Source organism: Liolophura sinensis, chromosome 12 (genome assembly GCF_032854445.1).
Source record: "Liolophura sinensis isolate JHLJ2023 chromosome 12, CUHK_Ljap_v2, whole genome shotgun sequence".
NCBI lineage: Eukaryota > Metazoa > Mollusca > Polyplacophora > Chitonida > Chitonidae > Liolophura > Liolophura sinensis.
Genome location: NC_088306.1, coordinates 3750367 through 3822455, shown reverse-complemented (window position 1 = coordinate 3822455; position 72089 = coordinate 3750367). Strand labels below are relative to the sequence as shown.

Sequence of the window (72089 nt, the reverse complement as noted above, 5' to 3'; positions counted from 1 at the left end):
GTTAACAAAACTTGTTAACACTTGTTCCCCTATACGATGATCCACACTTATATGGACGGAGGAATCAGGGGTAAATTTACCTGCAGGGGTAAACTTTCTCAAGAAAGATACTAACACGCCATGATGGAAGGCAAATGATCTTCAACGAACGTAAGACTTCGTAAACGAACTCGCCAGCGTCATTGACCGCTTTTCACCATAAACTAATAAAATTTAAAGCCTTTCAAAACAATGATGGGGGAGAAATGTAGGAATTTTTGTTCAATTACCTGTTCAATTACCGCTGGACCAAGTCTGGCTATCCCAGTTGCCAGTGTGATCAGTCGTTGATCAATCCCGTACGTCTCATGTCTATACATTAGAATTCAAGAAGGTTGTAACTATTTAACAGATTCTCAATTCCCTATTTCAGAGATATCTATCAATAGTAGCCAACTTTGTACTGAAATTATAAACTTCCCTGATGAATTAGGATGATATAAATTACGGTCTCTGTGCCAGACGGTGAATCTTTGGTAAAGTCTTACATGAAAAGCACAACTGACGGTTTCAGAGCTGACTAACGTCTATTTCTTTAAAAGAGTCGCCTATATTCAGCTGTCTGCAAAATCAGTCACTCTCGCTAGCAAATTGCCTTTTGTCAGGATCATGTAACAACTCAAGCTCTACAGATTGATACGTTACTGTTGGTATGGATATTGTTGGTATGGATGTTGGCATTATGGATTGAATTCAGTTAAAAATATTTTATTAATATAATTCTTTTTAGTTTTCCTGTATTTTTGTTTTATGTTCCAAGATAATATAAAGTATGTGTCAGTGCCGCTATTTAAAACAAACTGGGCAATATTTTAATTAGCAAGGTTACACGATTAAAGTCACGCTTTTCCCATTGTTGGACGCCCTTAAACGATTAGGCCTTGGAACTGTACCATGATTAGGCTATATTACAGAATTAGGCGCATTTAAACACGATTAGGCACAATTACACGAATAAACGCAGCGCTTTACCACATTTAGGCGCTCGACAGATCTCTTGTCATTTCACAGAAGATCTGTCACTGTGAGCAAGTTGCCAATCTGCCTGAGCGATAACGACGGGTGCAATTTCTCATCTAGATACTAGGGGGTACTTTCAAAACATATTTTGTTAACGAATTGTTCGTAAAGTTTAACTATAATGACCCCAATGACCTTGATAAAATATGCCAAGTTGGCTGAAAGTATTTTTTGCATGGACAATATGCCAGTTTTGTCATGTTATCGCTCTACCGATATTGAAGGATAATAATATACTGAAGTAATGCTGAGTAAACTGTTGTGTTTGCAAGAATTTGACAGTAGCATAAAAAGTTTAAAGTGGGCCGTGCTGATCATTGTATAGATGTCATAGAATATAAATTTGTATAAACCCGAGGAGTGACTAACTCTCCTGCACAGATCACGTGCAATTCTCAGAACAGTATTTTCGATTTCAGTCTGCAAAGGTTTATCAAGTTGTGTAGCACGGTGGGTGTACTGTCGAGAGGTAAGTCCTGTAAGATGTAGTACGTGTATTTTTATGACTTTTGTGAATGCATTTATCAGGTTAGGGACTTGTTTTTACTTTATCGTGTTACCTACTGTCGGACGATGGAGGTAGAATATCTACCTGATAGAAATGTGATGTGTTCGCTACAGATATATATGAATACAACAAATGATAATGGTATAAATATTGTGATCAGTATTCTATGATGACATTTTTCTGACCCGGGACGGGTAAGCACATATATAAATAACAATAATGATAATAAATATAGATGTGGGGCACACAAGTGACAAGTTCAGGCTTACAGCTACAGGTTTTATGGCCTAAAGCTAAACTGGACGATCCTACCGAAACACCCAACTTTGGTCATATAGACTTCCACGTGGACAATTTCACTAAACAAAAACAAAAAAGAAAAAAAAAAACCCGGCTCAAACCCTACCTTATTTTTGCTTTCCACCGATTCCCTAAAACGCCCGAAATGTAATATGTCAAAACACACATTGGCAAACCATCTTTGTACAGTAACCCAGCCGTTTAGACTTTCGAATCTGACAACTGAATTCAACTTTTGGCGCGTTTGGCTTTTTTGTGTAAATGCGTTTTATAAGGTTAGATTGACTTGTCTTTACTTGATTGTGTTACTGACTGTCACATTATGGAAGTAAAATTCTACCACCTTGCTCAGACACTGCACGCTTATTGGATTGACCTGGTCGTCCTCACCTCAAAATCGCAGTATGCATGCGCGCGGAATCGGGTGCATCCAAAATCCGCATTGTATCTCAGACCACGTGCAGAAACATGGATAACGAAGCAGATGCGCAGAGGATGGCCGCAAGCCTTGACTGGAACCGTTAGAATTGTTTTCTCGCTCGATTGACAGGACAGATTGTTGTTTCTATTCTACATCCAAGATGACTGATAAAATCATCGCCAAAGTTGTCATTTAAGACTGCTTGCGTGGTCTAATACAGACCGAAAGGACGTTATTCATGTGAGTCTCTGAAGCTTTGACCTTGAAAGGCATTATACAGAGTTGTGCTGAACTTCGTTTGCTAGCTGAGACGTGTCACCTCAGGTAAATACTGCGAACAGCCATGACAACGGGCCAATAGATTAGGTATTGTTTGTTTGCCCTCAGCGTGATATCAACTGCTCAACACTCCAAAGCTACAGAATGTGTTGGCCTACATGTACATACATGCTGATACTTAGTCTGTATATTCTCTGATATTTTATGTATTTTATATCCGCTTGAAACAAGCTGTGATTATAGATAGATTGCACAACCACTGGTATGTAGCTGACCATCACCTAAACCATTTTTCAAACAAACATAAAACTGCCTGTTATTCTGGTTTAAGGACGGCCTGTATATGTACCTAAGAGCTGACTCGCTATGTGCATTGTTCACTCCAGACTTAGCAGACATTTCAGTCTCGCCCAGTTATCAGGGATAATGGAGGGTGTAACGACACAACCTCTCCCATTAGCAGTGCAGTATACATACACGAACATAGCTTCGTTCAAGCCCTCTCTGTGAGGAGAAAACTAAGACTGGCCTCGTTGTCCATTGTAGAGGTATTATCTCCAGTCCAGACTTACAGGATATGTTTACATGGTCCAGGTCACCAGTCTAGACATATTCAGTCTGAACCTTGTATGTTTTATCAGCCGTCACCTCGTAATGAAGCAGAAATATTATTGTCTCTATTCCAGTTCTTCCTCACAGTAACAAAAACAAACCTGTTCTGCAGCTCCCTTTATACTCGAGCTCACGCATCAAACAGTACCCTGTGATGTATGCTAACCGGGTAATCTCCTGTTTACAACAGTTACTATCGTTTGCAGAAATGTATCAACTCACCGTTTATCAACGTAGAGGGAACATATATACTTGCCCGGGAAAATGGTACTAATATACTTGTAAAGAATTCTTTAAAACGTTTCCTGCAATTATTGAAACATTAGTTATGGGCTGTCGACGTAATTCAAAATGGCCGCCTTGGTAAACATCTGCAGTTTCAAAATGCCATTCTAACATACCTCCAAAAACCTTAACACCAAAAACAATGGTGAGTGAAGTCTGCTGAAATTGATAATCTATATACAGTTGTCGTTCTCGTCATGGACGCTGGGATGATTCCGTGTCGATAATAAAATCGGGGATGGGTTGTACTGTCAGAACGTCTATTTTCTTAAAATTCGACAGGTCACATTTTCCGTGTACGAAGGCAAAAGGAATTTACATATAATTGGTCAGGCAGTTAACTTCAAAGGTGAAATATTTACCACACCGACATCATGTAGCCAATAGTCACTTATCCCGTGTATGAGATGAAAAGAGGTGGCATAAAACAACAAGCATCTGGGTACTATATCGAGATAAGCCAATTACCTGTTCAGTTACCGCTGGAACACATCTGGCTATCCTAGTTGCCAGTGTGAACAGTCGTTGATAAATCCCGTACGTCTCATGTCTATACATTAGAATTCAAGAAGTAACTATTTAACAGATTTTCAAATCCCTATTTCAGAGATATCTATCAATGGTGGCCAACTTTGTACTGAAATTATAAACTTCCCTGATGAATTAGGATGATATAAATTACGGTCTCTGTGCCAGACGGTGAATCTTACATGAAAAGCACAACTGACGGCTTCAGAGCTTACTATAGTCCATTTCTTTTTAAAGAGTCGCCTATATTCAGCTGTCTGTAAAATCAGTCACTCTCGCTAGCAAATTGCCTTTAGTCAGAGCCACGTAACAATCCAAGATTTACCCATTGATACGTTGAACGTCCATATGTAGCAAAGAAATTGCAGTTAGAACACTTTTTCTAATTCATAATGTTAAAATCCACATGCTCTGTTTCGACGGCAAGGACCAGTTGCCTCGGGTGACGTCAGAATTATTCAAAAACCAGTGGAGTGCTGGATGTTGGGCGGAGTTCAACATGTTTTGAAGGAGGGTAGTATAGGCTTTGTTATTGCAAGCAGTTTTTTAACCGCTTGATGATGCAGCCGTTGTAAAACAAATCACTCTCCACGCTCATTGTCCAGCAGGCAACTTACTTTTGAATAATTATGAAGTCACCTGAGGCATTGAGTTCTTGTCGAAACTAAGCTCACGGAGTTAACATTATGAATAAGAAAAATTATTCTCACTGCAATTTCTTTGAAATAATATGGATGTCCAACGCATCAATATGTAGAGCCTGGTTTGTTACGTGACACTGACTAAAGGCAATTTTGGTAGCGAGTGTGAATGATTTTACAGACAGCTGAATATAGGTGACTCTCTAAAAGAAATAGACTACAGTCTCGCTATAAGTTTTTATCCATTTATTCAATTAAAGAATTAACAACAGTGGAAACTGTGACAACTCGATTATCAGGTCGGGAAATAAAGCGATAGAAGCTTTGTGTAGAGGACTGAGTTCATTCTGGTAAGAAAATACATCTACTAACGGTGCAGTGGCCCGTCTCCGTCGACTATGGCGGTAGCCTTGCGCTTACATGCACTACGTCACAAATACGTCACTGCACAAAATGGTACCTATATTGTTTACCACAGCAACATTGTTTTAGTCAACCTGGATATTTCAGTCTTTAAATGTAGTCAGTATGTTAGTTAAACATGCTTCTGGAAATAAAGAGTAAATAATTCTAGTGACATTACTGTTAGTACGGATGTTGGGATTATGGATCGAATTCAGTCAAAAAGATTTCAATAATATAATTCTTTTAGTTCCTGAATTTTTCCTATATGTTCCAAGTTAATATCAATTATGTAACAATATCGCTGTTTAAAACAAACTGAGCAATATTTTACAATTAGCAAGGTTACACGATTAAACGCATGCTTTTCCAGTTGTTGTCCGCCCTCAAACGGTTATGCGCGGAACTGAACCATGAATAGGCTATGTTACAAGATGAGGCGTCGCTTTTTACCACGATTAGGCGCAATTACACGAATAAAGGCAGTGTTTTACCACAATTAGACGCTCGACAGCTCTCTTGTCATTTCGCAGAAGATCTGTCACTGTAAGCAGGTTGGCAATCTGTATCAGCGATCGCCATCTAGTGGCAAAGGATCCTTTTAAGATATTCTGTTAACGAATTTTTCGTAAAGATTAACTTTAATGACCCCACTGAACTTGAAAAATTAGGCAAAGTTGGCTGACAATAAATCTTTTCCCTCATGGGAGTCTTTTTCTCATGGATAATATGCCAGGTTTTTGTCATGTTATCTCTCTACCAATATTGAAGGATAATAATTTGCGGAAGTAATACTGAGTAAACTGTTGTGTTTACAAAAATTTGACAGTAGCATAAAAAGTTTAAAGTGGGACGAGCTGATCATTGTAGAGATGTTATAGAGTATAAATTTGGATAAACCCGAACAGTGATTACCTCCCCTGCACAGATCACGTGCAATCATCACGTGCAATTCTCAGAACAGTATTTTCGATTTCAGTCTGCAAAGGTTTATCAAGTTGTGTAGCACGGTGGGCGTACTGTCGAGAGGTAAGTCCTGTAAGATGTAGTACCTGTATTTTTATGACTTTTGTGAATGCATTTATCAGGTTAGGGACTTGTTTTTACCTTATCGTGTTACCTACTGTCGGACGATGGAGGTAGAATATCTACCTGATAGAAATGTGATGTGTTCGCTACAGATATATATGAATACAACAAATGATAATGGTATAAATATTGTGATCAGTATTCTATGATGACATTTTTCTGACCCGGGACGGGTAAGCACATATATAAATAACAATAATGATAGTAAATATAGATGTGGGGCACACAAGTGACAGGTTTAGGCTTACAGCTGCAGGTTTGATAGCCTAAAGCTTAGCTGGAGGATCCTACCGAAACACCCAGCTTCGGTCATATAGACTTCCACGTGGACAATTTCACTAAACAAAATAAAAAGAAAAACCGGCTCAAACCCTACCTTATTTTTGCTTTCCACCGAATCACTAAAACGCCCGAAATGTAATATGTCAAAACCCACATTGGCAAACCATCTTTGTACAGTAACCCAGCCGTTTAGACTTTCGAATCTGACAACTCAAATCAACTTTTGGCGCGTTTGGATTTTTTGTGTAAATGCTTTTTTAAAGTTAGATTGACTTGTCTTTACTTGATTGTGTTACTGACTGTCACATTATGGAAGTAAAATTCTACCTCCTTGCTCAGACACTGCACGCTTATTGGATTGACCTGATCGTCCTCACCTCAAAATCGCAGTATGCATGCGCGCGGAATCGGGTGCATCCAAAATCCGGATTGTATCTCAGACCACGTGCAGAAACATGGATAACGAAGCAGATGCGCAGAGGATGGCCGCAAGCCTTGACTGGAACCGTTAAAATTGTTTTCTCGCTCGATTGACAGGACAAATTGTTGTTTCTATTCTACTTCCAAGATGACTGATAAAATCATCGCCAAAGTTGTCATTTAAGACTGCTTGCGTGGTCTAATACAGACCGAAAGGACGTTATTCATGTGAGTGTCGGAAGCTTTGACCTTGAAAGGCATTATACAGAGTTGTGTTGAACTTCGTTTGCTAGCGGAGACGTGTCACCTCAGGTAAATACTGCGAACAGCCATGACAACGGGCCAACAGATTAGGTACTGTTTGTTTGCCCTCAGCGTGATATCAACTGCTCAACACTCCAAAGCTACAGGATGTGTTGGCCTACATGTACATACATGCTGATACTTAGTCTGTATATTCTCTGATATTTTATGTATTTTATATCCGCTTGAAACAAGCTGTGATTATAGATAGATTGCACAACCACTGGTATGTAGCTGACAATCACCTAAACCATTTTTCATACAAACATAAAACTGCCTGTTATTCTGGTTTAAGGACGGCCTGTATATGTACCTAAGAGCTGACTCGCTATGTGCATTGTTCACTCCAGACTTAGCAGACATTTCAGTCTCGCCCAGTGATCAGGGATAATGGAGGGTGTAACTTGACACAACCTCTCCCGTCAGCAATGCAGTATACATACACGAACATAGCTTCGTTCAAGCCCTCTCTGTGAGGAGAAAACTGAGACTGGCCTCGTTGTCCATTGTAGAGGTATTATCTCCAGTCCAAACTTACAGGATATGTTTACATGGTCCAGGTCACCAGTCTAGACTTATGCAGTCTGAACCTTGTATGTTTTATCCGCCGTCACCTCGTAATGAAGCACAAATATTATTGTCTCTATTCCAGTTCTTCCTCACAGTAACAAAAACAAACCTGTTCTGCAGCTCCCTTTATACTCGAGCTCACGCATCAAACAGTACCCTGTGATGTATGCTAACCGGGTAATCTCCAATGCAAACGAGATCGCCTGTTTACAACAGTTACTATCGTTTGCAGAAATGTATCAACTCACCGTTTATCAACGTAGAGGGAACATATATACTTGTCCGGGAAAATGGTACTAATATACTTGTGAAGAATTCTTTAAAACGTTTCCTGCAATTATTGAAACATTAGTTATGGGCTGTCGACGTAATTCAAAATGGCCGCCTTGGTAAACATCTGCAGTTTCAAAATACCATTCTAACATACCTCCAAAAACCTTAACACCAAAAACAATGGTGAGTGAAGTCTGCTGAAATTGATAATCTATATACAGTTGTCGTTCTCGTCATGGACGCTGGGATGATTCCGTGTCGATAATAAAATCGGGGATGGGTTGTACTGTCAGAACGTCTATTTTCTTAAAATTCGACAGGTCACACTTTCCGTGTACGAAGGCAAAAGGAATTTACATATAATTGGTCAGGCAGTTAACTTCAAAGGTGAAATATTTACCACACCGACATCATGTAGCCAATAGTCACTTATCCCGTGTATGAAATGAAAAGAGGTGGCATAAAACAACAAGCATCTGGGTACTATATCGAGATAAGCCAATTACCTGTTCAGTTACCGCTGGAACACATCTGGCTATCCTAGTTGCCAGTGTGAACAGTCGTTGATAAATCCCGTACGTCTCATGTCTATACATTAGAATTCAAGAAGGTTGTAACTATTTAACAGATTCTCAAATCCCTATTTCAGAGATATCTATCAATAGTAGCCAACTTTGTACTGAAATTATAAACATCCCTGATGAATTAGGATGATATAAATTACGGTCTCTGTGCCAGACGGTGAATCTTTGGTAAAGTCTTACATGAAAAGCACAACTGACGGTTTCAGAGCTGACTAACGTCTATTCTTTTTGAGTACGACGTTAAACCCCAAGCACCCACTCACTCACTCTATTCTTTTTAAAGAGTCGCCTATATTCAGCTGTCTGTAAAATCATTCACTCTCGCTAGCAAATTGCCTTTAGTCAGAGCCACGTAACAATCCAAGCTTTACCCATTGATACGTTGAACGTCCATATGTAGCAAAGAAATTGCAGTTAGAACACTTTTTCAAATTCATAATGTTAAAATCCACATGCTCTGTTTCAACGGCAAGGACCAGTTGCCTCGGGTGACGTCAGAATTATTAAAAAACCAGTGGAATGCTGGATGTTGGGCGGAGTTCAACATGTTTTGAAGGAGGGTAGTATAGGCTTTGTTATTGCAAGTAGTTTTTTTAACCGCTTGTTGGTGCAGCCGTTGTAAAACAAATCACTCTGCACGCTCATTGTCCAGCATGCAACTTACTTTTGAATAATTATGAAGTCACCTGAGGCATTGAGTTCTTGTCGAAACTAAGCTCACGGAGTTAACATTATGAATAAGAAAAATTATTCTCACTGCAATTTGTTTGAAATAATATGGATGTCCAACGCATCAATATGTAGAGCCTGGTTTGTTAAGTGACACTGACTAAAGGCAATTTTGGCAGCGAGTGTGAATGATTTTACAGACAGCTGAATATAGGTGACTCTCTAAAAGAAATAGACGACAGTCTCGCTATAAGTTTTTATCCATTTATTCAATTAAAGAATTAACAACAGTGGAAACTGTGACAACTCGATTATCAGGTCGGGAAATAAAGCGATAGAAGCTTTGTGTAGAGGACTGAGTTCATTCTGGTAAGAAAGTACATGTACTAACGGTGCAGTGGCCCGTCTCCGTCGACTATGGCGGTAGCCTTGCGCTTACATGCACTACGTCACAAATACGTCACTGCACAAAATGGTACCTATATTGTTTACCACAGCAATATTGTTTCAGTCAACCTGGATATTTCAGTCTTTAAATGTAGTCAGTATGTTAGTTAAACATGATATAAGCTTCTGGAAATAAAGAGTAAATAATTCTAGTGACATTACTGTTAGTACGGATGTTGGGATTATGGATCGATATCAGTCAAAAAGATTTCAATAATATAATTCTTTTAGTTCCTGAATTTTTCCTATATGTTCCAAGTTAATATCAATTATGTAACAATATCGCTATTTAAAACAAACTGAGCAATATTTTACAATTAGCAACGTTACACGAATAAACGCAGCGCTTTACCACATTTAGGCGCTCGACAGCTCTCTTGTCATTTCGCAGAAGATCTGTCACTGTAAGCAGGTTGGCAATCTGTGTCAGCGATCGCCATCTAGTGGCAAAGGATCCTTTTAAGATATTCTGTTAACGAATTTTTCGTAAAGATTAACTTTAATGACCCCACTGAACTTGAAAAATTAGGCAAAGTTGGCTGACAATAAATCTTTTCCCTCATGGGAGTCTTTTTCTCATGAATAATATGCCAGGTATTTGTCATGTTATCTCTCTACCGATATTGAAGGATAATAATTTGCGGAAGTAATACTGAGTAAACTGTTGTGTTTACAAAAATTTGACAGTAGCATAAAAAGTTTAAAGTGGGACGAGCTGATCATTGTAGAGATGTTATAGAGTATAAATTTGGATAAACCCGAACAGTGATTACTTCCCCTGCACAGATCACGTGCAATTATCACGTGCAATTCTCAGAACAGTATTTTCGATTTCAGTCTGCAAAGGTTTATCAAGTTGTGTAGCACGGTGGGCGTACTGTCGAGAGGTAAGTCCTGTAAGATGTAGTACCTGTATTTTTATGACTTTTGTGAATGCATTTATCAGGTTAGGGACTTGTTTTTACCTTATCGTGTTACCTACTGTCGGACGATGGAGGTAGAATATCTACCTGATAGAAATGTGATGTGTTCGCTACAGATATATATGAATACAACAAATGATAATGGTATAAATATTGTGATCAGTATTCTATGATGACATTTTTCTGACCCGGGACGGGTAAGCACATATATAAATAACAATAATGATAATAAATATAGATGTGGGGCACACAAGTGACAAGTTTAGGCTTACAGCTGCAGGTTTGATAGCCTAAAGCTTAGCTGGACGATCCTACCGAAACACCCAGCTTCGGTCATATAGACTTCCACGTGGACAATTTCCCTAAACAAAAAAAAAAGAAAAAAAAAAACCGCCTCAAACCCTACCTTATTTTTGCTTTCCACCGATTCCCTAAAACGCCCGAAATGTAATATGTCAAAACCCACATTGGCAAACCATCTTTGTACAGTAACCCAGCCGTTTAGACTTTCGAATCTGACAACTCAAATCAACTTTTGGCGTGTTTAGATTTTTTGTGTAAATGCGTTTTATAAGGTTAGATTGACTTGTCTTTACTTGATTGTGTTACTGACTGTCACATTATGGAAGTAAAATTCTACCTCCTTGCTCAGACACTGCACGCTAATTGGATTGACCTGATCGTCCTCACCTCAAAATCGCAGTATGCATGCGCGCGGAACCGGGTGCATCCAAAATCCGCATTGTATCTCAGACCACATGCAGAAACATGGATAACGAAGCAGATGCGCAGAGGATGGTTGCAAGCCTTGACTGGAACCGTTAGAATTGTTTTCTCGCTCGATTGACAGGACATATTGTTGTTTCCATTCTACATCCATGATGACTGATAAAATCATCGCCAAAGTTGTCATTTAAGACTGCTTGCGTGGTCTAATACAGACCGAAAGGACGTTATTAATGTGAGTTTCTGAAGCTTTGACCTTACAAGGCATTATACAGAGTTGTGTTGAACTTCGTTTGCTAGCTGGGACGTGTCACCTCAGGTAAATACTGCGAACAGCCATGACAACGGGTCAACAGATTAGGTACTGTTTGTTTGCCCTCAGCATGAACTGCTCAACACTCCAAAGCTATAGGATGTGTTGGCCTACATTTTCAGCCGTCACCTCATGACGAAGCAGCAATATTGTAGTCTATTTTTAGTTCTTCCTCATAGTAACAAAAATAAACATGTTCTGCAGCTCCCTTTATACTCGAGCTCACGCACCAAAAAGTATCCTGTGACGTATTCTAACCGGATACTCTCCAATGCAAACGAGGTCGGCTGTTTGCAACAGTTACTATCGTTTGCAAAAATGTCAACTCGCCATTTATCGACGTATAGGGAATATATACCTGTATGAAAAATGGTTCTTTGTGCACTACATGTAAAGAATTCTCTAAAACGTTTCTTTCAATTATTGAATCATTTGTCGGAACACTTCAAAATGGCCGCCTTCGTAAACTTCCACAGTTTCAAAATGCGATTCTAACATATCTCCAAAAACTTTAAAACTAAAAGCAATGGTGAGTGAAGTGTGCTGAAACTGATAATCAATACAGAGTTGTCGTCTTTGTCATGGATGCTGGGACGATATTCTGTGTTGGTAATAAAATGGGGCCCACCATAATACTGGCCGCCGTCGTATAAGTGAAATATTCTTGAATACGGCGTTAAACACCAATAAAATAAATAATAAAGTGGGGGGCTGGGTTGTACTGTCAGAAAGTCTGTTTTATTAAAAATTTGACAGCTTAAATTTTCTGTGGACAAAAGCGAAATGAATTTACATATAATTGGTCAGGCGGTTATGTTTAAATGCGAAATATTTACCATTACCGACATCATGTGGGCAATAGGCACTCATCCCGTGTATGAGATATAAAGAGGTGGCATCAAACAACGAGCACCTAGGCACTATATCTAGATAAGCGAAACATGGGCATCCATGCATTTATCAATGTGATATTAGAAGTAACCCAACGAAAATCGGCGGATTGCTGGTATTACAAGCAAACTATGGCAGTAAACGCCACTACAGCCACTGTTCTGAGCTACGGTGGCGTCGGAATACAAGGATAATATCCGTAACTGGCCACCGGAATGAGTCCAGCCTGAGGAGTTACATACACCCGGAGGCCGTCTGAAGAACAACGCCGCTCTCTGAGCACTGTTTTACACTCCATTGTTGTTCTTCCCAGTCGTCAGATACCTCTGGGCTGGTGTCTGACCTCATAACTGCCGTTATCCAGACACAAAGTGTGATCTGAGTTGAAGACGTTGTTAGCCCGATTACGCCGAAATCGGCTCCACAGGATTATCGAATTCTTGGCAACCCTACAATTTCAAGAATCACCTTCCTTTTAAACTTCAACTTAAACTGCAAGTTTCTCCACGAAATAAATCGATCATTTCTGACAGTTTTTTTATTAGTTTCACTTCTATGCCTTAAAATCATTATTCCTCTGTCGTCGCAAAACTGTTGTGCTCGAAGTTAGAGCTTAAACTGACAGGGAGGCCTACGGCCCGTCGTTCTTAAACAGTCGATAAACGCCCGTCTTCTGTACATTATCTAGGTCATTTGAACATCGGAAACTACCTTTTACTTCTTAATTAAAGCACAATTTACCCAAGAGAAAATGGGATAAATGTAAGTACAATATGCTGCTAGGTTCAAATTAGTTATCAGGTTATATAACATTGAATTACAACACAACTAAAAATGGTAAATAGAACAGTTCAGAACTGTGTCTGAGGGTAGCCTCGTCACAATATTGAATGTACATATCTTACATAGATGTATAGACATAGATACAATTCTGTGTTTGATTAATTTGGTATTAGAGGTGTATACTGATGTGTAAACTATTGATAGAAGTTAAATACACAGTGAATTTAAAATTAATATATAGTATGTTGCTACTCCTCACGGGGGTCACGTTCTCCTGTTATTGGAGTCACGCAAGCTTAACACTCCTCAAAAATATCCAGCTGTTCCTTTTTCCCATTTTTACATGTCTTTTCAAATCTTCAAACAAGAAAGCAAAACATCACATTGGTTGGCGCCACAGTGAGGCTACTTGACTGTAGCTGTCACGGGAGTCACATTTATTCTCTACCACTTCTGCCACTCGTAATTTTAATGAACTATAAAAAAGTATAGCTCAGAAGAATATGTGAAGATACAGTATGGAAGGATGTTCTTTATAGCTTGGCAGAAGCAAAAAAAATGAACAACTCAGGAAAGGAGTAGTAATGTCACGGGAGTTACGCTGTGATGGTTAATATGTAAATTGGCTTAATCTTTTTTTTTTTTTAGCTATTTGTTGTTAAACCTCAATCTTCGGGTACCTCTTGACCACTAACTGTATACCTGCATGTATTCAAACATGCTCTCTCATTTGTCATCGCTTTAATCTTCTCGGCCAGTAAAAAAATCAGAAGTCAAAAACATATATTAAGAATAATTTCCACATACGTACACCTTAATAGTCACTCCATTTACATTGTTTACTGTTTAAAGATAGAACCTGGCCGACATGCATACTACCTGCGTGATTTTCTTTTGCCTTGTGTTACCGTGATGTTGTGCTGTATCAATTTTAAACACCTTGAAAATCCAATGCAACACCTTATGAACTAGTTATCTATTATGCGTCTGAACAGTTGCTTTCTGCCCGTGTTTGTGTCACAACGATTTAATGACCCATTTAATGAGTGTCAAACCTAACCATGTACCTGTTACTGTTCAGAAGTAACCCGCCTTTTTGGAATTTACTTATAGTTAAAAAAGAACGCATTTCCTGCTGTCTAGAGGTAGCGTCTCACAATCTGTGCTTCTGTAACAACTGGTAGGCACCACTTTGAGTGTATATATCCTGCTATACGTTTACATATACGGACACTTCGTTAAAACAGTTACATGCGCACATAGATAACGAATGATTCCTAAGTATAACGTACATATAAAGAACATAAATGTGCCTAGGGATAAGTCCTTTGCATTATCGGGAAAGAGAATTGGATGCTCGCCCAGGTAAAATATTCATGGGCATATATAATAAAGTTTAAAGTTTACAAATACAATAATACAAGTTTAAAAATCTGCCTGGATCGATGGCTATTCGATGTGTAAAATTTACAACAACTGATAGCTACCATTGCGCATGTGCCAAAATGCTCATTCTTTTATTGATCTGTTAGTTTATTGGTCCTCATCACATCTTGTATAACACGGTGCATTCATTGCAAATTGAATTTCATGTTTATTGATTTATTTGATTGTTGTTTTACGCCGTACTCAAGAATATTTCACTTACACGACGGCGGCCAGCATTGTGGTGGGTGGAAACCGGGCAGAGCCTGGGGGGAAACCCACGACCATCCAGAGGTTGCTGCCATACCTTCCCACGTATGGCAATTTCATGTTTATGTTTTAATTACTGGCAACTGCCAATATATTCCACAAAGTGACAACACGACCAACAAGATCGACAAGAATTTACAAATGAACATACATATGCTGTAAATTTATTGTCAGAATCTGCCTGTATTAATCATACTTTGTGTTAACAGCACCACATTTCAAAATCAAAGTATCATCTTGATATTAGCTGAATTACACGGACATGACCGCGGAAGGGACATTTTATTTATCCATCAAACAAAAAGAGACCCAAAAAAAAAAAAAATTTTTGCTAACGCAAGGGAAAGTACTTTCCCCAAATTTAACCAACCAATCAAAATGCTGTTTCTTTTAACTTGCCACCTATAATCAGCTTTCTGTAAAATCAGTCGCAGTCGCTACAAGATTTGCCTGCCGCCTGTGAAATGTAATACCACAAGCTCCACACGCCAGTATGTTAGATGGCCATATTATTGCAAAGAGAATGCAATTAGAATCTGTTTATTCATATTGTTAAACTCACTGAACTTGGTTTGGACAACAAGAACTCATTGCCACTGGACACGTCATAATTATTCAAACACAAGTGGCCAGCTGGACAACGGGCGTGGAAAGATATTTGTTTTCCAATAACTGCACATAAGCCGTTGGAACAAATTCCACACTGTACCACAGAGCACACAATGGACGCAAATAGACTATACTGTGATTTTATAACAGAATTTCCTTAAATCCAACTCTAAAACCATACTGCTGTGGAATCATATGCTACAAGGGATAAAGTACAATTCATGACGTGTATTATGCTAAAATATGTATAACAATGTAAAATATGGCAGTGTCATAAAGAGGATTTAGAGTAAAGTCAATAGCAATTTAGGTAAATGGTTTCCGTGTTCGCCAAAACATAGTGAACTCCTCCCAATAGCCAGAATGCCACTGGTTTTTGGAAAGTTATGACATCTTTCATCATGAATTAGAATAAGGATTCCATCTGAATATTCTTTAATATAAGATTGAAGTCCAACATATCAATGTGTAGTGGCTGTGATGTTACTTTTGATAGTGAATAACATTGATTTTACGAAAAGTTGAATATATTTTTGGGGGGTTGTTTGTTTAATTGGTGTTTTACCCCGTTGTCAAGAGTATTCCCTAGCCGATAAGTTAAAAGACACTATCATATAACCCCATATATAAATTACATTCCTGTACGAAAATGTGAGGCAAAATTCCTATAAGTAAGTTTTGGTCGATCACTGTGTTACTTTTGGGTTTATTCTCAACAGGTATATGCCAGACATGCAGTCACTTAATGCTAGCAACTGCATTAAAAAAAGAAAAACTTTATACAATTTATCACTCACTGTGATTTCCAATTATCCAACAACTGCATAGGCAGCCTTATATACAGTTTATTTGCCCAAAAGTCAGTGTTATAGTTCATTTATCTTTTGCAAGAAGGCTGAATTTTATTGGATTAAATTTACCCTTGACTCCCTGGGGTCTTTCTCATCGGTCAAGTTTCCTGCAAAAACAAAAAACGCCATATTAGGCTGTGTTAGGTTGACACAGAAAGCCCAAAAGGCTTCATTTCGGTTTTTCAAACCACGATATCATATAAACACTATGCAGACGTTTGGCAAAAGAAAAGAAAAGAAAAAAAGAAAAGCATATATTTCAATGTGATGACAATTTGTACTTTTTCTTTTATTGTTTTTTTTTTTAATTCTCTGAAGTGTCTTTTGTACAAGTATGAATATTGCCATTTTAATGGGGCAGGGAAACACGAAAGCCCGATGTTAACCATTGACCTTTGGCTTGTTACTGGCAAACTTTCTCACATGTGACTTGCACGCAAAATTAGAACTTGTAGCAGCCAAATAGTCGAACGAAAAAAGTGGAAACGACCACACGACTGCCTACTTTGGTGACAAGGTTATAAAAGTTTGTCTTTAGCCACCGTCACCCAAGAATACCTGTATTTTTTTTTAATATAAACTGCCTCTTTAGTTTGCTTCGTGTTCTTGTTTAATAAAACAGTGAAATATTATCGTGTCGTTAACGTTAACGTATTTATTTAACTAACGTTATAATCTTATTTTGTCAGAGACTTACCACTGAGTATGAGCAAAAGATGGATAGCGACCAAAGAAACCATTTCCATGAAGATGTTAAGCAAGAGAAGGGATGTCTCTATGGAGAGGCCTTGTGATGTACTCGTAGACCCGTTCAACTTGCCACTCATGAATTACAGTAGGGAACTGGTTTTCTAGGGGACAGTCTAAGCAAGGTCTCCATAATGAGTGTCCACTCTGACCAAACCGCAACCGGAGCCAGTCAGCCCCAAAACACAGGTAAAATATATTATGATATCTACATTCTAAGACAGAAGATGATAAAAGGGGAACCAGTAGATGATGTGCAGCGGGGACTGAAATGCATCCAAAGTGATTATGACTTATTAAAGAAGTTACTCGATAAACTGTATAAGTATACTGGTATTTGCATGGCTGCAAGTCTTGTGGATTGGAACTCAGCACTTCGAAAAGAATTGCAGTCATTCGAAAAAGAGGTGACAGATTACATTCAGGCACATGGGACATCAGAACATCAGCTTGTTTCCACCAGAAGCCACATGGATACCGGTGAATCTGCGAATTCTGAGGCTGAAATCCTTTCCAGAGGTAGATATTTATTTATGTGTGTATTTTGTATTTATTTGATTTAATTATGTTATTTGACCTACTCAATACCATTTCACTATATGACGACGGCCAGCATTATGGTGAAAGAGATTGTCCAGAGAGGTACATGTAAGTAATGTGTACTTTAAATACCAAAACATGCATTCTTAAACCAGGTCCCGATTTTTATAATAGTTTATACTATAGATTGAACGAGAGAAACAACAGCAGCTTTTTTATCTAAATATGATCAACAAGAGCTCTAAGATTCTATTTTTACCTCTTACACAAGAAGCTCATTTTCACCCCTAAGTTTTTTGGTTAAATCGGGCCTTGATTACAAACTATTGCTTCCTTAAGACATAACGTTTGTTATATTAGCTCACCTGTACAGAGTACAGGCGTAGCTTATGTCATACTCCGAGCGTCGGCGTCGGTGTCCAGTAACATGGAAAGCAATGATCAACAAAATGTTAGGACTGGAATCTTAACAGGTACAAAAATGTATTGATCTCAGGGGTTGTAGGTATGCAGAGCACAGTAAAACGAGGGAATGTTCCATCTTTGATGCTTCTTGTGCATATTAATTATTGTAAATTACCAAATTCACTAATTCAGTATTTTACGTGCGTTGGTAGCTTAAGATTTGCATTGACGCCCTATAGGCGAGATCTCTAGTAGCCTTGCTACAAAATCTATGTAGTTTTATTGTTGTCTTCCCTATATCGTAAAGCATTTATCGACTTATTAATTCTTACACATCACTGTAATTTAAAAATTGGATTTGGTAAATGAATTTAAGAAAAGAAAACTCTGCAATTTTCAAATTAATATAGTTAAGCATCTATATGGTAATTGATTGTTCTACAGCGTTTACTATGGAAAGCGACAATATAGAGAATGCCTCAGAAAATGTGCGGTTCAACAAGCTGATCCTTCACATCGCACGGCATATAAACGACGAAGAGGTGAAGGAAATCAAGATTTTGCTCCAAGGTAAGTTATACCTTCAGCGATTAACAAATTAAGGGGTGTTATCATTTTAACAAGGACATTATGGCAATAAGAAAGAGTTTAGTACAGAGGGCATAACCAGAGCAGCGACAACAGCTGACAAATGGTCACATGTAGTCTTTGAAATTCGGCCTCTTGTCACTTTGCCTCAGTTGTGGTTTTATTCTGTAGGTGTTCGTGTAAATGCTTACGCCGAGTTAGGTAAAAAATATGCAGTGATGTTAATTGTAGTTCAGCGATGGACGACTACGCTCCCGAATTGTCTTTAGCGTTCAGGAAGAGCAATAAAACGCCTCAGTTAGTGCTGACATTTTGTCCAACAGTCAGTGCTTTATAGGACAGGTTACCGCATAGGAAGTTATCCAACAAAACAGAGAAATTCGCAAATATCTGCAACATTTCTTTCAAAAGAGAGTGAACTGTTGAGTACAAGGCCAGCTTTTAATACGACTTAGGTTTGAATTCATGTACACAGCTCTACCAAATGAACTATCAAGCTAGATTGTGTCAGGATAGCTATTTAAGTCTTAGAAATTCAGTACGTATTTTTTCGAAAACAAATTTGTTAAATTTAATAGAAATTCTGTTGTCTGAGTGTTGCTGGAAAGTATTCCTATTTTTAAGTTTTATTAATCAAGATTAGCTGTGAGAGCAGCTCATAGTACTAAGTGATATGTGCAATACAGTTCTTGGTGCAGTGCAGTGCAGAAGGATGGAGAAAAGACAATAGAGGTGCAAAGGAAGTACAGCTTGGGATGGGGCTAATAAATGGTACGACTGGTGGGCAGATGAGCGTTTTTTTCAGACTTTCGTGATACAGAGTAACACATAATTTAAAGAATTCGCACAGATATTCTAATGACTATTTAGACAAATTAAGTCGCTATAAGAGTTTGTAGCTACCTGTTTCGGATAAAGCGTTTAGACTGTGATATATGAACGGCATTAACTGGAAGTATCAATGTTAGTGGTAACATCTAAACTGCTATCCCTGAACAATAAACGTGTGGCTGTTACATCTGTCGTGTGTCCAGACGCAGATATTCCGTCCAAACGGCGCTATGTTCACTATATAAATTGTAGAACAAAAATTAGTATTCAACAGTTTAATTACTTTCACCATTTAAGCGTTTTTAAGGTTATTAAGAAGATCGTCCTTCAGTAGTCTACAGTCGTTCCTCATGGACAGAGATCAATATTTTCAGGTTTCCATCCACAATAGAACAACGGAGGTGGTCTGGATATTTATACATTCCTGTGAAATATACTCGGCGTTATTTGTAAATCTTATAGTGAGCGGCAAGGAATTCCGGTCACAGTTCGCTGTTCGCTACGGGAAATGTGTGAATTCATAAGAAAAACATTGGGGATAAGGGTTCTGTCAGCTTTCATTTGAGTCAAACAGAGGTGTAATATGTGAGTAGGAAAATGTTGTGAGAAATAGTTTCATTAGTCCTATCTCTAAATACAGCTAGCAACTCAAGTGAAGTGCTTCTCGTAACACCAGATATTGCGCTAAGACAATCTTTTTGGATATGTGTCCGCGCACTCCATGCTAACTCTTATGGATATTTTACACATGTTTTCTAATACGATCTAACTTGTATTTAAAAGTACAAAATATTGCTCATTTTTTGATTGGCTGTAGATATAATATTTTCAACGTGCGCATTCCAAGAGCCAACGTTAGAAGAGACAACACCCGGGTGTTTATGTGTAGGCAAGATATTTACTGTGGTAAACCTAAAAGGTTAAAGAACTGGGAAAGTTATTCTAGAAAAGAATTCTTTGACTCACACCATCTGGGCTTAACGATTTCGATGTGTCTATATTACTTAAAATCTCCATTTTTTCATCTGAGGTAGTAATGTTATCAGAAAGACTAATTTCAGGAGTGCCAGTCAAAAGTACCAGTATCCAGTATCGTTGGTACAACATAAATTAAAGAAATAATTGCTCAGCACAGATGCTTTGGATTTTTTTTCGGTAAGTAAAACCATCAGAGGTAACAATAGGTGGGAAAAGGTTTATATTGTTTTGAATCATTTTTCAGCATGCCTTTTGCAATTTTCCACCAAACTTTATCTGCCATCTTACAGGTTGAGATTCGTACTTTGGTGCTTTCAGTATAGTCTAGTTTTGCTGGTGTGATTAATGATGTAACTTTATTCCTTTGTTGTTTGTACAGATTGATATTGGTTACTGTTTTTGACAACGCGAACGATTAAATGAACGACAGCGTTTTTTTTCTATTATTTCTCGCTTATTTTCAGACGTCATCCCACTTTTATTTTTCAATTTCACAACAACTGTCTTATTAGATAATAATTCACAGCAATAATCAACATCAGCATGTTGGTTAATTTAGCCCCAATGACAGGTTGACAAAGAATCTCTAAATAAGTCCCGGTTAGCATTTCTATAGTCCCATAATTCATTCCATTCTTCTAGGACGATATTAGGTGGTCTATATATAACACAAAGAAGAGTATTTAACTTGTCTGCAATTTCACTCCTCATTAAATTTAGACATAATGTGTTCAAACTGAGAAAGGTGGTTAGCAATAAGATGTCCTCTATCACGACGAAGTGGATCGTGATATCCAGATATAAGAATTGCATTGTTACAGAATCTGTCAGTAAGATGCGTTTCCGTAATAGCAAATTGCAGTCTGCTACTGTATATACATAGAAAAAAATGATATAAGACACAGTTATCACAGCAAAATATGTAAAAAAAAATGCTATAAAGTTGAAAAGCCGAGAAGAGGAAGTTCAGCATTGGGAATATGGCACTGGCGGACAATTTACTCCGGGTAGCCATGTTGTAGAAGTATGAACTTGGCTACTTACTAGCGCTGAAAGCGTCAGGTGATAATTGGCTGTCATGTCAATAAACCCGTTAGCTCTCGGTTGTCAGTATGGTTTCTTATAGTGGATAAACAGATATCTCTGCTATAAACTGCTATGGATTTTGCGGTTAGTTTTAAGGACACGACGGCACCTGGCTAATACATAATTCAGTCTGTAAAGGTGTGGGAATGAACACATGTAGACCGTCTGATGCGGCTGTTATGGTTTATTAGGAGTTGGTGAACGCAGGCGTGGTACAGATGTGAGGGAGAAACAATAAAAAGCTACAATGTACAAAAATATACACCAGATACACTCACAGTGAAGTATTGTTTTATCATGAAAAGGCATTTCATATACAGACACAATTCAGATTTACATCACTCCATGAGAACCAAAAGTCACATCCTCTACTGCTACTAGCCAATGCCTAGAACATTACCTTATCTTATCTTATCACAAGACAGTTCCCAGAATAGCTATCATAGAATTACAACTGCAATTCTCACATCACCTATTTATACATATACACAAACATGCTTTATCAGCAAAAACTGGGCCTCCGTGGCTCAGTTGGTTAGCGTAAGGTAATGACCCAGAAGCCTCTCACCAATGCGGTCGCTGTGAGTTCAAGTCCATCTCATGCTGGCTTCCTCTCCTGCCGTACGTGGCACGGTCTGCGGATGGTCGTGGGTTTCCCCCGGGCTCTGCCCGGTTTCCTCCCACCATAATGCTGGCCGCCGTCGTATAAGTGAAATATTCTTTCGAACACCAATCAAATAAATAAAAAATAAATCAGTGAAAACATCACTAGTACTGACCACTCAATAAACATTTCAAAACATTATTTACAGTCTTATCTGTATATAAGTAATGTTAAAACTTGTAAAGAAATATTAATCTAAATTTCGACAACTGATAGTTTTGTCACAACTGACAATTACTAAAAACAGAAATATCTCCATTCATTTAGTTCAACAATTTAACAGCTGCCTGGTCCTATCCGGATACACTGTAGTCTATGAGAATGTAACATGATACACAAGACACCTCTACCACATCAGGACAGTAATATTTCGTTTTAGTAACAATATCATCTGCACATAGTTTTATCTAACCAGAGGGTAAACTCTAACATTCACCCTCAAGAGAGCTACAGCATCCAATTCAGGAAAGCAGCTACATAACCTAAAATATTCTTTTGGATTTCAGCCACATAATAATACTGGCAGCATTGTTCCCTTCTTAAATTAAATTATGCTGTCTTTCACTCTATGTGCAAAATCTGAATGAAAGAGTCGGTAGATTACCTGAAGTCGGTACAGCCAGCTAGACCGAATACTTACACCGTTGCAGGACGAGGACGAGCAGGACCACTAAAACACGAACCTTGGGTCCACAAACATCGCCCTGACTGAGGGCCAAACTAAAAGAAACATCGGCCCTTTGAACACGGAACAGAGCTGATACTGTTTGGATGGGTATTAGGCGTTTTTGTTTGTATTTTCTCATTGTCACATGGCTTATTACCGACGGTACGGGAGAGCTCGTAGGTTTTGTGACGTTACTTTAGATAGCTATAACATGGCAAAATGGCCTCACCAAATGAGTGGCTAGGTACTGACGATTGTTTGCTATTTGTTTTGTTGATAAGCGGCGTAGAATTGTTAAAATCTTTTTAGAACATTTCTGGAATGCTACTTTATTAATTAATTCAACTTTAGTGGCTGACTTTATGTCCACTTTAATAACACAAACGTTGAGGTGTATATGGAGAGATGAGAGGACCTGAGTTCGATTCAATATCTCCGCATAATAAAAGAAAACAAATTATACAATATGGCCACACAATAGACATTACGATTCAATGGATGGACAGAATTTTGCTAAAAATAACTGTATCAAATTAGATTAGAAACAGTGCATAATTAAATTAAGTGGGACACAACCTTTGGACATCAGCCCTCGACCAAATAAACCTACACGAAATGTGATACCAGAATGTAAGGCTGGCTAAAGAACAAAAAAATAAAAACCAAAATAAACGAACAAGAAACCCGAATTTTAAGTGCTAGACACTGAGGCTCAACATAATGAAAAAACGTGTAACTGTTCAGTAGAATGTTTGCCTTATCACTCATGTGATTATTTCACAATTATTATTCATAGCTCATCGTGCCAAGTATCAAAACATGAATTCCGATTGATGCCACGACCATTACATGACACAGTACGAGCTAGTTTTTGGTCGAAAGTAGATAGGTCGCGTTTGCTGGACACCTGAGGGCCTTGACCCCACTCGCGTAGACGATAAAACAGATTCCCATCATGCGTCCAGTTACTGTGAATTAGTGTCTCTTCTTCCAAACCGAGCATCGATTTGAACAAGTTATAGCTGTCCTTGGTCAAGTTTTCATTTATGAACACGCGAGATGTGGATGGGAGGTCTTTCTTGAAATTCGTTTTAGGTACGATATGAATTTAACGATGATGTGCGATTGATATGGTCTGATGAAATAAGAACGGGAAATGTCGTCGTTCGTAATATTTATGGGTTGTTGGATTGTATGGTCCATACGGGACCATACAATCCATAACCTATTTATTATACACTCACTTGTCAAAAACGTAAGTAAATAAACTTGAGCGCTAAAGAAATTGGGTAAAACCGTGCTAATTATTTCATATCGCGTAACTATGGCGGATAGCTGGTTGCGGATGAATATGGAATACTGAATGGAGCACTTTCATTGGCTGACGGAAAACTGGGTCAGGAGCACGTGGCCGAAGCGGTATTTTACAAACAGAAGTGTAAAGAAAAGGAATGCAGACGTTTCAGTGAAAATCAAAAGTGCAGTTATTGCGCCACCGAACAGACTAGTGTAATCTTTACAAGATGAGCATGAAAGAGAAGTAGAGTTTGCTGACAAAGTTAGCTGATTATCCGTAGGATTCTGTGCGGAAGTTGATGGCATCAAAGTCGTGAAAACTACGTTCGTGTGCACTTGAACTGACTGGCCAAGGAGTGGAAGCGCTGGAGATGGTTGACTGAAGGCGCGATTGCCCTGAAGTAAACTCGGCCTTTGCTTCTGCTCCACGTGATCTAATTTAGAATCAAGGGATTTGTGTCCGGTGACCTGCATAATTTTGTGGAGTGAGGCCAGATTTTACAAGGGTTTGGACGGCTGTTTTTCAGACCGAGTGATTAGTTTTACGGCCTTTCAGTCCAGCAGCCTCGGCTGCCCTCTTCATTAGCTCTCCCAAACGATGCTCTCCCCTTGGAGTGAAGGAATACCACACAGCTGCATCAGGTTTAAGGCGACATTCGGAAATTGGTGTGAGGCAGAACGGACTGTCCGGAGACACAGATTTTTCTGGACGAGCACGGACGAACATCTTGTTGTGTCGTCTGCTTGTTGACAAACAGAAAGTAGTCCGTACGTGTGACGTCACAGTTACAACTGTACAACATATTAAAAATATTGGACAATTGTGTTTACTACATAATATAGTAGGCGCTGGACACTTATGTGTATAATAAGAACGGATATAGGCCTAGATGTTGCAAGTCGACACACGGCGTCATGTGTTGTTTCATCCGCTCTAAGTTCCGAACCAGATATGCGCACAGATTCTCGACGGCTATATTGCTCAGACCTATCGCACAATAAAGAATTCTCAAATTTAAGTTGTGTTCTTTCTTTGGCCTGTCTTCTATTTTGGAATCTAAAAAGGCAACAATGTTATTAAAACCAGTTGTTTTGTCAGTCAGAATGTATTCTGCTATTGCAGCAGATTATTCTGTGAAATACGTCACAATATTGCCTAATAATAACAGAACAAATTCCAGCTTCACTCAGACACCAGATTTTCTGTTAAAATTAAAAGATTAATTCTTGAGTGTTGAAGTTTTCCTTGATTATACTGGCAGTTGTTATGTTTTTTAAAATGCAAAATGGGTTATTCCTTGCTATAGGGGTGCTATAGATAACGCAGTTTCCAACACCCCCTCCCCCCTACCACGCCCCAATTTTTTTAATACTGTTTCACATATGCTAAGCTGTGAAAATGTAAAACTTGTCAACTGTTTATATATTTCAGGTTGTGGACACATGATATCGAAAGAATTACAAAGGATTTCAGATCCGAAAGACTTTTGTCTACATTTGATGAATGTTGGTTATTTCACACGGAATAACATCGTGGCTATACAGGCTCTATTGTGGAACCTTAGAAACATCTTGCTATATAATGAGGTGTCAAAGATGGCCAGCAATATCAAAGATATCCTCTACTTTTGTGAACCCAATCCAATACCAGGTACGTAGAATTTGTCATTATAAGAACATAGGCCTAAATGCTTATTTTTTTAGAAATTGCATCTTAATATAGTTTTATAAATATTTTCAATGTTTTGGTAAGAATAATATTTTTATAAATATTTGGAAAGACCGTGCCAGAGCCTCTTTTAGCACAATTGGAGCTGCACCAAACCTAAGACTGTAGCTTCTGAAATAGCTTTAAAACCTAATGACGTCATCGATAGTTTATCGCATTGTTAGTAGTAAGTAGATCAAAGATCATAAATCTCATATTTTACTGCCTGCGGGGCGCGTGCTAAAACGCGCGTGAAAAAATGAATGGATAGATATCACATGCCAGAACAGCCTCTGGCGGCATCGTTAATTTCAACAGCCACTTTTGCCATCAGTTTGTTACTCTTCGGACTGAAATCAGTGACTGTGTAGACTGGCACCCCCTTTTGTCCAGTTATACCTGGAGAATATGGCGCCGTAGGCCGCTCGCTGGACAGTTTCGAACACTACTGTGTATGGGTCTGAACGTATTTACATGGCTGTAGGTTTTTCCTACTTAATTACGTCTTTTTTACGTATTACGGCTTTAAACGTTTTGGGCAGGTGATATAATTGAAATAATGTTTCCTGCTATGGGCATATAGCGGCAGTTTTAGTCAGCTGGGTGCACAAGGTTAAAAACAACGTTCATATACTGGTCCACCTTATTGACTATAAAACTGCCGCTATACATCCCTAACAGAAATTGGTTTATTTCTTGATTTTACCTTTGTGTTCACTTTATCTCTTTTATGTATTATTCATGTCGTATACCATTCTTTACCAAACAAAATCGTATAATTTGTGAATAGACACTGACAAAATATACCTACTTAATTATTGTTAAGGAGCTCATGTTATTTTGACATATGTACCAAGCCCTAAACACTTTATTCCAAAAATTGTCTTGGATTAACTCAGTATTTTAAGTTTCGAAAATCTCTTCCCACCAATGTACACATATTCCTTGTGGGTACATGGTATTTGTCAGTACAGGAGTGTAGGCCTACTCCATGTTTGTCTATTTTACGTGAGTATTTCTTACATTTATAAGATTTTTAACTCTTCCATAGCATAACATGTTGAATCCTGTCATTTCCTCCATTTTAAGTCAAACAGTATTAAACTCTGATGTACTTGGTATAGCTAGGAAAAGAAGTGAAAGATGAGCCAAAACTGTCACTTTATGCATTCTGTTTTCTGTGTATGTTAATTCTTCAATTTCTGCTTTAAATCTTAGATTTAAGACAAACAATTCAACATGCACAACCAGGGAATTTTGGTAAAAGAAAAAAAAAGCTAAAAGCATAAAAGAAAACAGCTCAATTCCAATCGAAAGGACCTGGGCACAGTTTCAAAGAAAAAAGGTGAACGTCGATACATTGTTTCAACCAAAAATTGACGTTTCTGATCGAGTGTGCATATTTGGCGATTTATTACTAAGAAACCATCTCTTCCATGGCTATATGTCGTATATGGGCACTTGGCCAAGTTTTATACTCGGATTTGGAAATACACAGAGTTGTAGTAGGGTTTTAAAATTGACACTTTATATCGTGCCTCTCTGAGGCCGATTTTCCGCCTTACCGTACCAGTTCCTTTTGTTATTATTTTAGATTACACCAGATATTTACCCGTCACAAAATGTCTGCTTCGTAGATGCTTATAGAGATATCATGATTCTAAAGTTTGAAAAAGTTATAAAACGACCCGCATTATAAGTTTTACAAACTTGTAAGTTTTAAACTGTAACACATGCACAGTCGAGAGTTGAACATTTGACATAAAATACTAGGAGATTTTAGCATTCCTCTCCGGCATCCTATTCCATTTTGAAACTAGAACGCATGGGTTTAAAATGGGTCTGGTTTTTGTGCAGTGCAATTGGAGCATTATAAGCCCCCATTAAACTTTACTTGCCCAAATTTTCACTTAGGTTTATACACAAACGCACATGTAGGCCAAGTAGGCCCCTGTGCATATAATTTTGCATTTTCGTTTTGTAAGGAACAATTCTGATCACTCAGGGAAAGAACTGTATTCAAATACCCCTTGAGATAGACTCAAGGGATCAAGAGATAGTCAGGTGTAAACTCGAAATGGTGTAATCATTCGATGGGTGCGTCCTTTATACAACACTGGAAACTGCTAAGATAGGTGAGCTAGCAGCCACCAAGGAATTAGGTCAGTGACCTACGTGACCTGGCTTAAGACTAGGGTACTATAGGGTAGATAATGTGCAGTTTTATGAAGCTTACATTTCAATGACACGAACAAATCATTTTAACGTCATTTTCGTAATAATTTTATGCATAAATTCCTCTTGAAAAAGGCCTCTTGTGTTTGAAAAGGGTAAAGATTAACATTAGTTGTGATGATATGATATGAGATGAAAATGATATGAGAGATACCGTAAGGAACACAGCTAACAGCAAGGTTAAAAAATATTTACGATGAATAATGCCCTTTAACCCCAACTAGTGAAGAGTCCTCAAAAACAAAATCTTCGGCAGTTTTCCGTAAAATTTTTCGACCTATGTGACGATGAATCACCAAGATGAAACGTGGAATAAGGGATTTATGTTGGAATGACGTCATGTGCGTTTTGACGTCAAGTGTTCTTGCATGACGTCAAACCAGGCAAAATTGAAAACGATGGAAAGCTTTAAATTTGTATTATCCCCCGAAATTAACAACAGCGGTTTCAATACCATGCATTTTTTACAGTTTATGAAAGCAGTTCAGATTATCTCGACACGTATCATTTCACCTTGCTTTCGAGACATACGGCATTTGACACTGAAGTAGCTCTTTTAGGCATTTATGCTTCCAGTGTTGTCAGTATGGCTGTTGACATATTAAATGAGGTTAAACACCACTTATTTCTGTCAATTTTGTTTTATGTTAGCTTCGAAATTACACAGAGAAAATACTTAAAGGAGAAGAAAACTTAAATATCAAACAAATACAGTTGAAAATAGTATGCATTTCCTCGCATTTACATGCCATAAAAAATTCTAATATGTACCTCAAGGTGATAAATTATAAATAAATTCAGCGCAAAAATCCGCTGTGAGCGACTTCATTTTGCCTAAGAACTAGTCCTGGAGTCTGATGTGTTAGTAGAAGAATTTCTGTCGGAAACCACCAGTAGTAGGGAATGTTGCAAACGTGTCACCTGGAGGGTGTGCAATTTTGATGCTACGCAGGTGTCGTTGAGTCCGCGCTCTGTGAGGGAACTGAATTTTGTTGACAAATGCATGTACACTGGGTAATATATATCCGCTGTCTGGGATAGGTTCACTCACTACACAAGGACACAAAGGACGACGCCGGACTAGGCCTCACACCGGCCGCCAGCCAGCTCGCCAGCAGCTGCAGCCACCGTCACCACGGCGGCGAGTACGGAAGCGGGTTCAGAGAACGTTCGCGGGTAGAGACTCAGACCCGGTCGATGACGCTCTCCATGCATTGTACTATGACCCGGACAGTCCAGCGGCTTACAGCGGCGTTCAGCCCTTGCTCAAGGCAGTCCAGCAACATGGAATCAGAGTCAGTTGGGCCCGTGTGTCGGTTTGGCTGACTCAGCAGGACACGTACACGCTGCACCGTCCCGCTCGACGACACTTCCCTCGTCGGCCGCGGCTGACAAGTTTTATCAGGTGGAGAAGATCTTGAGAAAAGAGCGTCGCCGAGGAAAACTGTACTATTGGGTGAAGTGGATCGGCTATCCACCCAGCTTTAATTCTTAGATGCCGGAGGATGACGGGGGTAACTGTCACTCCCTACCTCAAGGCCTACCTCAAGGAATGGATCAATGGGTACAAGGCTTGCGCGAGAATAAAGGCACCGTGGCAGTCTTGCTCGGAGTTCTCTTGTAGATCGGAGTTTTAGTGGGTTGATTGGCCGCGGAACTTAGCGGGCAGCTCCTCCAAGACCAGTCGACCCTTCAATATTTACAAGGGCAATTGAACAAGACGCTCCTTCGTTGGTCTGGAAAGCCTTTCTCCCCGCCGCCGCCGCTCCCGTCTCCACCACCACCATCACCATCGTCGGGTGACTTTGCTTGTCGGCTTAACAGCACCGCCCCGGGCGAGGACCTGACTTTCATCCCGCTACCCAACACGGCGTTTACCCCCCGAATAAGGACGCGTCCACGGACATAACCGTCACTCCCCGGTTAAAGTTTACGGGATTCCCCAGTTCACCCCAACTCCGTCGGCGTCACCGACCATTGCTCCCTAACAACGCTTCGGTACTGCGATCACCGTCTTCACACCCATCTATTCTTCACCCAGCACGGTGCGGTGCGGTAGCAGCAGCGCGAGTAACAGTCTGTCTACCTTGCCCGCCTCACCCGTGGCGGCTAGCAGCAGAAACAATCGTAGTAGCAGTCCGTCTACCACGCCCTCCCCACCTGTGGCGGCCAGCAGCAGCAGCCGTCGGAGTAGCAGCCCGCCTACCTCACCCTTCCAGTGTGGAAAGTCTGTGTTTGTAAAACAGCTGGTGCAGCACGCTCAAGCTCTCATTACCCACCCCCTCAATGCGTCGTCTGGCGTTACGGGGAGTGGCAGCCGTTGTACACCACGTTACCCAACGTTCGGTTTGAAGAAGGTGTGCCCAGCCCGTCGGCATTCGACCCGGGGGAGCGGACGTTAGTCGTGGTGGACGATTTGATGGCCAAAGCAGACGAATGCGCGACAAAACTATTTACCAAAGGCAGCCGCCACCTCAATATCAGCATGGTGTACATCATGCAGAAATTGTTCAACAAAAGCAAAGATCAGCGCACCATCAGTCTGAAAGCACACTACTTGATGTTAAAAAACGCGCGAGACGCGTCTCAAATTACCATGATCGCTAAACAGATGGCTCCGGGGCAGACGCAGTACGTGCGCGAGGGGTTTGAGGATGCCACCACCGAAACCTCACTGGTATTTGCTGGTGGATTTCAAGCAAGCCACACCCGAACACCTGCGACTTCGCACCCACATCTTCTCCGGGGAGATTCAGTCCGCCTACCTCCCCAATTCATCAAACTTCCTACGCACATTCTGCCGAATCAGTTTTTTCCACGTCAACCACCCGGGATGTCACGCCGGCTCCAACTTTACGGTCCTTTGCTGTCCCTGCTGGCTCGAACCACCCCTGCCATTCGACGCGCCGTGCTGTGCGGCAATTATCCGGGTTTACGTCGGTGTTTGTGTGAATGTGCCAAGAATGTGTTAAATGGAAACATTCCACTATCGCCGGTTCAGAAGGTGAAGTTACAGCGCCACAAGACGGGTCTTTGCACCTTGGCCGTTCCAACGGGGTGGGAGGGACGTCTAAAACGGAATGTCCGACGCACCCATTCGTCACCGGCACGCAGAACCCAGAAGACGTACTGCTCCCACTCGTCCTCGCCTGCCCGTTAGGCACAAAAGACGTACGCACCCGCGCCAACCTCGACTCACCAAACTCCGCTCCACACCGGATATTTTTAGCTAACACCATGGCTCTCCCCCAAGCCTAGTGTTGTCCGTCGGTTAGCAGTGACTTTGATTTGTGAACCTTACCCCCTGCCGACAGCAACGTTGGAGAAGGTCGTAGGGATGCCTACAGTTCCATGGGCAGGCTTAGCGTTGTGGGGCCCGTGATATTTCTCATCAACAAATCGGACGGTACTTCTACTTGGCCAACACCATATTATACGTGAAGGCGAAAATCCTCGACGGGGATGGAGAGGTTGTGAAGGACGGCAAGAGTGTAGCTTTGACTAACGTATGGCTGCTTTCGCAGTGGCAACAGGTCGACGTCTCCCTGAACGACAAACTCATCACCGCTTCAACCATCATGTACCCGTACTGTGCGTACATAAAGACGTTGTTGTCTTACAGCGTAGAGGCCAAGAACACCCAGCTGTTCTCCGCCTTGTGGTATATGGACACCCCAGGGAAGTTTGACAGGACGGATGAGACCAACACGGGGTTTGACGTACGGCTGCAGCTCACGGCCCAAAATCGGTCGGTTGATATGCTGGGGCGCCTGCACTGCGACATGTTCCTGTAACGGCGTCACCTGCTGAACAACATGAGCCCCCGCATCCGTCTCACCCCGTCCATGGACGCGTTTGCCTTGATGTCCGGTGAGGAGACTCCCAACTACAAGACCAGCTTGGAGGAGGTGTTGATCTTTGTGCGCAGTCAAACTGACGATAACATCACCAGTCCACTCGACTTTGAAGAGAGCGTTTATCAAAGTCCTAGTGGTTGCGTCGAGGCAACCATTTGTCCCGCTCCGCCTCGTATACCACCCGCAGCTCAGGTTTAACCAGAAATTCCCAGTCTGGGTCAGACCAGGCCATGTACGCGGAGTCCGTATCCATCTCGCAGTACTGCCTGTCCGCCTTGTTAAAAAAACGACATGAAATCATAGTAAAACTCCAACATACGGAGTTTGGCATACTGGTACACCATACATCCTATCTGCAAGGGTAGGTTATAACGAATGGTCCTCTTGCTGCTCACCACTTCGAAGGTGTCGTCATCGATTTGGTCGAGGGTACGGTTCCGCACACTCTCCAGTAACTTACGCGTCTTTGTCAGATTTTCACATCCACATGCCGGTCTTGGTTTGTCTCGGTATTGCCATAGCCGGAATTAACCAACATTTTACCACCAACAGGGGGAATCATCGTTTCCCCGACAAGGGCCTTGTCAGGGTCGGCGTCCCCTCTAGCGGCGGTTGGGTGACGGCGTGCGCGAATGATAGGAAGGCTCGCTCGGGCGTGTACTCCATCACTTGATAGACGCGGGTCACTACTAACCCGTGAGCGAGATACCACTGGAGCAAGGGTGTGGCCAGCAGATATTCCGACCGAACATACTCCCGATCAGCACACGCCTGGAACCGGGGTTATTTACTTCCGCGACTCCGCCATGGTGGGGCCTATGTCCTCCCGGCTCACATCAATGTTTTTAAATATGCGTTGACATTCCGCAAAGTCCGCTTTGATGCACGTGGATGTCGCATTAGACAAAGCCAAACAACGGACCTAGGACGACAGCCTCCACCAGCTGAGCCTACGTCTTGGGCTGTCGCTGTGACGGGGCTAAGGCGTACCGTTGCAGGAAGGCGCGCAAGGCTGGGTTCGTTTCCCGCAAGCGAAGAAACTCTCACTCCCATATGTACACCAATTGGTAGTCCTGGGAACAGATGTAGGCCTCATTCGTTTCCACTTCCCGGCACAAGTCTTGAGGTGTCAACCGTCGCTGGTCGTTGTAGCGCAGCTTACCCTGGCTTGGGTGATTCAGGTGACAGCCGGGGTAGTGGTAATAACAACCGTGGAACTGGAAGACGGTGGGTCGTCCGTCAATGTGGGCGAACCCGTCTACGGGGAGTTGCCGATCACCGACCCGCTTCTCGGTGTGATTCAGCCGGTGGCAGATGTTTACCCCCAGCTGGTACAACTGCCAGTCCGCCATTCTTTAGCCAGACGCGTGGCGGTGCCGGACGGAACGAACTGTTTGAGCCTTGTCATCAATGCTTTAAGATTAAAACCACACAACAAAACAATTGCGGACCAAGAGAAATAAGCTGATAACACCAGCTGTGTCACTTCGAAAGCAGTTCCCCAGTAACTCTAAAGTATCGAAAATTGGACCATGTATAGTACAAAATACGGCATGTGTTTATACTACGGCGAGCGTTCGGGTGTACCAACTGAGAAAGAAAAGTCCTTTCTTGAAGTGATGTGTCCACACTAGACGGGGGCATCGCCGCGTAGACACTATGCAAAATAATGAGATTCTCAATGCTATACAATGTTATAGAATGTTACACTATACAATGTTATTTCGCTCCCTTCTCGAGCACGACTCCCTCCTCCTCCTCGCTTATTGGACGACGCAGCGCGGACTTCAACGAGATAACCGAGCGGGAAAACACACACGCCCAACCCAATCACCTCATTGGTCCGTTTTGGCGCCACGCAGCTTAACACGCATACTTTACAAGCCTACTCGGGGGCCTCCGTGGCTCAGTCGGTTAGCGGTCTAGCGCAGCGTAATGACCCAGGAGTCTCTCACCAATGCGGTCGCTGTGAGTTCAAGTCCAGCTCATGCTGGCTTCCTCTCCGGCCGCATGTGGGAAGGTCCGGCAGCAACCTGCGGATGGTCGTGGCTTTCCCCCGGGCTTAGCCCGGTTTCCACCCACCATAATACTGGCCGCCGTCGTATAAGTGAAATATTCTTGAGTACGGCGTAAAACACGAATCAAATAAACAAATAAATAAACAAGCCTACCCATTACGAGGGTAGCGCCCTCCAGCGGGACAGTGCAGCGTATACGTGTCCTGCTGGGCCAGCCAAGCCGACACACACGCCCGACTCACTTTAAGTCCATGTTGCCAGGCTGCCTTCTGTGATGTCCAATCATTATTGTTTTATTCATTTTACATTTTAAAAAGGCACCAAATCCAGAGAATATGACCACAGAAACGTACTATACGATACTATAGATATACAATACTAGCGCGTGTGTATTTGTTCCCCCAGTGGTACGTCCTCTGGTGTCGCACCCAGTTGTCCCGCCTGGAAAAGTGCCTGGCGCACGTGCCGCAGGTAAACTGTGACCTCTCCCCCTCTGCGCCCTGCGCCCTCTCGTGTCGCAAGCGATCGCTCCGTCGAGAAAAGCACACGTCCGACAAGTAAACTTTCCCGAAGCCTCTCCTCCTCCTCCTCCTCTTCTTCCTCCTCCTCCTCCTCCTCCCTCTCCGTAAACCATGATGGCAGCCTAGCATCAGTAGTATATTCTCTGGCTGAACATGATCTGGTGTTGTCTAGACGTTATAGTCGGAGTAAGCTCCACTCATTGACACACCGACAATGTGTCAACGAAATTCAGTTACCAAAACCGCGCGGTCACCTCCATTGGTCAGTTTTGGCGCGAATGGAGCTGAAGGAGCTACTCAACCCAACTTTACCATCCGACGTTCAGTTATGGCACGACAAATGGAGCTCTTCCATTGATCAGTTTTGTCGCGACATGGAGCTAAATTGGCTGCTCTCGCGTGTGACATCAGTTTTGGCGCAAATGAAATGGAGCTCCCCCAGGTTTGGCGCGAACGACATGGAGCTTACCCATTGGTCCGTTTTGGCGCGACATGTAGCTGATGCTCTCGCGCGTGACATTTTTTGACGCGACATGGAACGCATGACGTCACGCAGCTTACGTCAGGCGCAGAGTGCGGACGTATCAATACCTGCGCCTCATCAAAATTGTGACACGTTTGCAACATTCCCTACTACTACCACCGAAGAGCAGTTCGTACATTTCCGGTAGAAAATGTACGTGACCTGCCAACCGCCGATACTTCGCGTTGCTGCGGTGATTTCCGCTTGACGATCGGGTAACCGAAATCTTGGGCGTTGGTTCCGAGTTTGCACGTACAAGCCGGTAGTTTTACCGACTCTCATTGACTGAGCAGCGGTAGATCCAGGGTCAATCCTGGGTCGAGTCATACCTAAGGCCTTAAAAGAGGAAGTTGTAACTTCCTCGCTTGGCGTTCAGCATGAAGGGTATAGTGCAACGACTGGTTGACCCGTATCAGTATAATGGCTCGGGCGGGGCGCCTTACTTGCCTTCGGTGCGTCGTCTTAGTGAAGCAGCACCAGATAAAAGAGCAGTGGAAATCCGTCCTGCAACAAGGAGGCACATAACATGCACTCTAAGGATTCCTTCGTCGTCATATGACTGAAAAACTGTTGAGTACGACGTTAACCCCCAACCACTCACTCACGTATTGGCTGCGAGGCAACACACCCTCAGCATAAATTAAATGGTGTTAAAGATGGATGACGCGATGGACTCGGCGACTTATGTCAGCTTTGCCATTTTCTGACTTTACGTGTATGACGAGGAAAAATCGCAAAATTATGCAGCTGGCACCACCAGATAGAAAAAATTGTGCTCTTTTCAGCCTATGTTTTTAAATCTTCTTCTCCCTTGAACTGTAAAAAGAAAAACATTTGGCGATACGAAATGTAATCACATATACATATAAACCTTTCTCAAATTCATTCAATAATTTTTTTTCATAACACATTATAAACATAAATCACTTTACAACACTTTCTAAGGATATGCAAAATCTTTCGGTTAAGCACGCTGAACCCACCCATAGCGGTCAGTTAACGCTGGACATATATGTACTGAAAAAGTATATGGTAGAGGGATCTGGGTTCATAAAAATATACTGAACTACGGATTTGAAAAATTTGTACTTTCTTCTAACGGTCTGATTTCAAGATTATTCTCGGCCTTACAGGTAAGAGTGTCAGACCTAACTGCGAGTTTGTGCTATCAAGTGTTGGAGGATATCACTGCACAATGTGCAAACTGGCGGAATGTCGCTACACTCATCTGTTTGAGAATACACAAGACCCACGCAAAGGTGTGAATATGGAATTGTACGAAAATGTCGAAAGTACGAGACAAAACCCCACAGGTTTGAAGTTTGTGCAGAGTTTCACTGTCGTGTTTTCACATTTTACGCCTTTGCTTTTTCATCGTTTTCTGTTTTTGACATTACATTTCTGAGGTTGGAACTAAGATGCGAATGTCCGCACCCGGCTTCCATGCCTGTGGGGAGAGGCTAACGGTATACGTCTACCCTGTCCTTTTTTATTACGGCTTAGGTGTTAGTAAGACACATAAATGTCAGTACTGTTCTCGTTCTGTATTACAGCTACTGATCACGACTGTGTTACCATACATTACAAGCAAAAACCTTCCGAGGAAGAGGTTCAGAGTTTACAACAAAAGTTTGCTAGTGTGTTCGGAATACCATGGAACTTTGTCTTAATTGTTGGATCAAAGCCTACACGTAGCTGGTACATCACCCTGATGTTTCCTGCAGTGTGCACGGAAAAGTTTTTGAAATCTGATTTAAAGGCAGAATTGTTTCGTGAGCAAGTGATAGATACCATAGACCTGCACGGAGAGACCATTGATTTAAGCGGTGAGAAAAAGGCGGTAAAGCAGGAGGAAAAGACTATGGAATCAAGTTATGATCAAGAGACAGACTCCATGGAGACGCATGAAAAACTCATTGGTGAGATAAAATTAGTATTTTACAGTGTTCACCTTCACTTTTTAGCTCACCTGTACGAAGTAAGGCGAGGTATTGTGAAGGGGAGGGGGGGGGGGAGTGTTGGTCTCCGGTTAAGCTTTTTTTTCAGCTCCCGTATAATGGGCATACGTGAATGGAAGGTTAAGCTTTTCTTTCAACTGCCTAGTCTAAGGTATGGTGTGTAAATGTACACACTCGGATGGAAGGTTAAGCTTTTTCAGCTCTCTGGATGTATTTATTTTATTGGTGTTTTATGCTGCCCTAGGTTATTTATGTATTTATTTAATTGGTGTTTTGCGCCGTGCTCAGGAATATTTCACCTATACAACAGCGGAAAGGATTGTGGTGGGAGGGAAAATGGTAGAAACCAGGGGAACCTACGGCCATCCACAGGTTGCTGGAAGATCTTCTCACATACTGCCGGAGAGAAAGCCAGTGTGAGCTGGACTTCAACTCACAGCGATTGCATTTTAAACGGCTTTAAAGGCAATGTAAGAAATCTGAATGAATCTATCCTCACCATTAAAGAAAGTTTTCGTTCGTTTATTCAGTGACAAAAAATATTACTTGAAACTTATGGGATGCAGCCTACTTATCAGTTGTCCACATAACACACACATGTTTGCCCTTTTGGAAAGCTTTTGCGGCACAGTACAGAAAGAGTGAGAAATTCAATGCAGCCCAAGAATGGGAACATGTGACGAAAACTCGCCTGACCAGTGAGAACTGAACCAAACCGTGAGAACTAAGAGGGTGTGTATAGGGGATTTAAGTGTAATATACAAGATATGGATGACAGGCAACGTCAACATAAAGTCACGCTCAGCCACTGCCTTGTGAGGAGGTTGTGCACCAGCTTGCAGCAGTGGTCTTTCATATGCAAATCACGAACGACGATGATTTAAGTATTCCGTCGTAGTCTTTGGGAAGGCACACACACACACACACACCAGCCTGTGACCTAGGACACAGTGGTACATGGCAATAGCCTTTTTGTTCTCATGTACGTGTACTCTGCATGTAGGACTGTGCAAAAAACTTTCTGTAGATAATACGCATACAAGACGAGACTGGGAGAAAATGTCTAAACCCTGGTAAAAGCTTCGAAACAATAGGCTTGTAAGCCGTTCATTACTCTTTAAACATAGGTTGAACAGTGTGTAAGAGTTGTAGTCCTGCATGGAGACTTTATAGCGGAGATAACAAAGTAAAGTCTATATAACTGGTAAATTTTTGCAATAAAAGTCTATTAATCAAAATGACTAAAAAACATTCACAAACCCAACAGAACTAAAACAAATAAGAAAATCAACCTTCCATCAGTACCCTATTTCTTTTAATTTTTAGGATAACTTTCAGCAGTGCTAAAATACTTTATTTGGAAAAGTGAATATGTTGATGTATTATTCATTAGATGGACTGACCATGTCAGAAAAGAGAATCTTTGTAAACTTGTTTTAATTACATGTGTATTTGGTGAAAAGAGCAGACCAGATGTCCCACAAATTAGAAGAAATTGGGTAGGTCCTTGGTAAATGTACACACAATCATGACTAAACAGACAGCGCATTGTCTCACCAGACACCCCGGTTTGCTTAAAAGTCACTGCTGTCAAACAAATGAAATACAATTGATTATGAAATATTTGAGCATGAAAGTATGAAGTATAAAGAGCAGTCCAGTCAAAATATGCTTTCATCTTAATTCTGATTGCATTGTCCACTGAGACTGCTATGTCAGGCGAGCTGGTGGGATTCTCTGGATGCCTTGTTCCATTTTGTAACTGTGAATGTAACAAGTGATATCACACTTCGTGTGGAACCAGAGAGTGTACAAAATAAATCGAGTGGGACGTCATGTAAGGACTTCAGTACTTTCAACAGGGGAACTTCGAGTTTGAACTCTTTTATCGATGAAGGTAGAAAAAGTCCAAATGTGTCATGTGACCGGTCGAGAATGTAAGGCAACCGTCTTTGATCACATTGACTATAACATGCGCGTCTGAAAAAGTGTCATAAAAAGTAATTTAGAGGAGACGAACAATACAGAAAATTGAGAATCTGAACTTTTGTGAACTTGAGAAGTTCCTAATGGGAAGAGGTGCCTTTTGTGCTTTGGAAAGGATGGGGCACGTGATCAGTAAATTAATTTTAACAAAGGTTGCCTAACATTTTCACATGACACTAGGGCTATTTTTACCTGTGACAACTGATAACTTCCCTATTGTTTATCCTGTGTAAGCTAGGACATCCCTGTTAGCTTCGCAAGTTGAACTGAACACGAAAGTTTGACACACGCCCGATTCAAGATAAAATGGTTAATGGTGGATGTGCTGTTGTGTGCATTTCACTTTTTTCAATCCTTGGGTGTAATACATTCGGGAATAAATAATTGAACATATATTTATCTAAGCTTGAAGGCTGTCTGTGGAAAAAAAAACAAATAAATAAATAAACAGCTAAGCTGAGGCCACCTCAGTCTGAGTACGAGCCGATAGTATTGAACTCTGTGTTAATTGGACTTAAACGGGACTTCAGAATGACTTCTTAATAACCCACTTCAAGGCCTCCGGATGCTTCTCAGTGATTTCTGGAACTTAGTTGCCCATACCAAGGGACTTCAGATGGACCTCTTAGACTCTGCTTTATAGAAGATACAGGGAACTTACGGAGAGCTTCTTGGTATTTTACCAAACGCATAAGGGACTTCTGGGTGACTCCCGGGGCTTGAACAAGCTTCCTGAGATTTCATGATTAAATTGCTTGATCTCATGCTTTCATTGCCCTTTGAGTAATTCAATCTATAGGATAGTGACAAAGCACATGTGTAAGGGATCTATAGGACAGTGGTTACTCAGCTAACATGAGATATAGAGAAAGCTATACTCTTGCTGTAGTGCGCCAGTTGACCAGGAGGAATTCGGAGCTGGAAGATGTACAAAATTTGGACTTTCTTTTCTAATATAATTAAAGACGGACAGCATAGAGAGTAAGATCAGAGCAGCGACGACAGTGTGATAGCTGGCAAATGGTCACAGGTAATCGGTGAAATACAGCCTCTGGTCAACTTACCTTCTGTCAGGGTTTTATTCTAAATGTTCATGTAAATGCATAAATAATGGTAATTTACACGCCCCCTAGCACCATGGCTTAAGGAGAATTAGGTACACAAAAAATTGCAGTGATGTTAATTGCAATTTATTAGGCGTCATTGGTCTGGAATTACTAAAAAATGTCATCAATTGCCAAGTGCCGGACGCACGTTTAAAAAGTCTGTAAGTAACCTCCGAATGGTAGTGGGCTTCCCGAGCCGGTTTGTTCGGAATTGCCTGAAACTGCGATGAAATTAATAAATAAATATATGATGAACTTTAATGAGCTCATCTGACACACGCTGTTTTTATTTCATGTTGTCATCGATCAATACATCACAAGGAGACCCTGTAGCCAATTTCATTCTTTGTTACCGACTTTGTTACTTATTTTGTCATACATCCATTATGCAAAGATGACTGCACATCGTTAAGAACACACCTTTGCGACATTTCCAACATTTCCTCAGTGGTAGGGAATATTAATCACAATGAAGTCGAGACATCAGCACGTAAATGTGAACGGTTTCACAAGCTTTCAATGCACATGCCGGGTCATTATCAAGTGATAATGATCCCGGCATGTGGATCGAAAGTGAAACCTTTCACATTTAAGTGCTAATGCCTCGACTTTATGATTATTACGATTAAACCCACATACAACTGTGAATCTCAGGGAATATTGTTTAAAAGCTTTTTAGCGACATTTTGGTTTTTTCTGTGGCGTCCCTGTGATAAGGCATTTATCGACCTAAGATATGAATTCTTCCATATCGTTGTAGTCTAAACTGGATTTGGTAAATGAGTTTTGATAACAAAAACTGCATAAAGTCAAGAATCTATTTTGTCATTGATTTTCCCACAGCCTCTGTTAAGAAATGCAACGATAAATTGAACAAGCTTATCGATTACATCGCAGAGCATATCAAAGACGAAGAGGTGAAGAAGATGAAAGTATTGCTCCAAGGTAAACTATTCTTTTAGCGTTTAGCAATTTATAAGGGATTTAAGAGCGGGTATCATTTTAACAAGGGTATTATGACAATATGAAATAGTTTAGCATAGAGGGCAAAACCAGAGCAGCGACAACAGCTGACAAATGGTCACATGTGACCTGTGAAAAGCGGTTTCTTGTCAGTTTGCCTCAGTTGTAGTTTTATTCTAGATGTTGTTAATGCAAATGCTTAAATTGTAGCAAATTACGCACTCATAGTACAGTGGCTTATGCAGATTTAGTTAAAAAAATGCAGTGATGTTAACTGAAGTTCAGCGATCAACGACTGTCTTTAGTCAATCAGGAAGAGCAATAAAACACCTCAGTTAGTGCTGACATTTTGTCCAACAGTCAGCGCTTGATAGGACAGGTTACTGCATAGGAAGTTATTCAACAAAACAGAGAAAATCGCTAATATCTGCAACAATCGTTAAAAAGAGTATAAACCGATGCGTGCAACGCAAACCTACATGTGCGACTTAAGTTGAGTGCATGTACCAAGTGAGTTATAAAGCTAGATTGTATTGTAGCTATTTCAGTTTTGGAAATTCAATGTGCATATGTATATTGAAGTATTCTCCGATTATGATGGCAGTTATTATGAGATTTTTTACATGACAGATAGATTTTCTGAAAACACAGCCTCACGTATTACTAGTATTTACTTGTAATTGGAATAGAGTAGTGAAAGAAGTGAAATTTCCCAAGTGTTTGTACATTTCAGGGTGCGAACAGATGGCATCAAATGATTCAGAAAGGATTTCAAATCCTAAAGACTTGTGTCTACATCTAAAGAAAACTGGTTATTTTACACCGAATAACGTCATATCTGTACAGGCGCTACTGTGGAATGTTGGAAACATCGCGTTGTATGATGAAGTGTCAAAGATAGCCGAAGAGACCAAAGACATCCTTTACCTTTGTGAACCTAATCCAATACCTGGTTAGTATAATTCTTCATTGTCAGAACATATATGCTCGGTTTCTTATCATTATTAGATGAGAGAAGAAAAATTGTATCTCAATATAGTTTTATAAATGTTTTCATTATTTTGATGAGAATGATATTTTTGTAAACTTTCAGAAAAACAATGCCAGAAACTGTCCACAATTTTGACTGACTAAACGTAAAACTATGGGTTCTGAAATGGCTTTAAAACCTAATTACGATATCAATTGTTTATTGAAAGGCATTGTTGGTAAAACCCGGATTCATCTCTCACTGATATTCTGCCTCATCTCCCGCCTACAGGGTGGATACTACGATAATGGTTTCGTAATCACCCTTGCTTTAGTGTAGATATGAAAATGTTCACACATCTGTCTTTTCAATATCCCATTGTATAATGTGGCATGCGTGCTTCTGCCAGGGTATTTTCAGTCAATCACTGATTGTCCCTTATAAGTGTGCATTCCCATGTTTCGAGGCAAATGCACGTTTGTTCGGATGCAATTCATTCAATTAGACAACATTATACAGCATCAGTATACAGTGTTGTGAACAGTGATTAGTTTTATTAACACGAATAGGCTGCAAAAAATCACTGTGCTACCAGAAAGTACCAGTGATAGCGAAAGAGGTCGAACAGCCTGTGTAACCCATGTTGTTGTTGATTGGCCACTCAGTTCTATCATGCCTGTTTTGTCTCAAAATGATCGCCCTCCGATGGCAAGTCCATGTGTAAGAAGTTATTTTTTGTGCTATAACTTTTCCTAAGTCTACTACGAAAATATTCCTTGTACACGTCAAAGTTGTGACTACAGTCAAAATTCCAATGCCATTTTGTTTTGAACTATTCGTGTTAACGACTATGTGTGTACCGGCGTGTGTAACGTGAAACCTGATTTGACTGTGGATCATGTATAATAATGAAGGAAAGTTAAGGGCTTTGAACATGGCTCAGTAAATCAGGGTAGATGGTGTTGGACATACATGTATACTCGCGCGGTGTGTTTTATCATCTCTGTAATATTTTTGCATATATTTGAGTATGTAAACCCAACAAGAGCATCGTTATTGTGAAGTACAAGACTTAGTTCATAAAATACCTGTGCAATTAGGCTTTTTTGCAATAAAATTTGAGTGTTGTCTCTTAGCACTCTGCCTGATACAAAATGGTCACATTTCCAGTGATGTGCCCACGCCACAATTAAAAAACTAGAACTCATTGGTTTAAAAAGGGGTCTGCATGGTTATTGTGCGGTACAATTGCAGCATTATAAGCCCCCATTCAATTTTACTTGCCCAAAATTTCATTTTGTTTATAGATTAAAGCACATGAAGGCCAAGGAGGCCCATACGCACACAATTTTGCATTTTCCTTTTGTAAGGAACAATTCTGATCATTCAGGGATAGAATTGTATTCAAGTATCCGTTGATATGCACTTCTAAGACTATTTAAGTCAATATGGGTTGTGTACATAAAAGTTTTAAAAATAGAGTAGTTGTTTTCATGGATGTGTCCTTTATCCAACAATAGAAACCGCTGAGTTGAGTGAACTAGCAGAAGTAAGTCAGAAGTAAGTCAGTGACCCAGGTGACCTGGGTAAAAAACTGGGGTACATATTTCTAAATGAATGTTATTGATATTTCTAATACTTATTAGATATATCATTAAACCCCAAATTACAAAGTAAATCGCGTAATGGCGTACACCATGTTTTCTTACTGGGATAAAGATCTATATCATTTAACATTATATCATACATCTGCTTTGACAGATTGCGCTCGTCAAGAGATAACAATTTTGTCCAAAATCTAACTATTACAAACATGCGTTTTTTGAATGAATAAGTCCTTCCAAGTTCACCATAAATAAAGACAATTTGATAGCAGCGCTGTACCTCGAGAACAGATTTACAAAAGTAAAAGGTGAACAGTATCTATTTTTTTTACCTTTGAGAGAATATAACCACAAACTGCAGCCCCGTAATTCAAAACCGGCAGCACAAGTTTATTATTTATTTATTGGGTTGGAGCCCGGGGAAAATCCACGACCATTCACCACGACCAGGTTGCTGGAGGACCTTCCCACGTACTGCCGGAGAGGATGAGCGGGACTTGAACTCACAGCGACCGCAATGGTCAGAGGCTCCTGGGTCATTCCGTTGCCCTAGCGCGCTAATCGTTCGGATTTTTGGTATTTTTCTTCCGTTTTGTTAAATGCTTTAAGAGCTGTAAAAAGAAAAGTTTTCACTGGAAGTTGTTGAAATTTAGTAATTTTAGGCACAAGGTTATAAAGCAAAGTTTGGCTGTTTTTGCTAAACTTTGGTCACTTGACATTGTGGCCATCTTGGATTTTGTTCAAAGGCTTTAAAAATCTTCTTCCCAAGAACCAACCAAAGGATGCTTTTAACATGTGATAGCCTTGTAGAGTGATCCCAGTTAGAGCAAGTTTGAAAAAATCTTTCGAACACTTTGGAAGCTAGCCACTGGTCCAAGTTATAGGGCCATAAAAAGTGTCAAATACTGATAATGTTCTCATGTTTTCTGGTGTATTTGGTAACGCTGATTCCGAATCTGCTTGGATATTCCCTATCTTTGCAACTTTTTCAAATTTGGTCAAAAAGCTCGTAATTTTCAGCTCGTAATTTCAGTGACCTGTAATTCTAGAACTATGGTAGCTAGAAACCAAGAAATGAACAACTCTCCCTCGTGTGTAAAGCTATCTTTTGCTAAAGGTTGAATGTTTGCACGTAAGCCAGTCGTGTTCGCAATGCATCGTGGGTAATTCTCAACAATCCCGACGACATTCCCCCATACCGCATGCTATCACCAATGTAAGTCCAAAACCATGGCCAAATATACCAACAATTTCTATCCACACATCTACCTTGAGTCACGACGAGCCTAAAACATGCAACTCTTATTAGGAAAACTTCAACCGCTACAGAAACATAGCTTTCCAGTGTCTTTTCAGGTCTAGACCTTACATTCCCGTAAGGAAAAGAGAGCTTTAGGATGCTGCACAGAAAAGTAACTACAAAACCGTACGCCATGGCTTTGGAGTTGGATCTTTTTTAAACAAAACAGCACACAACACCGCTTATTCCTCCTAACTATTTAGACCAAATTTTATGGTTTCCTGAACTTTTCTGTCAACCACATGCACCCTGTTCTCACCCGCTGTCCAAACCCAGATGGGACACTGGGGTGGGGTCTTTGCACACAATGTGTTGAGCAACATGAAATGCACGTACTTAACCAAGTGTGGTCATCGCCAAGGCCTGACACGGGCAAGACCCTGTGGTGGTCTTCAGCACTGGACGCATTGTATATGATATCTGGTAGTGTGGGGTTCAAATCCAGTTGATTATTTTTCGTTTTGTCAAGCTTGTTCTTCATGTTTTCTGTTTTTGTAAATACTGTTACAGTTTTTATGTGCAGGTTAACGTTTTGGAATTGTACATTGTCTGTGTTCTTCGGCAGTTATTTGTGTTAGTAATTAGTTTAGTGCATTAGTTTCATAGTGTTTTCTTATTTAACATTCAGTTGGGCCTTGATGCGTGGTCACTGGTATCGCTGTAAGGAACGTAACGTCTTTAACTAAATAATTGTAATTTATGATAAACTGAATTATAATCATAACCATTCCGGATGTAAAAGTGCTTCGGTTGGAGACAATGGCATAAGCGCACTCAGGTTACTTGACTGAGTTATTTACATTTTCATTGGTAACTCTAGTGTCTAGCAAATATTGCGTTCTCCTTATGCGCGGATAATGATTACTCCCTGTAACATCCGGTTGTCTGGGAGTCAGCCATCTTGTGTTTCTAAGCGAAATACAGCGTTCAATCATCTCCATCAGTCAATCGGCTACTAATTCATTTGTAATCATCAATCAACACAATAACAACACCACAGTAACAAGTTTCCAAACGCATATTAAGACAAACCTATCACTCGTAGCGAAATGGTCTCGTGAGTCAAAATGAACGTGGGGAGTTGATTTGTTTACCGACAAATTTCAGTTTCACAACATTAATGCTTTCCGGTGAAGTGATCTTTGAAAATGACAAAACATGCACATCTGCTTTAATTACAATTTACATGTAAACTATACTTTGTGGTGGGGATAAAATAACATCTTGCTGCTATCTTGTTTTTTCGGGATACGGACAAAAAGTCCTCCTGTTACTGGAAGCGTGGACAAAGAGTCTTCTCCATAACTAAAGCTTGTTTTCTTCATACATTTGAAACACACATATTAAAAGCTATAGCACACAAATGCAGCACAACTTTATAGCAATATTAATGCAAAGCAGTGCACTTTGATTCTTCTCTTAATCCTCTTACCAGATAATGGGGTAAGAGGGATTAGCAGCTATTACAGTACATACTTTACTAAAAATGTAAACTGATCAGTCAACTGAGTTAGAACCGTCACTCATATATCAATGTTATCAAAGAATATCAAAGAATAAATACTACGGCAAGGGATTTTAATTCTTCTCTTAATCCTCTACCTTAATCCTCTGTCAGAACTCGGGCATGATTACCATATAATGGGGTAAGAGGACTTAGCGGCTAATCTGTTTAAACGATGCAGCAGGAAAGCAAGTCCGTTAAACATCCCACAGAACTGTTTAACTGTTTGATTTTCCTTGTATTTGGTTGCAAGGTCTAAGCTCTGTATTTACCGCCAGGTACTTTGGTTGGGATGGAAAGAATATACTTGACTTCTTACATGGGGACCTATTTCAGTCTGGATTGCATTCATTGCAGCTTTTTCAAAGTCTGTGATTATTGAAGCCGGGTCCTGTTAATTCCAAGATCTGTAGCTTTGTCAAGAATCACCTCCAAAAATTCCTCGTATACTTTTTGCGACTTTCCACACATGAAGGCGTAAATGCAACAGACTGCTGAATCAGCAAGGGGAGCGCGGATGACGTAAATCTGGTCAAATAGGGTTGGTGCAGTATCAAAAATCTCACCCATGAACCATGTGTCAGATCGGCTAAGGAGACGGGGGCCACCTTCCGTGGCAAAGACAATAATCCGATATCTAGCCTCGATTCCCATGTCATAAATCAAGACAGGTTTGGGATCAGGGTCATGTGAGTGGTTTGTGGAAGATTGTATATTTTCACTTCCAAGTCAGTTGTTACTGATCCCTTACAGGACAGAGCACTTTGCTTGGAACATTTCCAGCCAATGGTGATAGCACTTGTAGACTTCTTTGTGTGCATATGACCGAGATTGCACAACTTCTGTCCACTTTTGTTGCTGCGAATAATCTTCTTGATATGGAACGATTAAATTCCTGAACATTTGTCTTTTGCTTTATAAATATCGTATACGAGTGACAGATCAAACTCAGATGACTGCTCAGTTTTCCGTTTTTAGTAAAGTCTATCGTTATAGCAGAGTAGCCGCTAATCCCTCTTACCCCATGATCTGGTAATCATGCCTGAGTTCTGACAAAAGGTTAATGTATTAAGACAGAGGATTAGTTTTTATTCCTTGAAAAAAATTGAAGTAAAGGGAATTATTTCCAATTCTTTCATTTATTCATGAATTTATAGTTTGTAATAATTTAATGTGGCATTGTCACACAGAAATTTTGAGAATTTGTCACTTAAACTGAAACTGTGAAGTGGACTTCTTTGCATAAATGTTGCTAAAAAGTTGTGCCGCAGTTTTGTGCTATAGCTTTTCAAAAGTATGTTTCATTTTATATTAAGAACAACAGTAATATCGTTTTCTTCTTTTACAAGTATCAGTTCGTTCAAATGTATGAGGAAAACAAGCTTTAGTTAAGAAAAAGACTTTTTGTCTACCCTTCCAGTAATAGGACTTTTAGTCCGGAGGACTTGTTGTCCTACACCCTGTTTTTTCAATATTCAAGAACAGGTGATCACATGACTTAAACGACCAATAGTGGGCTTCCACATTTCTTGACCAATCAAATTGCAAACCTGTTTCCCCCAGTAGTCTTGCTCATGCATATAAAATTTCATCGCAATCACATCAGGGGCTCTGGACAAGATTTTTTTGGATTTGCATACTCCTCCAGTACTGTGGCTAATTGGGTCACAGGTGAGTTTTATAAAGTTTTATACACCAGCAGGTAGCCCTAGTGATTGGGCCGTTCATTGTGTCAGAAGTTAACAGCTGTGACACACAGATTTGTAACAAGACGACAAAATACAGCAATCAGAGAGACAGAAAAATAGCTGCTAAATATCAGAAAATATTCTGTGATGTTACTGGCAATTTATAAGCCATCATTGGTCTAAATTTATTCAAAATGTTGTGTTGTCATCACACTTCACGTTTAAAAAGATTAAAACAACGCAAACAGTTGCACCTTTCTGACCAAAGCAGAGTCTATAACGAATGACGGCACACTAAGTGGCATGATAAAAGCGATATTTAAGCACATCCCCCTAACAGCACATGTTCTGCTGACCAAATCTCAAACCAAAATCAACGTTCACAACCGGTATTTCCTCAGACTGCACTGGCATACATAAGCAGTGACGAAATTATTCTACCATCTTTGGTCACGTTCTGACAATGTCAGATCTGAAGCAATGATAGGTGTGCCGCCGGAAACCTTGGCTCTGTCCTCATGGCGTGTGTGTGTGTGTGTGTGTGTGTGTGTGTGTGTGTGTGTGTGTGTGTGTGTGTGTGTGTGTGTGTTTGTGTGTGTGTGTGTGTGTGTACTGGTTCAGCTGACGTTCAAGCATCACCTTTTCTTCCTACCTTTTTCTATTTTCTTCCCACCTTCTCTCAACTTGTGTCAACTCATGTGCTTAGCCACTGAGCCAAATTTTACGTGCGTGTGTCCAATACAACCGAACTCTTTTGTAGCCTTATTAACAAATTCAAGTCCACTATGGCTATCGGGTGAGATATATAAATGATGGTACAAGTACTGTTCTCGTTCTGTATTACAGTTGATGGTCACGACCATGTTACGATACATTTCAAGCAAAAACCTTCGAAGGAAGAGGTTGAGAGTTTACGACAAAGGTTTGCTATATGGTTCCGAGTAGCATGGCACTTCGTCCCGATTGTTGGATCAGTGCCTACAAGCGGCTGGAACATCACCTTTATGATTCCTGAAATGTGCACGAAAAAGTTATTGAAATCTGCTGATTTAAGTAGAAAATGGTTTCGTAAGCAAGGGATAGAATCCATGGAACTGCACGGACATACCATTGATTTAACTGGTGAGCAAAATCCATTAAAACTGCACGAAATGGATATTGATTTAAGTTGTAAGCAAGAAAAGACCGAAGAAAAGGAGCTGATCAAAAACATTACTGGTAAGTTAAAATTAGTATTTTACTGTTTTAACCTTTAGTCTTTCCGGTCTATCACCACAAATGTATTAATTAATACCATAGTTGTTTTGAAACCACATCAACATTGTACAAAACAAAGGGGATGTTACGTAAGGACGTCAGTATCTTCAACTGTTTATTTCATGTTAAACAAGGCCTCGTCATTTCGCTCTCTGGGCACTTGGCGTTTACTTAGTAACGGTAGAACATTTATCATCAATTTCATTGGCGCCAAAATTCTGCAGTTAGTCCAGGAACAGTATCAGCTTGATGACGCGGTGGCACGCACACTGACAATACTGCGGACTCAGTGGGGTGAATGCTGTACATAGCGGAGTGCAGGTGATAACGCGATGGTACGCACACTGACGATCCTGCAGAGTCAATTGGGTGCATGCTATACAGGTACATAGCGGAGTTCAGGTGATGACGCGATGGCACGCACACTGACGATCCTGCGGAGTCAGTGGGGTGCATGCTATATATAGCGGAGTGCAGGTGATGTCGCAATGGCACGCACACTGACGATCCTGTGGAGTCAGTTGGGTGAATGTTGTACATACCGGAGTGCAGGTGATGACGCGGTGCCACACACACTTACGATCCTAAGGAGTCAGTTGGGTGCAGGCTATACAGATACATAGTGGAGTTCAGGTCATGACGGGGTGGCACGCACACTGACGATCCTGCGGAGTCTGTGGGGTGAATGCTGTACATAGCGGAGTGCAGGTGATGACGCGGTCGCACGCACACTGACGATCCTGCGGAGTCTGTGTGTGTGTGTGGGGGGGGGGGGGATGCTGTACATAGCGGAGTGCAGGTGATGACGCGGTGGCACGCACAGCGTCCCTGGTTATAAAGGTCTTCTTGTCTAGAGCGTTTATTCTTACCACAACTAAGCCGTCCGCGGCTAATAAGGTATAGCTAAAACACGACAGTAATATTACTTTAAAATCACATTTCGTTTCCACCGGATTGTTCAAATTTTTTAGTTTTTCCTGTTATACAAGATAATTCTCAGACTTAATGTTAAAGACATGACGTTTAATACCCTAATTTAGTGGGGGTGGGGGATATTTTTTATTTTATAGGACTGAAACGTGACTTCCCTATTAAGCCGACTGAAGAAAAGGCACCAGAAGAACAACACTTTATGGAAGCAGGACCCAGTGAAGAATTTCAACGTGTAAAAAGTAGGTTCTTTTCAGATTTTTCTTACCTCAATCTCTCTATATTTGTGGCCAGTCTACATTAGTTGCCCCAGACCAATAAGATCCCATCGTGTCAAGCGTTAGTCTCACCATAACTAGACAGGCCGTGGTTAATAAAGTCCTGTCTTCTAGAGCGTTAATTTCAGCACAACTAAGTGTTCCTTGAGTAATAAAGTCATGTAGTCTGGAATGTTAATCTCACCACAACCAAGTGTCCCGTGGTTAATAAAGTCCTGTCTTCTAGAGCGTTAATTTCAGCACAACTAAGTGTTCCTTGAGTAATTAAAGCCATCTAGTCTGGAATGTTAATCTCACCACAACCAAATGTGCCGTGGTTAATAAAGTCATGTCATCTCGGGGGCTAATCTAATCACAACTAAGGTGTTTGTAGACAATAAAGTTCTGTCGTCTAGAGCGTTAATCTAATCACTATTAAGCAGCCTCTGGTTGGTAAGGTGCTCTCGTCCAGAGCGTTAATCTCACCACAACTAAGCAGTCCCGTTCTAACAATGTCCTTTTGTGTAGAGCACTTATCTCACTACTATCTTATTTTTTTTATTTCTTTCTTTTAAAGGATTGAAAAGTGACTTCTCTATCAAACCGACTGAAGGAAAGACATCCAAAGAACAAGTTTTTACAGAAGCAGGACACAGGGAAGGATTTCAACTTGTTAAGAGTAGGTTCTTTTTAAATTTTTCTTACCTCAATCTCTCTATATTTCTGGCCAGTCTACATTAGTTGTCCCTGGCCAGTAAGATCCCATTGTGTAAAACGTTAATCTCAGCACAACTAAGCGGTCTCTGGCCAATAAGGTCAGGTCTTCTAGAGAGTTAATCTTACCACAACTGAGCGGTCTCTGCCCAATAAGGTCATGTCGTCAAGTGCGTTAATCTCAGCATAACTAAGCGATCCCGGCTAATGTGGTCCTGTCGTCTACAACGTTAATCTCAACACAACTAAGTGGTTCCTGATTAATAAGGTTGTGTCGTCTAGAGCGTTGATCTCACCACAACTAAACGGTCCCTGGCCAGTAAGGCTCTGTCGTCTAGAACGTTAATCTCACCACAACCAAACGGTCCGTACCAATAAGGTCATGTTATACACTAGTGTGTTGTCAGAAGACTGAATCATATGTGAAATACACAGCAGATTGTTCCAAAAACACAGAAAGTAATGCGAGGTATACATCAGTGTTTGTCCAGAAGAAACTAATTAGTGTGTAGTAATGAGTATGTTGTGTCGAGATGAAACTAACTAGTGTTAGGTGTGCTTAGAGGACACAAACTAATGTGAGATATACAGGAGGGTGTGTATAAAAGACAAGAACTGATGTGAAATATTTTTCGAAGTCAGGGGCCTAGGATCAATTCGTGCTGGGTCGGGTCATACGAAAGACTTAAAATGGTACTTGTTGCTGCCTGGAGTGGCGCTCAACTTTCGCCTCTGAGAGGTCAAAACAAGGAAACAGAACTGAATGGCCCGGTATCAGTGTAATGGGTGGGTGCAAGGTATGCAGTAGGTTGTGCCCAGAAGACACAAACTGTTCTGAAGAACACACTATAGCGTGTGTCCAGAAGCCAAGAATACACAAACTAATGTAAGTTAGTGCCCCCCCCCCCCACCCGACTCTCCCCTCCACACACTTCCCCTTTTTTACTATTGATTTTTTTTTACACAACTAGCTCTTATTGTGTGAATGCAATTGTATGCAGAACTTATTGAAGGGTAATCTTCGTTAGGATGTATCCTTCTCTTTAACTATACGGTATATCAATCTAATGGTTTTGAATAGCATGTATATTTCAAAGGATGTGAAGGATATGTATTCACCTTCGCTGGATTTGTTAGAAACTATAGATTCTCTAGATGGTACATCTTATCTGGACTTACCTGGACCACAACGGTTTCTGGTTGCACCAACATTTCGGCATAAAAGATAATTTCAGTTTTGATTTATTTTTGAAATTTATATCTGGATATTATTTTACCAAAGGGTCGTGTCTATACCATGTAGGTACATGTATCTCACCACTGGCACACTGATGTTTATTTTCAGACATAAACTCACATAGCTTATAAATCCCATCAAACTAATGCTGTTATTTTACAATAGCTTAAATTACTGTTCACAAAATGTCAGTCTTGTCTATGCACGTCTTACAGTTCAAAATCGGCAATAAATTTTGTAAAATTTATAAAACAGGTCGCTTTTGAGCTCGTCGTCAAACTGTATACTTTTAACACTTCAAATATTATATTTACTGGTCTGTATACTTATTGTTCTTTATTTAAAAGCAATCATGTTAAGCTGGACTTGGTAAATACAGAATATTTCAGTTCCTTACCGAATATGGATGTCTTGACAAAAATCTGGGATATAACCACTGTAAACATTACACACGCTTTTATCATTAAAAAAAGCTTTTCTGGCGTATTGAAGCTACTGTTGATCTGCTTTCTCCTTTCGTGTTAGTCTTTCATGTACATGTGTCTACAAATAGCTGTGATTTGTGTGCCAAAAAGGCTAATGCATTCTCAAAGTGCATAAATGTTTTTCTCGACACTGATCCAAATTTTATTTACTAGCAATAATTCCGATGACTCAGCCTTGGCATATCTCAAGTGATTCATCGTTTAATGATTATGAGCAGCTGTTTTTGAGAACAGAAATTCAACACACCAAATTTTCGGAAAACTGTTGGCAGAATTATTAACACGCATCAGGGTATGCAACAGTATTTATTCGGTAAATTATAACCATAGTGTATACTCGGTACTATTTATGGGAAATACACAAGAAGACCTAATTCTGTGTCTTTATACAGTCACAATATATCCATATGATATACAAGAATTATTTCATTTCACGGATACATTTCACCGATACATTTCCCAACCCCTTTACGGGAAAGGCACAAAACTCTGCTACGCATGAGACTTTCACATACATAATGTCCTAACCCTCCTTCAGTGTGAATTGCAAGCCCCTGAGGCTAGCTTATCAAATAGGCCCAAGTACGTACTTGTTCATTTACAAAAGTGTCAAAAAATTAAAAATTACCTTTTAGCGATGGAAGTTTCAATAGTTTTGCAAAAATCTGGAGACCTTAGTGCGCCATTCTCCACACTGTTGATATAAAAAGTTCATTTGATCTCTTCACAACTACATGATTGTGTGCAATTATTTGTACTTCCTGGATGAAAGCATTATATTTGTGACAAGGCCTATTGAGTAATTTTTACTATTGTTCAGTACCCACAAGGCGCGTTGTTTTTGTGTGTGTGTGTGTGTGTGTGAAACTACTGTTACGATTGTATTACAATGTCGTGATTAAATTCTAAACATTTAACAAAGGTTTCCAGTGTTTTCTTACTTCAGGAATATTGGCTTTACAGATCACATCTGTTTCTGCGAGAGGAGCTTGTCAGTAATCACACAACACCAGTCCTATCATCTGTCGTTTCATAATTCCATCCGGGGGATGAAGTTTTTTCTAAGTGACTTTATGAGGGCTATATCTACCAGGTCACTGAAGAAAGACGATTTGTACATACGTCTTTGGAAAGGGTAGCATTAAAATATCTTTTAGATTTAGCTGGTACTTGATTCATTAATATTTATGTAATGTATAAAGTTTGAGAGCAGTGTCGAAGGGGAAACTGTCCAGGGTGAAATTTGATAGATGTTCTAGGCGGATGAATGTCCTGAATTCTTTTTCTGCCTTGGTCTCAGTATCGTTAATATCCCAAACTCCTTTGTTAACATTTTTAGTGACTGATTAGCTTAACTGATATCAAAACAGAACTTTTGTGTAAGCCCAATACCGAATCTGACCGAATAAAATGAATCTTTCAACAGCTCAACCACACATGTGACCTCAAAAACCAACATTTGGTAAATTTCCAGGACTCAAGAAAGTTAAATTTTTATCAGTAATGTCGGCCGTCACAATTTTGTTGTCTTAATTGAAATTTATTAAGAGACTCAAAAGGGGTATTAGGCTGGCATTAATTAGTAGGCCCTATGTGAATGTCATTCTAAATTTGGTGCTTTTATCCCTCAGATAACGGTAATCTTGAAGTATAAGATTAGGGCTCATGGCTATAGTGACTCGCCATTGCATCAGTCTCCATTCGGAACGTTCGCTATCTTTTTATTACTTGTCGATGTTTTTCTTTAACAGTGGCATGGGATGCAATTCGGCCGATATGGCCGTACCACTTTCCACAAAAAACGTAAAAAACAAAACAAAACAAAATTCATAAAATAAAATAAATCAATTGTAAAGTCGAACCAATTTAATGGCGACCAATAAAATGAAAGCCCATCCACACACATGTGCACTGTGGACTGTTAAGCTCATAAAACTACAATGCATCTATGTGAAGAATAAAAACTATGTCAAACGGTTTCAGGGCATCTACAAAGGTCTAGCATCTCAAAGCTTCCGGGGCATAGGCGGCTCCTGGACCGTCGCCTTTTGTGCTGGGATGGTAGACCGGTGGCTGTACCATTTTCAAATTCCTTCCGATGCGTTTGTTTATTATTGAATAAAAACTATTTTTTTATCCTCACCCTTCCCACTGTGAGATTTTCAAACCTTAGCCTTAGGCCTCATTGCATTTATGTTTACCTCATTATTACCTCGGAAAGAATGTAACGCATTGTCCAACTCATCGAAAAAATTTTCCTTGCCGAAAAAATTTTGCTTCCCTTGTCCAGAACATCTCTTGTAAACATAATACATCAATTTACATTGCAAGATTGGGAATATTTATTGTGAAAAAAAAGGGGTTGAGAGATCCTTTAACTTTCTTCCGCTCCATATACTGAACCGCTTACATAGCCTCTATATACCTTCTTTGTGCAGCATATGTTTCAAGCATTTTGCACTCTGTCGTAATGTTTATTTGAAGTCAATTTGATGATGAAAAATGTTTACACAATGAAGTCGAGATTGTACTCTTATACTTTTTAATCTGAAACCACTTACATATTTTTTGGGAAAAAATTTATTGCAGTTGTTAATGACTTTAAGTTCTTTAATGAAAGTGATGTGTCATCTGCAAAATACGTGTAGACGCCTTTGACATCCTTCCTTCAAAGACCAACACATACGGCGAAACTGGATAGCCCATTAACACCTCGGTGATTAGGAAACCAATATGTTGATACATCTCGAAATGACTGGTCCAAGGCTGAATTTTTCTAATACTTTTTTCCAGGAAATTACGATCGATTGATCATATGTCTTCTCTAAAATCAAACCAGTCAATGCTCCAATAAATCCAATAAATCGAGTATAAATCTAATATTTTGGCCTACACATATCTCCCTGGAACAGAACCTGTACAAGACTCGTATGTTTGATAAGCTTGAGTTTACTCCGTTGGCTAGAGGCGTATAGCCTGCGGTAACATGTTGTGATCTGTAAAGTTCCTTTGTCAATTAAGCTATCACATAAACCATAATCTTCACATTTCTAAATACGGAATTATAACTTTCAGCAAAATCAACCCCGGTAGGTTTTTAGCATTGGATTGATATAAATTGAAACAGTACAAACATAGTTCTTGTTTAACATTTGAATACCTGTCTTTACTATATATTTCCATGTAGGCCCTAATATTTTCATTCATTATTTCGTGTTTTATTTATTTATTGTTTGAAAGCTTGGATTTACTCGTTATTCTCATAAGATAAGTTTTTGGAGTGTTAACTTTTTTGAGACCTCTTATTTTTTCAGTACATTATAAAAATCTATTGCGGATTCAACTGAACTGTTGTTCCTTAATGTTATTGTTGAGTTATCAGCAAAATAAACACCCTTTACCATGTCCTCATGTATCCTTCTTCCCTCTATATGTGTCATACTCTCTAATTAAATATTGATAATCTCCGCATATATTATGAGCAGGAAAGGTGATAATGGACAGCCTTGTTTTAGCCCTGTTGAATTATTGAACCAACCTTTATGTACCGATACAACACAACATGATGTTCCACTATAAAAAAAACCTTATCCATTTGCAAATATTTCTCAGTAAAATTGAATACTTTTATCGTTCTCTCCAGAAAGTTAACTTCAACTTTAAAGTGAACGCCTTTTCAAAGTTAATAAAAAAAACCAAAAATGTTTGTGTTTCATGTAGGCCTATAATATGTGGTATGACCATTCTGATTCGGTCAGCTTCCAATTTTGGAAGTATCTTGTAATCTGTGTTTAGCAAAGTGACGGGGCGCCAGTTCTTCGGGTAACTAGGATTCTTTCCATATTGTAAGTTTTTTTTTGTAAATTAGAGTTACTATATACCTCTCTTACCATAGGCCTATACCTGATTTACATTCAGATCACCATTATCAAAAGAGTACTCTGAAATAAAACTGCTTCAGGTCAGTCCAAATGTTTGTAAACTTCATTTGTCGGTCCATCAGAATCTAGGGATTTGCTAAACTGCAGAGATTTAACTTCATCGACAAATCCTTCCTCTGTGAAAGGTGAATGAAAGACATGGTTTTCAGCTTCCGAGACCGAAGGGGTTTCTAAGTTACCAATAAGAGAATCAAAATAATCATCAAAATTGTAGTCTCTCTCTCATGTTTTGTAAAATATAAATTAGGATAAGACGTTTGTATTTCCAAGAAAACTTCATTGAGAGTTGTTTTATCATCACCAACAGATCAGTAGGCTTCAAAATTGTTTTTTTGCCGGTACGTTATTTTTTGTAAATCTGTCGATCATTTGGCAGGTCATGTAGGGTTACCTCCCTTTAGGGCAATGAATGATGAGCGCCAGTCATCAGCTGGAGCCCACATGTTCAAGTAAAAGGCACATTGTCTTCGCAAATGTGCCATAACTAACACCTAAAACGGAGTGCTTCATACAGGAAGGTATTGTTCTTATGATAATAAGTTTTAAACCATGTAGAGTCTTTATTTGAACCCAGTACTGAGCCTATGTCATACGTGTCATTTCGTGATGCCAGATGGGTCCCAATTTTTTACCAGCGCTCGGAGCGCTCCTCTTTTTCGAACTGGCTGAAAATGACTTTGGTTTCAAAAGTTAGAATTACATTCATGTCATTAATATCTGTTATTTTATTCCAAGAGATTGTGTACAGAAAGTTAAACCGCAGTATGTGTAAAGGTATTAACACCTCAGTCTTACAGCGTGAATTTATGGTTTGCTGCTGTATGCTGCTTCTGTTGTGTTTTTGCAGAGCCGACGCTGAGATTCACAGAGACAGACGACAGTGAGCTGAGAATCAGTGACAGCGGCTGTGTGGTAAAGGGTGAGAGCTTGTCCAGTGTGTTGGTGTCGAGGAGAGCTGTGACAGACGGGCGTTACCAGACGGGCAGGTACTACTGGGAGATACACATCACCTGTTCACATGTCTGTTACTGTTATGTAGGAGTGACACAGGAGAGCTGTGATGTGAGTGAGGAGACAGACCCTGGCCGTAACTCCTGGTACATTAGGATGGACTACCGTGGTAATAAGGTCAAGTGTTATAGTCACAGTGGTGGTGGTGGTGGTGAGATCAAACCTCGCTATCGACAGCACAGACCTTACACACGACCTCATCACCTGGGTGTGTACCTGGACTGTGATGAACACACACTGACAGTCCTGGACTGTGACAACAACCAGGTAATGTACACTGACAGTGGTGTTATCGTCACAGAGCCTCTCGTGCCATTGGTTGGGTTTGTCGGGTCTGGATCTGCTCGTCTGGTATCGGGTGACTCTGTGACTCTGCCTCAAGTTCTCTGTGAAATGATAGGCACTTCCTGACCATCAGGTATGCTAATTATTCAGTTAATCTTTTGCATCATAAAGTGTTTTAATGAAATCCTGTCACTTTAGTTTACTCTTGCTGTTAAACAAACATATCATTTAGTGTGGCCAGCTTCAGGAACTTAACTCCTACAAACTGGTTAGTGATCTGTTACAAACTTATGGTTTGCTGTAGATATGCACACTGAGTCTCTCTCGTCGGATATGTATATCGCTTTAGAAAAGCACTGCAGAAAAAGAGAATAGTGTTGTTTTCAGTGACTTTGTGCCCATTGTGAATCAAAATAAATAGGACTGTCACCATGGTAACTGAGGTGAACAGATCACGGTTTATATATACGACAATACACATAGTCAACAAGGTAGGCCTTGTGAATGTATGGTATTTACTTGGTCATCTTAATAATTTATGTCTCAACAATATGCACAATTAGTTCATTATTGTGGCTTTTGTTAATCTGCATGAAGATCATTGAAAACATATTCCTTGAGTACGTGTGGAGACAGCAGTCATGTTTATAGTTACAGATGTTGATCAGGGTTCAGGACACGGAAGACACTGACCCCATCATTGACACATTGATCCCTGACCAGTTTTTACGCCCAAGGCGTAGAATTGTGTGCTGTATATTAGTAGTAAATATCTAGAAGTGTGGCCAAGTAAAAATAAACCGCACATTTCACGTAAGCCATTGTATACACAATGTATTCACCATAGAAGTAAACACGGTTGTGATATGTGATTGGTTGTTTACAAGGAAGCTTAGCCAGAAGAATATTTAGGCCTACATGTACCGAATTGCCTAGCTAACCATTTTAAAACTTAGCACTTCAATAGTTTTAGATCTGTATTTGAACATGATTTTTATCTCGTGTCATGCCCCGAACGTCGGCGTCCAATAACGGGGAAGACAATTTCAGGCATGAGGATTTCACGGAAACGATCCTTCCGTTTCCATGTCTGTTCCCAGGATAAAAATTCACGAAACCGAAAGTCCGTTTCCCACAAAAAAGGCTTGGCTGCTCACTCAGTACTGCTTAGAAAACATTGAACAGAGTAAACTGTCCGAAAACTTGACTTGTGACCTTTCGAATTGTAGCTTAGGTGTCACTGAGCACTTGTACTTAATGGACTTCGTTGCCACGAGTGGTCTCACGAAAAATGGACGTTTTTCAATCTCTCTGTGTACAGTGAGCCGGCAATGCTATTTGTCACGCTAAAGTCAAAGTAGTACAGCCGATGAAGTACATGTAGGACAGAAAGCCAATCAGTGTCCTTGATAATTTAAGTTGTGATTCATATGAAATGCGGATTCTGAGATTCGTTTGATTGCCAAGCTGTTGTGGAAGTTGTATTTAATACATGCTGCATTGTACCCTTCGGGTTGGGGAGATAACTCAAACTGAAAGTTTAGAGTACCCGGTTCTCTCCCTTTTTTTTATAGCTTGCAGTCAGATACCTCAATCATTCAGTGACAGTTCATACGTTTTAAAGAAAAAGGTTGAGAGATTATGGTGATTTTTACTTTACCAAGGAAATGAAAATTATATCTGCAGGAAACACCAAACACCAAAATTTATTTGATGAAAATTATTAGAGGTAAATCTTTTCCCATAGCAGAACTTGTTGGAAACCCCAAGAAACGTTTTCCACCGTTTCCCAGGTCAAAAGTACTCGAAACTGAAAAAGTATTCCACATCAATTCTGAAATCCTCATGCTTGCATGTTAAACAAAACGTTGGGGTTGCATCTTGAAAAGTACTGCTTGTATTCAGCTCAGCTTTTCCACACATGATACAGAGACAAGACTGAGACAGATATTTTGTCATTGATTCGCTGTGTGCTTATTTATTTACTTAAATTGCAAATTCATAACATAATTATAAATGTATGGTGTGTTTAACAGAACCAATGTTAAACATGTTCTCAAAAAGTGCAGCGCGTATTGAGCTGAAGTTTTACAGGCATGTATCACTGTATGTCTATCACTGTATGCAAATCACTATGTGTATAACTGTATGTGTATCACTGTATGTGTATCACTATAAGTGTATCTCTGTATGTGTATCACTGCATGCGTATCACTGTGTGTATCACTGTATGGGTATTATTGTATGCGTATCACTATATGTATCACTGTATGTGTATCACTGTGTATCACCGTATGTGCATCACTGTATGTGTATCACTGTATGCGCATCACTGTGTATCGCTGTATGCATATCACTGTGTATCACTGTATGCGTATCACTGTATGTGTATCACTGTATGTGTATCACTACATATGCACTGTGTGTTAATCTTGTACAGCTGGAAAAATAGAACTGAGTGTGTTAGCTTGTACATCTGTCTTCCTTGTGTTATGTATGACTATTTAACGTTTTCATGTACTGTTAGACTGCGGACCTTTGTGAAAGCATAACAGGCCCTGTTATATATGTACAGCGCGGACCTGGCCGAAAGCACCTGGTTCAATGCTCTGTTTATTTAACTGACTGTTCATTGGCTGTTAATTCTGTGTCTAAGAATAGTTGAATCCACCTGGAGCGTATATAAGCCGTGTTTTCTGTGCAGAGAGGAGGTATTTTTGCTGCATCCACTGGGAGCCAGGAGAGTGTGCGACGCTCTCGTATCGAGTCCATTATATTGATATGAGCTGGTGATGCCAGTTTCGTTTGGGAGGACAGATTTTTATGCCGGCACCGTTTGTGTACCACAGTAGTACTGATGTCTGGTTTATGTGAATTTATGCGGAAGTCACGTTTATTGGTGTTCGGATCTTTATTATGATTATACAGTGTTGACTGTGTAATTTGCTTAACACGCTGACCTCACCTGACCGACAAGGTCGTCAAGGACTCTAAACTGAAGTTTTCAGTTTTGCAAAGGACGTTCGTTCTGCCACAAGGTGACATTACTCTACGTCTCTGAACGGCTCGTTTGTGAGTTTCTGCGGGAAACTGTTCTAAAGTGAATTATACCTCCATGCCTGTATTTACCCTGTGTTGTGCTCTGCGGGTGTGACGTCATTCAAAGGCTTGACTGTTCCAGTTCTGTGTAACCTGTGTACTGTGTTCGCGTTCGCTATCCTAGCGAAGTACCTGTCTAGGACAATTTGTGACTTGTGTGAATTGTGTGTTTATCCCATGGTCTTTACGTTGGAGCTCCTGGAACACGTTCATTGGGATGCAAAGGCGAACTGGAAACTTTTAAAGACCGATAATTCTGATGTGTATGTTTTTTTATGTTGTTGCTGTTGAACTGTCTGTAAAACTGTACGTCTCATTTTATATATAAAGCATTGTTTACATTGTAATATTGAGTCCCTGAGTCTGTTTTCTGTTGCTGTTTTCAATACCGTAACAGAAATTGGGGGCTTGGCCGGGAACTGATTGTTTCCCTTTTGTTTTGCACCGGATATTTGAAGTTAAACACATGTGAGAAGCGATTGCTTAATTTTAACGGTGAATGATTGAGTGGCTAAATATTTACAATGGGAAATTTTGATCCTAAACAGTTTGTTAATGCTCCCGATCAGGATGTTTTTGAGAGTTTAAAGAAGGAAGACTTGGTTAAGTTAGGGACATTTTTAGGTTTGTCCATAAAGTCTTAATGGAGGAAAAGAGATATGCAGTATACTTTGTTGAAACATTTAGTGGAGATAGGGAAGTTTGATAGTTCTGCATTATCTGATTATGAGTTCGAGGGTCAGTCTGATGCCGAGCTTAAGTTTAAGCAGTTTGAGTTAAAGTTGAGATTGGAGAAAGAGGAAAAAGAGAAAGAGAGGGAATATGAGGAAAAAGAGAAAGAGAGGGAACATGAGATACAGTTAGAAAAGTTGAAAATGCAGAGAGGAAAGAGAGAGGGAGAGGGAAGTGCAGAGAGAGGAGAGAGAGAGAGGCAAGAAAGAGAGAGGGAAAGAGAATTGGAGTTCCAAATGAAAAAGTTAGAGGTAGAGAGAGATGAGAAACCGGGTCCTTCCGGTAGACAGGATTCAGGATTTGATGTGACCAAATACATTCGGTTAGTTCCATCCTTTCAGGAAAAAGAGGTGGATAAATATTTTCTGCATTTTGAGAAAATTGCAAATAGCTTGAAGTGGCCTAAAGAGGTCTGGACTATGTTATTACAGAGAGTGCTAATTGGAAAGGCTAGGGAAATTTACACTCAGTTAAGTGTAGAGAATGCTTCCAACTATGACTATGTGAAAGAGGTAATTTTGAAGGGTTATGAATTGGTGCCTGAAGCTTACCGCCAGAAATTTCGTAACTATGAAAAAGGTAGAGATCAGACATACGTTGAGTTCGGTCGAGCTAAGGAGCAGTTGTTTGATCGCTGGTGTACAGCCAAGAAAATAGGCAAGGATTTTGAAAGTTCGCGTCAGCTTGTGCTGGTAGAAGAGTTCAAGCGTTGTATTCATAATGATGTAAAGGTGTTCGTTGATGAGCAGAAGGCTAGTACACTTGAAGAGGCAGCCAGTTTAGCTGATGATTATTCCTTGACACATAAGGTTACATACACGGGTAAGCCATTTAATTCATTTATACGTAGAAATACCCAGTCACATGCAAGAGGTAGCTCTATACAGAAGGGTTCTACACCAGGCTCCAATGGTTCTACAGCTCATGGTTCACGTAGTTCAGATTGGAATGGTAGTCCTCGAAATAGGGTCACTTGTAATTTTTGCAAGCGGGTAGGTCACGTGATGAGTGAATGTTACAAGTTGAAAAGGATACGGGAAGCTCAGAATGAGTCTAAGCCCACAGGTCTTTGTGTTGCAATGCACAAAACTTTGCCGGAAGTTACATCAGCAGTTAAAAGCAGATCTGAGTTAGCTGATACGGGATTGGATAAGATTCCCAAATGCTCTATGGATAGCTTCACTCCGTTTATCAATTCTGGTTCAGTGTCGCTTAGAAGCGACATGTCTTGTGCTACCCCTATAAAGATATTGAGGGATACTGGGGCATCTCAGTCTCTGTTGTTGATGAATACTCTGCCCTTTTCTGAAGAGTCATACTCTGGGGTTCGTGCCCTTATTAGAGGTGTAGAGTCTAGTGACTTTGTCAGTGTTCCCCTTCATGATATTTATTTGTCATCAGATTTTATATCTGGACCTGTCAGGGTAGGCATTAAGTCTTCATTACCTTTTGAGGGTATTCATTTGTTGTTGGGAAATGACTTAGCGCATGATAAAGTTACTGTTGATCCCTTAATGGTTGATAAGCCTTCTCTGAATTCAGTCACAGAGCCAGTTGAAAGCGAAATAGCGGGTTTATATCCGTCCTGTGTTGTTACAAGAGCTATGTCTAGAACAGTCAGTACAGACCAGGGTAGTACTGTTGATTTGAGCGAGACTTTTCTCAACAACATGTTGGATGGTGATTCTTCCAAATTAGACAGCCAGCAGGAAGTAGATACTAATTCTGTTAGTGATGATCAGCCATTTTGTAGGACTGAGTTGATTGCTGAACAACACAGTGATCCAAGTATTTCTTGCTTGTTTAATGATGCAGCTAAAGATGGTGAATCTTTACCTGACCCATGCTACTACTATGTCAAGTCTGGCATATTGATGCGGCAGTGGAGGCCCCCCGATGTTTCTTTGGAGGATGAATGGGCAGTTAAGCACCAGGTAGTTGTGCCCAAGTCTTATCGTAAAGACATACTGACCATAGCGCATCAAACGCCGTTAGCAGGTCATTTAGGTGTTAATAAGACCTATCATAAGATTCTCAGTCATTTTTATTGGCCAGGAATAAGGAAAGATGTTACTGAATTTTGCAGGTCTTGTCATGCATGTCAGTTAGTGGGGAAACCTAACCAGACAATCCCCAAGGCAGCCTTGAGGCCTATTCCTGCAATTGGTGAGCCATTCAGTAGAATCTTAATAGATTGTGTTGGTCCGCTACCTAAGACAAAGTCTGGAAATCAGTATATGTTAACTATAATGTGTACTTCAACTCGTTTCCCTGAGGCAATTCCATTAAGGAATATTACTGCCAAGACTGTAATTAAGGCTTTAGTTAAGTTCTTCACCATGTTTGGTCTGCCTAAGTCAGTACAGTCAGACCAGGGTTCAAATTTCATGTCTGGTGTGTTCCAACAAGTTATGCATGAGCTAGGTATTAGCCAGTATAAGTCCTCAGCTTATCACCCACAAAGTCAAGGAGCACTAGAGAGATTCCATCAGACACTGAAAAGTATGATAAGAACTTACTGCTTTGAGACAGGGAAAGATTGGGACGAGGGTGTACCTTTGTTAATGTTTGCTGTAAGAGAGTCTATACAAGAGTCACTTGGATTTAGTCCATTTGAGCTTGTGTTTGGCCATACTGTGCGTGGTCCACTACAGTTGTTCAAGGAAAAGTTTGTGTCTGGTGATAGTGACAATGTTAACCTATTACAGTATGTGTCAAGATTTCGTACTAAGCTCAACAGAGTATGTGAGTTAGCCAGAGAGAATCTTACAGCTTCTCAGAAGAGTATGAAAACTAAGTATGACAAAGAGACAGTAAGACGCAGATTTGAAGTTGGTCAGAAGGTATTGGCCTTACTTCCAGTTAGTGGTAAGCCACTTGAGGCTCGTTATTTTGGACCTTATGTAGTAGACAAGAGGCTGAGTGATCTTAATTATATTATTTTCACTCCTGATCGTCGCAAGTCTAGACAACTTTGTCACATTAACATGTTAAAGCCATATGTAGACAGAGATAGCACTGATCTCAATGTTGTACATCCTTGTGGAGTTGCTATCTCTTGTTTTCCAGTGCCAAGTTGTAAGAGAGAGTTAAAGCGTTTTTTGGGCATGGCAGGTTATTATCGTAAGTTCTGTAGAAACTTTTCATTTGTTAGTGAGCCACTAACTCAGCTGTTAAAGAAAGGTGCTAAATTCTTGTGGTCCATTGAGTGTCAGAGATCTTTTGACAGATTATAAAGGCCATGCTAAGCAGCTGCCCCATACTTGTAGCACCTGCTTTTAATTTACTATTTAAGCTAGCTGTTGATGCTAGTGATATATCTGCTGGGGCAGTTTTGTTACAAGAAAATGAAACAGATCACGTTGATCACCCTGTATGTTTTTTCTCTCGCAAATTTGACAAGTGCCAGAGAAATTATTCGACAATAGAAAAGGAGTGTCTGTCCTTGATTCTAGCATTACAGCATTTTGAAGTATATGTGACTTCGTCAAGTTACCCCATTGTTGTGTATACAGATCACAATCCCTTAACCTTCTTGCACAAACTAAAAGGTAAAAACCGAAGATTGTTACGGTGGAGTTTGCTTTTGCAAGAATTTAATCTAGAGATTAGACACATAAAAGGGAAAGATAATGTGATTGCTGATTGTTTGTCACGTGTCTAGTTGGTTTTCTGCAGCTTTGTTTTTATAGACTGTGGTAAACGTTATTATTGTTCATGATTATGAATATGTTAAAGAAAGTTTTATGCAAAACTTTCTTTCCCTGAAGGGTGGGGGTGTTATGTATGAATATTTAACGTTTTCATGTACTGTTAGTCTGCGGACCTTTGTGAAAGCATAACAGGCCCTGTTATATATGTACAGCGCGGACCTGGCCGGAAGCACCTGGTTCAATGCTCTGTTTATTTAACTGACTGTTCATTGGCTGTTAATTCTGTGTCTAAGAATAGTTGAATCCACCTGGAGCGTATATAAGCCGTGTTTTCTGTGCAGAGAGGAGGTATTTTTGCTGCATCCACTGGGAGCCAGGAGAGTGTGCGACGCTCTCGTATCGAGTCCATTATATTGATATGAGCTGGTGATGCCAGTGTCGTTTGGGAGGACAGATTTTTATGCCGGCACCGTTTGTGTACCACAGTAGTACTGATGTCTGGTTTATGTGAATTTATGCGGAAGTCACGTTTATTGGTGTTCGGATCTTTATTATGATTATACAGTGTTGACTGTGTAATTTGCTTAACACGCTGACCTCACCTGACCGACAAGGTCGTCAAGGACTCTAAACTGAAGTTTTCAGTTTTGCAAAGGACGTTCGTTCTGCCACAAGGTGACATTACTCTACGTCTCTGAACGGCTCGTTTGTGAGTTTCTGCGGGAAACTGTTCTAAAGTGAATTATACCTCCATGCCTGTATTTACCCTGTGTTGTGCTCTGCGGGTGTGACGTCATTCAAAGGCTTGACTGTTCCAGTTCTGTGTAACCTGTGTACTGTGTTCGCGTTCGCTATCCTAGCGAAGTACCTGTCTAGGACAATTTGTGACTTGTGTGAATTGTGTGTTTATCCCATGGTCTTTACGTTGGAGCTCCTGGAACACGTTCATTGGGATGCAAAGGTGAACTGGAAACTTTTAAAGACCGGTAATACTGATGTGTATGTTTTTTTATGTTGTTGCTGTTGAACTGTCTGTAAAACTGTACGTCTCATTTTATATATAAAGCATTGTTTACATTGTAATATTGAGTCACTGAGTCTGTTTTCTGTTGCTGCTTTCAATACCGTAACACTTGCCTCACTACTTAATTACTCCATATCCATCTTACGGATATGCGATACACATAAAGCACAATGACATATAAAGGTGGATGTTTCATCGCTGATTCTCTGTCTGCATGTGAATCACCAAATTCATGACTTTTGCTTTCTTGTGTCTCCTACAGATGAGCTAAGGCTTCCAAATCTAAGTTGTCTGTTCTTTCCAACATTGGCTGGAGTATAAATTGTGATTACATGTTCATAGTTTGGGTATGTAGAGAAATATTGTTGCGCATTAGAGTATGGAATAGATTAGGAAGTAAAATATCCAAGTCTGGCAATGCATAGCCATGTGAATGGCACGTTACATTATTTCTAATGGTGTCAAGAAACAAAATACATTGCTTTGTATTAAAATTGCTTTTTTTTCTAAGCTCGCCTGTGTGAAGTAAGGCAAGGTGTTGTAGGGAAGAGGAAAGTGCTCAGTGTGCATGGCTGGTTAAGATTTTTTAGCTCCTGTATAATGGGCCCTCTGCACACACAGATTGAGGGTTAAGCCTTGTTTGGTTTAGCTCCATATAATAAGTCTTAAGATATGGTGTGTTATTGTACAACTTGGATGGAAGGCTCAGTTGTATCTCCTGCATAATCGGCTCTCATACATGGATTGTAGGTTAACCTGTTTTGTTTTAGCTCCAACAACATACAGAAACATTTTTTAAATATAGTTTTTTTCTCTCTTATGTTTAAGGGATCGTGGCTGGTGTGTACGTCCACATATGGCCTACTTATAGAAGAGTGAACTTGTTTTTGATCTTAGCTTTTTGGCTGTGTGAATATTTTCTTAGTCAATTTGAGTGCAAAACTTATAATGTAAAACCACACCAGTTTTATAAACTTTACTTTGTTTTTCTGTAAACACCTCTTCTCACCTTTTCGAGATTCATGGGTTTTGCCAACTTTATGTGTTTCTTGTAATCAAGGAAACTTTCATGTAGGGCTACAATTTTTGTGCACAGGCCTGTAACCTACATGTAGGAGAACAAGATTGATGGCATTGATAAGCAGGTAAAAATTGCAGGTAAAATTCGCTATTTTACCAGACATGCCATTGTTTTTATGTTTTGTGAGCTCACCTTGTTTATCTGTCATAACAGTGTATTACATACTATACACATGTACCTACATGTACAATGTGTGTGCACTGTAGGATTTAACACACCATTGTGGTTTGACACCCACCCGTCTGTCATAGTGTATTACATACTGTACCTACACTATGTGTACCCTGTAGCGTTTAACACACCATTGTGGTCTGACACCCACCTGTCTGTCATAGTGTATTATATATTATACCTACACTATGTGTGCACTGTTGGGTTTAACACACCATTGTGGTTTGACACCCACCTGTCTGTCATAGTGTATTGCATACTGTACCTACACTATGTGTACACTGTAGGGTCTAACACACCAATGTGGTCTAACATCTGTCTACCTGTCTATCATGTCCGAAAGGAACAAAATAGTTTTTGTACATGTTGCGCAGACAGGGTTGCATGTACATGTAGACCTACTTGTAAAATGATGTATAGATGTGTGTGTACACATATGCGACATGAATGTATCTACTGATGTATTTACCTGTAGACGGACTGTCTGTAAATATAGATGTGTGTGTACACATATGCAACATGGATGTATCTACTGATGTATTTACCTGTAGACGGACTGTCTGTAAATATAGATGTGTGTGTACAGATATGCAACATGGATGTATCTACTGATGTATTTACCTGTAGACGGACTGTCTGTAAATGTAGATGTGTGTGTACACATATGGAACATGGATGTATCTGCTGATGTATTTACCTGTAGACGGACTGTCTGTAAATGTAGATGTGTGTGTACACATATGCGACATGAATGTATCTACTGATGTATTTACCTGTAGACGGACTGTCTGTAAATATAGATGTGTGTGTACACATATGCAACATGGATGTATCTACTGATGTATTTACCTTTAGAAGGACGGTCTGTAAATAAAGATATCTTGTATATCTACGGTGTATAAAGCACTGATGTTTCAATTTGGCGTGGTTGCTTTTTATTTTGTGTTCCAACAAATATGTAGAAGGGATGATTATCAAATATTAAAAATAGTTGATTATGAAAATGTGTTAAATCTTCTACGCATGCTTACCGCAGTGTCTTACTGAAGACCAGTTAAATATATATAAAAATAATATAACAATAAGTATGCCAATACACCCTTAATTATGGCGGGTAGCTGTTTGAAGATGGCTTTGAAATCTCTTGGAAAGATGGCTTACATTTATTTACTACGTGTAGTCGTGGGTTTCCCCAGGACTCTTGACTGGTTTCCGGGTAAATAAAATAAATATAATATATAATAAATAAAATAAATGGTGGAGGGAGCTGAATGATCGCGTAGACATTCCAAAGTTAATTAGGCCATTTGTCCACCACTGACTGTGTTCAGATCTGTACATCAGTAACTTACCGGAGGTTGCTGGCTAACCCATCTTTCTGCCAGCAAGGTTGATACCATATGCTTCTTAGCCTCCAATGCTTAACTGTATCAGTGCATGCTAGACATTCACATCCTGCCCTAGGCTGGGAATTTAAGTTTATAGACAACAACCTGTCTACGACACTGTTTGCAGAATCCTACGTCGTGTCTACGACACTGTTTGCACAATCCTACGTCGTGTCTACAACACTGTTTGCACAATCCTACGTCGTCAAAAACCATTTGCTTTCTGCTAGTATCGTGTGTAACGTGTAAGTAACATGTGGGAAAGTTCACCTTTAACTTTCCATAAGTCGGTGGTTTATCCCACGCAGGCAAATAATTCTTGAGTACCACGTTTTCTGGTGTTTTTTCTTTTCACCTTACATGAACATGTAAATTTACCTACTGTATCATCCTAACTATGGCTTCTTCTAATAATTTCCCTTGAGTGACATGGCTTCTGTCGTTTAAAGGAAATATTCTTGAGTACGGCGTAAAACATCAATCAAATAAATAAATAAATGCATGAGCGACAATGTTAACGTTTAGCGATGTAACTCTGTCACAAAAAAATCTGTGGGCGCATACCTGGCCCACCCTGTGAGAATGCAGCCATAAAATCTTACATCCGGAAGTGATAATAGAGTACTGATTTCAAGTGAAAAAGTTTTGATGGACTCTTCGGTCTCGTGCAAAACGTTCCATTTGCCTCGTTGCGACCTTGGAGTTCCTGTTTCGCATCCATCTTGCATATGCTGTAATCTGGGAGAATTCTTCAGCAATTGTACTGCATTTTGTGCAAAAAGAATGCGTTAGCATTGGTGTACTAACGAAAACATCAGGCTGCACAATTTGAGCCACTACCCACTACACAATTTTGAAACAATTTACAGTCCAGCCTACATGTAAGCTGCGTTTGTCCCCCGTGTTGTTGAGCACACCGCTTTGTCTTGTTGAACAATGAACATTTTCCAGGAAAATAATCCTATTTTCCGAAAAGTTCATTCCTGAGCCAAAAGTTTTTATCCGAAATGTGTTTGTATTTATTTTTTTTTTCAATAGTAACATTTATTTGAATCTTTTTTCTTTTTACGCTGTACTCAAGAGTTGTTCCTTTTGACCACGGTGGCCAGCATTATGGGTTGAAGAAACCGGGCATAGCTATGGGGAAACCCATGATCATTTACAGTTTGAATAGCAAACCTTCATAAACCTCTTTCAGTCATGTTAAGCCCTAAAAAGTGTTCATATCCTGTGGTACAGCGTTGTATAATATTTGGTATTTTCCCAACACTTTCCATGACATTTGGCAAATGTGGCTTACTAAACAAGGTTACTCTGCATTTGAAGGTGTGAAGTTCCACACTAATTGTTGCCATTCATTTGAGTGAGTGATTGCTAAGCCTTTAACGTCGTACTCAACAAGTTTTCAGTCAGATGACGACGAAGGAGTCTTTAGAGTCCATGTAATGTACCTCCTTGTTGCAGCACCGATGTCTACCGCTCTTTTACCTAGCACTGCTTAACTGAGACAACTTACCGAATGCAAATAAGTTGCCCTACCCTAGCCATTATACTGATACGGGTCAACCAGTCGTTGCACTATCCCCTTAAAGCTGAGCGCCAAGCCAGGAAACTACAACTTCCTATTTTAAGGTCTCAGGGTTGACAGTACACATAAGGCCCCCCCCCCCCCCGTTTTCCCGAAACGGACGCTCTACCAAGCTATTCGTTTGAAGAAAAGTCGACGATTTCCCTGCATGCATGCCTGCGCAGATTTATCAGGATGTACATTGTAGAAGTGTAGGACAAAGCAAATATATAACTCTCTCTGAGCCCTGATAGGTGTGATCGGTTCTTTGTTAGAACTGTTTCCCATAAATTTAATGGTCCCAAATGTATTGTTCTTCGACTTATTTTCCACTCATTCCACCAATTGTGCATGTGTAAGCGTTGACACTTGTGCGCTTAGTCCCGCCTATGATTAGTCTGCATTTTGAGCTTGTTATGTACAAGGCGGTTCAGGTGCATTTACGGACATACGACTACGGTTTCTATGCAGGCCTTTAATTAGCGTGTCACGTATAAAGGATAAATTATAATCGCGATACATTGCTGAATTATCGATTTGAAACTCAATTGTTTAAAAGCACCTTTATCGCGTAGGGATAATTAAGCAGAACAAGGAAAATACCCCACTTATGCGAATAAAAAAAAGTGAGTTTCAAAATACGGCAAAACCTCAATTTACACTCGTGTCTCCTCGGGATAAGCGGGTAATTATTAGGCAGGAGCCCCTGAATCCAATCGCTACCCCAGCACTCTTCAGTTCGGAGGTTAATCGCGGCCACAATTGCACCAAATCTGCATGTCTAACCTAAAATCCACCTCTGCGCTTAGATTCGGTCACGTCTTGAAATTGTTCACGATCTAACTGCACTGTATACCAGGTCTACTCCAGATAAATCAACATTATCAGATTGCTCGTGGTAGTTTGTGTAAGAGATAAACCGAATCACAGATTGAACGTCATGTCACGTGCAATCAGCAAGAACACAAATAATTCACTGATTAATAGTAATGGTTTTAAACGTCACATTCAGGTATTTTTCATTTATTCCACAGCGGTCAGGCATATGTCC

General features: G+C 40.1%; 1 protein-coding gene across 1 annotated transcript; it reads left to right on the top strand.

Annotated features, from left to right (window-relative positions):
• Positions 1-18597: 18597 nt before the first annotated feature.
• On the top strand, positions 18598-58088 carry LOC135479352 (uncharacterized). Its single transcript, XM_064759176.1, has 10 exons — positions 18598-18725; positions 25698-25916; positions 36681-37046; positions 41021-41122; positions 41874-42092; positions 49053-49424; positions 50534-50635; positions 51228-51329; positions 57875-58013; positions 58067-58088. Exons 1-10 carry the CDS (start codon positions 18608-18610, stop codon positions 58086-58088), a joined length of 1761 nt encoding a protein of 586 aa, XP_064615246.1. The 5' UTR covers positions 18598-18607.
• The last annotated feature ends 14001 nt before the right edge of the window (positions 58089-72089 follow it).

Bases quoted from the DNA above. Each gene is read 5' to 3' on its own strand.
- LOC135479352 (XM_064759176.1), top strand. From the start codon at position 18,608: ATGGAAAGCGACAATATAGAGAATGCCTCAGAAAATGTGCGGTTCAAC. The intron at 18,726-25,697 runs GTAAGTTATACC...TATATATTTCAG, and splicing joins AATCAAGATTTTGCTCCAAG to GTTGTGGACACATGATATCG. The intron at 42,093-49,052 runs GTTAGTATAATT...TCTGTATTACAG, and splicing joins TGAACCTAATCCAATACCTG to TTGATGGTCACGACCATGTT.